The sequence below is a fragment of the Anopheles nili genome, chromosome 3 (genome assembly GCF_943737925.1).
Source record: "Anopheles nili chromosome 3, idAnoNiliSN_F5_01, whole genome shotgun sequence".
Lineage (NCBI taxonomy): Eukaryota > Metazoa > Arthropoda > Insecta > Diptera > Culicidae > Anopheles > Anopheles nili.
The window spans coordinates 22,720,801-22,785,464 of NC_071292.1; the positions used below are offsets into that span (position 1 = coordinate 22,720,801).

Below are 64,664 nucleotides of genomic sequence, written 5' to 3' on the forward strand. Positions count from 1 at the left end.
AAACGAATACATTACCAGCTTTGGCTACTCGCCGCTAGATGTCACTACTGAGCTTGGTCGTGTTACAGCACATGGTGGTTAGTACTATAATTAGGTCAAAAGAGATGGGTTTAGATATCGTTTAGGCTGAATTTTCGTTTGCTAACATGTATCCCACATGATTATTCAAAAATTCATTCTATTATAGTGTTAATACTTTCTGCAAAAAAAAAGTTAACTAGTTTTGAAATGATCATATTTTTGGTGTTCTAGAGTATGATGGTTATAGACAATTTCTTTGAGCTTATTTATAGCACATAGGGGTTTTTTCACGCATACACAATTTAAGACATGTTTCCGTATTTAATTTCAACTTGTACAGAAACATATTTTCATTTGACTTATAATTTAATGATTAAATCACCTAAAAAGAAATTAAAAGTAATTTATAATAATACTATTTCAAATTTTATGTGATTCTGCTAAGCCCGTTTATGGATACACCACTTTGACGCAGTTATGTTGACTATTGTTTTGACAGCCGCGTGTTTGCAGCGTGCATGATGAACTAAAGGAGCTCAGTTTACAAGATATATTAATTGTGTCGTAAAAAGTGTATTTTTATTCATTTTTTCAAGGTATTAACTTTCGTTGTACACTTGTTCGAAAAGGGTACTAAACAATTATCAAAACCGGCACCGTGTTTCAAACATCGTGTTTACCTACGAACCACGTGTTGTGAACTGTACAAACGCCGCTCGGCATAGTAAATAACAACAAGAGCAGCACGTGCTTTTTTGTCTGGTGCATTAGCCTGCACAGGAGTCTAGGCCTACTGCAATCCATTTATAGTGTAAATGCATCTCAATTAACTGTCCATGTGGCATAACCAACCCATTGAAGCCATGTGTGTTTATTCACAACATTGCACAACATGAAGCATATCGTACAGCTCACAGACGGTCCAATTGGCCTTCTACACGTTAAGTTTCCAAGCTAGAACTTTCTTCTGAACACTAATGAAAGGACTTTCAAGCTGTTTTAATAACATTCACCTTGCTGTGCGCCTAATTATACTTCTCGTTTGATGGCATTCGCTTTATCTCATTTGTTTGTTTTGATTTCAGTGCTTTTTTTTCGAGATTATTGCCGCACATTTAGGCAATGGCAACCAGTTTAGCAGCACAGCTAAAACGCTTAGCAGCGCCACAAACGTCCTCGTTCCAGGATGTCCGGAAGCAGGCATCAATCTTGTTCGACGCGAAGGAGGCCGCTAGCAAGGATCGAGAAGTCATTTACGACATCGGTGTTAGCGGTCTGGAGGAGCTGAAGCAAATGCACGGAGCATTTGCTCAGTTCGAGGCAACGCTGTTTGATAAAAATTCCATCGAATTGCAGCGTTCCGTCCAAGACAAGTCGGTGAACGCTGCGCTGAATGACAGCATAAGGCGATTTTTTTTCCATCTCTCACCGTACTTTATGCTACAGCCGGCCCACAAATGCTTGGAGTGGCTGATACGTCGCTTTGAAATTCACAAGTACAACTTCGAGGACTTTGTGTTGCTTATTTTGCCATACCATGAGACGCGTGTCTTTGTTCGGTGCCTGCAAACCATGAAACTCTCGGAGCACGATTCGTTGTCATTCGTCGCATCTGTCGGCGAGTCTGGCGTTCCACTGTCGAAGCGAACGATCATCGAACACTGCGTTAGGCGTCCAACGTACTTGAAGAAAATTTCAACCTTCGTGTATCAGGCAGCCCAAGAACTGGGCAGTAAGGCAAATGTACTGCAGGCATCCTATGCGTTCTACTGTTCGATCGTTTTGGGTGTTTACGATAGCCTCGACACCATCACGGTAGACTATGTGGCACCCGTAATGAAATCGATCAGTTATGGCATTGCATCGAGATCGATCGATTTCACAGCCTGTGCATACATGATCATCGCCCATATGGCAACGAAGGCGGATCTTGCCCCGCGCAAGCTAGATTTGTTAATCCAGCGGATCTGCACTGTGCCGTCTATGACCACCGAAGCGACCATGGTGCTGGTGGTCATCTTTCAAACGCAACACGAGCAGCTGAACACGCTGTCGGACGATCTGATTAACACAATTGTACGTTGTAAATGGCTTCCACAGTCCCTGGGTGCCCTCAAAGATGAAGGGACCGATGTGATCATGATTTATCGGAAAGTTTTGGGAAAATGTCTCAGCCAAATTTGCTGCCTTAAACAACCGCAATCGAGCCACACGTACAGTGCGTTCTGTGAGCAACTGCAGCTTGAAATCCAGTTGACTGATGGCGAAGCGGAAGAAATCATAGAGTAAGAACCGATCGCGAGCCCGTTGGGTTTTCACAGGTCCATTTATCGAACCACTTCAATGTTTCTTCCTTCCCAGGTGTATGCTTAACTCGTACGTGTCCGCGAAAAAGGGGAACAAAGTAGCTCAGAATGGACATTCGCTGGATAACATCACGATAGAGATTGATAGCGAACCCGAGGACTTTGGGAATGCAGATCAGGCGGTGACGAAGTGGTACTCAGGATTCCTGAAAACCTTCGAACGGCGGTATCCGACCGCTTTCGACAATGTCGTAAAGCGTATTATGAAGGCCCAGGGCCAGTACTCGGACAAGAAACAGAACGCGCTCCGGAATGTGCTAGGTGGGTCTAGAGGGATATTTTAAGGCAAACGTCCCAACTGAACGTAATGGTTTTTGCTTTGCGCGTTCCCATTCTAGATTTCCTGCTGCAGGTGTCGCACAATGGCGAGTCGACGGAACTTTTCGAGAATATTTTCCACGTCAACGCTGAAATACGTGCGAATGCGGTGAAATATCTGGTGGTCAATATGCGCAACATTATGGCCCAGGATCGCGGCAAGAGGGAACTGCTGCGGGATAGCATTCTGGAGCGATTGAATGACGAAAGTTGCGAGGTTATACGTCACTTGCTAGACATCGCTCCTCAGGATCTAGTGGACGTTGTTGGCGCCGAGGAACTGATTATCAAGTTGAGCAATCTAGTGCTAAAGTGTGTCACGGATCAGCAACGCTGGAAGCCAGTGACATCCCAGCTGATCACGCTACTCACCGACGAACGGATTTATGGCAGTGTGGATGTAAATCGCGTAATCATTTCGCTCTATCCGCTTAATGTTCCATTGGGAGATCGTCAGGCTGAAAAGGAAACCAACAAGCAGCTGTTTTCTACCAGCTTTGGAAAAAAGTATATGTCCGCTCAGTTCTACGGCAAAGCAGAAAACTGCAGAACGATACTTACCACGCTGGAACAAGCTGGTCAGTGCACGAATCCAATGCAGATGTGTGTCAACATACAGCTACTTACGGACGCATTGCCGTCTCCCTGCTCAGTAGAACTAGCGGATAAGGTGCTCATGTACGCCATCACGCAGTTGAAAACCCACCACTTCATATACGCACAGACTTCCGATATGCAGTGTTTGAAAAACGGTAAACTGCCGTTGCACTTCATCACGATTCCGATTAAAAAGATCATACAATGCGTGAAGTTCGATCCGATTGTGGAAATGAATTTCGAACGCCAAAGTGTGTCGCTGAAGCTTCGCTTGCGAATGTTCACTGTGCTAATCGAGCGATACTGTACGACGAAAAAGGCGCACGAAGAAGTGCGATCATTGTTCGAAAACCTTCTGAGACAGTTCCTGGTGGAGCTGTATCCCAAGGTGGAGAGTAGGGTCGAGTTTCTATCCCACTTCTACACCGTGCATCTGATCAACCAGGCGTCGAAGGATGAGTCACTGCAATTGCTTGTCAACCCGATGCTGCAAATTCGCTGCCAGCGACTGCTGAATAACATCCTGCAACAGGATGTGTGCGTCATCTCGACGAACACGCTTGTGAACGTTTTACAAGCGCTCACATCCCGTGTGTCGGTGGTGCGGGAATGTGCGGTAGAAACCATCAAGTTGATCGCAGGATTTGATAGCCAAAACGGTCTATCGCGAGCATTCAATAAGTTTCTCGTGAAGCTGCTAAAACACAGGGAAGAGCTTATAATGGACGATGAGCAGCTTTCGCTGGTAATGTTTACGATCTTTTGCCTCGAAGACAGCAATAAGTATCAATCGGCAATAGAGTATTTTATGCAACGCACCGTCGATCCTGGTACACCGCCCTACATCGTGTGTGGTATAATGGATTTCATAAAGCTGCTCGACAACTCGCACGTACTGGAGCAATCGGCCTCCAAAGCCGTTACGATACTGGATTCCGTAATCAATGGCAAGGATCGAGTGTCGTTCGATATGTATGAATCAAAGGTCCTGCAGCTGGTGATCGATCGGTTTAACCTGGGTATCACCGAGCAGCTAGTCCGTAGTGAGGTATGCAAGTGTCTAGTAACATTGACCCTTCAATGCAACAAACCGCTGGTGTTGCCGGCGCAACGTAAATTCTGCACCCCAGCCACTATGATGATCGAGGCGATAAGTGGAGACATCTTCGAAACACTGCCAAAGGCGTACGCTAAACAGGTGGTGCAAGGCATCGTCCACTCAGCCACAATGTCGGACTATCCGGAAACGAATGCAGTGACGGCGAAGCTATTCAAAAACCACTCTATCGACGCCGAACTCGTAGTGGATCTACTGAGTGCGATGTATGAGAGCGGGCATCCCAGTTCGGCTAACGGTGGTAACACACCGTCTCGTAAAGCTATCATTGCAGTTGCCCCATCCGAACGTGTCCTGTCCTCAACGGCTTGGAAGTGTGGCGTGACGTTGCTTGAGCATCTGCAAAACAAGAAAAACCTAGAAAACGCTCACCTACTATTACCGAAGCTGTTTGAGTGCCTCAAATACTGTCTCGATTTCGAGGAACAATCGGTGGTGGAATATGTTAAGCAGATCGTCCTTTCGCTGTTGCTACACTGCATCCAAAAGGTTGAGCAAGCGAATAGCAAGGGCGAATCACCGTTCACAAAGGGTAGCAGCGTATTTAAGGTTGAACAGATTGTGCAATGCATCCGGGGCACACAGAATCCGCAAACGCACCATCACGCTCTGCTGCTGTTGGCTCACGTTGCACGCTACGTGCCAGATCAGGTGCTGCACAATATGATGGAAATCTTTACGTTCGTTGGATCATCGATCGTACGGCAGGACGACGCGTACAGCTTCCAGATCATTTCGAAGATTATCGAGAGCATCGTTCCAACGATCGCTCACGGCGGAAACGCTGGTAAAACGGACAATGCCATTGAACAGGTCATTCCGATACTAAAGATATTTTCCGACATCATACTGGACGTGCCGGAACACCGCCGTATCCTGCTGTATGTGAAGCTGATCAATACGCTCGGTGCCAACGAGTACCTGTGGGTGTTCTTGGGTGTGCTGATAGAATCGGATGTCATGAAGGGTGGGCACAAGGCCGAGCAGAAAAATAAACCTAAATCACGTGCTGAAGCTGAGCTGTCGAAAAGCGAACTATCCCGGCGCATGGAGGTGGCGCTGCTAATTGCACGTGAATTCGAACCCACCGTCATCATTCAGACATGCACAAATCTCATTGATTATTTGCGCGATCTGCCCATGGATGCTAATGAGAAGGATAATGGTATTGAGCACGCGATGGAACTGGACGTCGGCGAATCGACGATCTTCAGCGTGAAGTCTCATGACGCACGTCAGCTGAAGCACTTCAAGTACCTGTTGGTGCAGTTCGTTGGTGGGCTTGTCTCGTCGGTGTTCGTAATCAACAAAATCGCCCAGCTGAATGAAGAGGAAACGCTTGGCATGAAGAAGTACTACCAGAACCTAATCGTGGGCATCCTGACGTACGTGAACGATGTTTCGAAGAAGATTGACAGACTGAAGGCTGAGAACAGTGACGATAAAATACCGTACTACTGGCGGGCGATGTTGAACAACTGTTACGATATTCTGGAAGGTACCATTTCGCTACTTTCAGCCGATACGCTGATCATCGTTGTGCATGGGCTGCTAAACCATCGCTTCTTGATGGTTCGCCGAAAGGTGATCGAGCTGCTGAACAACAAGCTGCAGTACAAACAGGATTACTTCATCGAAAAGCATTATCCAGGGTTGGTGAAGCTTTTCGATCCGATCATGGGACTGGTGAAAAACATGTACGACGAGGCGCCGGTCGTTGGAACATCCTTCGAACGGATGGTCATCGTGCAGTTGTGCTACATTGCTTTGCGTCACCTGTCGAAGATCCTCACGCAGTATGACACCAAAAAGGTTCAATCGATCCTGGCCTCACTGATGGACGAGCTGCACGGGTATAAGAAAAATCCCAACACGCAAACACTGGCCTCGCTGATCCTTTGCATCGGGGAGCTGTGCAGCAACCTCGGACCGTACTCGATCAGTTATCTGCCAAAGTTTATGCCGATGTTGAACAAGTTTCTTAACGCGCAGCTGTTGTCGGACGAACCGTTCGATATGCTTACTTCCAGCATCGTGTTGCTGACGGTAAAGATCGTTGATTCGCTGTCACGTTTCCTCTCGCCGTACCTACCAACGATGTTGTTTGGGTTGACGAAACTCTACGCCATGATCGAAAAACGCAACGATCCGCGGCTAGCCAACATGTTGTTGCGTTTGGTGCTCATTTGGGACAACCTCTCGAGCACGATTACACTGCGTGTGTTGCTACCAGCGGTGGAGGAATGCTACCACGGATTGATCGAGGCCAGGGAACTGGAGGCTATCGGGCCTCTCATGAAGCTGCTTTCGAAGGCGTTTGAAATGATGAAATCCAGCAGCTTTGCTGCCATCCAGGGCGAGGTGACGGAGCTATTCCTGACCGCGTTGCAGTTCCGTTGCTACAACTCTAGCTCGGATACGTTCTCGCTCTCGGCTATAGACACAGCGGAAGCGCACGTCATCCAGGCGTTTGTGGTGTTAATTTTGAAGCTGTCGGAAAGCACCTTCCGCCCGTTGTTCTATAAAGTGTTCGAATGGTCTATACGCGAAACCGCCAGCAATGATCGCGCCATTACGTTCTTCAACGTATGCTGCCACGTGGCGGAAGCGTTGAAATCGTTGTTCGTACTGTTTGCTAGCGACTTGGTGGCCATTGGCGTGAAATTGTTGAACGCAACCAATAGCGCCAAAGTTGACGGAAAGGAAGTGAAGGAGCTCCACTTCCCTATAAACTCGAAAAACGTGATGCTTCTCCGATACATCCTAAAAACGCTGTACAGCATCGTACTGTACGATAATCAGAACTTTATAAATGCGGTACGATTCGATATGCTGTTGGGCCCGGTTACGGATCAGCTGGAAAACGAGCTCATTATGCAGGATACAGAAATTCGCAGCCTGGTGATCGACTGTCTCGCTCAGATGGCTGTGGCCGTGATGGACGATTCGCTGTGGCGCCAGTTGAATTATCAGGTGCTGATGAAAACGCGCAATAACGAAGCGGATGTAAGGTAAAGGATGTGATGTATAGCCTTGTCCCGGGCGATGATGGCGCGGTGCTAAAGTGCGGCAATAATCATTATCTTTTTTTTATTATTATTTTTTTCTTTCCTTTCGCTTCTCGTCTCCATTCGCGCTCACATCCGCAGATTATTCGCACTGGAGGCGTGCACAGAAATATCGCGAAAGCTGGGCGAGAGCTACGCGCCGTTGCTACCGGAAACTATTCCGTTCCTGGCGGAACTGATGGAAGACGATAATGAGGACGTTGAAAAAGCGGTTCACCATTCATGCCGTGAAATTGGCCGTGCGACAGGTGAAGACTTGCAGAGTTATTTCTAAAAGTAGGCAAAGAAAGTTCGTAACCATGGCTACACTTAGGCGACGCTTGACATTTGCCGTTCGCAATCGTCTTTCGGTGAATAGTTTGGTCTCCGTCAAGGAACTGGAATGTTTGAGGTACAATAAAGTGGAGGTTAAAATTATAAAGGATACCGTTTTTCTGTTCTACTAATCGATGGAAAGTGCTGATAAATTGAAATTCACTGAGTACGTCGACTGCAATGCAGACAGCAGCAATGCATCGTGAGTATTGCTCAAACTGCAACGTGAGTACTGCAACAAGTGGAAATAATTTTACACATGGCGTTTGGGGTACATTTACCTCTGCATAAAGTATACAAGCAAATTTCGTTGTCGTTTTTTATAGAATAGAAGAACTATTCAGTTTGGGATAAATTTATATAACCTGAGGAAAAATTAGTATAAATTGATATAAAATGTTGAAAAATTATGTTAATTGAGGAAAAATTAAGAAAGCTTCACATAAATTTAAAGAGAAATTTTAATCTTTGTTCCTGATGTTTTCCAACAGCAAGAGCGGTTGTTTAGTGCGTTTGACGAAAAGCTAACAACTGAATAAGCTCCATAGTGTTGGCTTGTAAAATCGCGCGGTACCAATGTTTTTAAGCGATTGCTCACGCCTGTGGTTGGCCAGTTTGTTTTGTCTCGTCATTGATTCACATCTCCACGACTGCACGGGCCACGGATGTGAACGTTTAAAATGCATCCAGGAGAGTGCCGTGGACAAAACTTGACGCCGGTTGATACGAGTTATCGTGCAGGTTATCACGACGTAAAACGTAAAAGAAGCAAAACTCTTAGAGTACAATCTTCCCCAGACTCTCCAGCAGCTAGTTGTTCCAGCCTATCTAGCCATCGTATGGAGATAAAAGGAATCAACAAACCAAAGGGGATTAAAGTGATGCAGTACGGTGCCCGGTTTTAGAAGCTAAAGGGAGACCCACCATGACCCAATGTTCTCACTCACCTTCGCTTGGCGTACGGACCGGAGAAAACAATGTACTGTATTGTGTCCCAACTACGGCTTGAACTATGTTAGGCCAACGTAATATTTATAAGCGGCGCGATAATAGATCTCCCTCAAAACTACTCAACACTACGGCATACGGTCGTCGTCGGTGAATGATGCCCACCACATGGCCACGAGAATGATGCTGGTAAATATTGACATGCTTTAGAAATTTGACTACTAATCTTTACTGCTCTACTCCGTTGCTGTGTGGTAGTGAGACTGTCACCTGCGAAACGGGAGAGTGGTAACATTTAAGCGGTTTAGTCACACTTTTGCACTCGACCGATCCAAAGTATACGCGGGGGCGATGCACGTGTTTTTGCATTTCTTGATGTGAAGCGATCCATTTACGTGTAATTGCAACGTAAGAGTGGTTTCTCGTTTACTAGAGTGTGAATTTCTATCCGTGAAGCTTCGGAAACGTCTGTTCATGGTGTTTATGGTGTACTTTTTGGCGATTAGTGGCTTGTATTTTGCATGCTCTGCTGATTTGATATGTGATGAGTGATATGAGTGCGCGTTCTTAAGCTTTTGCCGGATAGAGGCCCATAATCCAATATTGCAACAGTTTCGTGTATGTATGTGCGCCTTGCCTACAGGACTAGCCGCGTGAAAGGCGTGTGAGCCAACCGAGACATTGTGTGGAGGTATGGGCAACCGTTTCGCATTCTGCCTAGTCACCGGTGTATTAGGTCGTTTTCCGTTCCCCCAGCGGATAGTGTCAGTCTGGGCCGACGTTGTTGCTCCATTAAAAATAGATTAATATTTCCGAAACAGCAAGTAAAACAATAAAACCGACTACGAACGCCATGGTTCCGTTTCGCACAGAAGGGACAAGCTAATATATCTCCAGCAATGTCCCCCCGGGCTATCGTTCTCACCTGCTCTAATGGTTACCGATACTAAATTTGAGACGACGGACAGCCCAACCCGGCACTATGATAGTTTTTTTTTGTTGCCTCGCCCGATGTGGATTGGCAAATTGTATGCGTTTTTTGTGTGTGTTCGCCCTGGATGTTTTGTTTTAGCCATTTTTTTTCCTGCTGCTCCCAGGAGCACGGGAGTTGGGAGGAAAAATGCGAGGTGAATGGGTCACTTGCAGTCATTACTTATGCGGTTGTGATATTTAAATATTTATCACTACTTAGTAATTTATGGCCCGTAAATAACCCGAGAAGTGGAAGTGTGGCGCTCGCATCGATTACAGCCAAGTTAGCAGTTTTTCTTTGCGAATAAATAGCGTTTTTTCTTGCTGGTGGAAATTCGAGCATAGATTTTCCAATTGTACCGAAAAAACCGTTGAATTGCACGTTAAAGTATGCGGTAATGTAGGTTTCTTTATTTCAAAAATTGTTCTTTATTGATGAATTTTGGTATGTTGTTGGGAGAAACCATGTGATTGTTCTACCAAGATCTGTCAACCGTTGGCCGAAGAAACAAAAAAAAACTCAATTGGAATTCCTAGATGCCGTCAACTAATTTAACGAATGTATCCTTCCGAAGGTCAATGTCTCTATCATTGTATCAAACACTAACCCTCTGAGTGTATTTGATGCTTCGTTTCTGTTTCTCCGACGGTTTGTTGCTCCGTCTTGGTGTCCGGACTTTACGGACCACTCGTTCGCTTTCCCTGCTATTTTTCGCCTAAACAAACCTCCTTCCTTGATGCTGAATGCCAGGTGTTAAGCCAACGGTCAGTGATCCTTGCAGTGTCCTGACCGTATGTGTGTATGTTCAACAGTTGCGCCATCGTGATAGTGTGCGTCCGTTTCCGAAAGACAGTGGTTTTACATGCAAACTTTCGCCTGATCCAGTCGACAAACTAACGATTGTCCGTCTTGCGTCCTGGTGAACCGAGTGGACAGGACATTGGTGCCGAAGCTGCTGGCTGCATTAGGCTCTTCACAAACGACGCGGTCGTCGCAAGGGCCGTGGAACCTTCGTCAGTGAATCTCAGTTAACGGTGGGCTACCATGGACAAGGAGAACCAGCTAAAACATCCCTTGGTTATGTAAGTTGTCCTCCACATGCCTCCACATGCCTCCACTCACCAGATATTCTGTTGGCAGTTTCGCGGGGTAGCGGTATTTGAATAGTTGTAAATAAATAAATTTTAATTAACGGTCCACTTTAGGCTCCAGTGAGGGTGGAAAATCATACCGGCCGCGGTATCGATGCCTGCGTTCGGTGGTGGAAATTTTGGCCCTAAACCACTGGCCCACCACTCCTATCCAGCCTTCTCATTCTCCCTCTCTCACTTTAAGCATCCTAGTTCGTCGATGTTTTGTTTGTGTAGGTCAGCAGGCGAAAGCTACGCGAGGCTTTCGATCGATCGGGTCGGCGTGATCCGTGAAAAGTACCAGGTAGCACTCCGAGATTTGATGGTGGGGAAATTTTTCGGCGAACCGCCGCCCGGCACCGGCATGAGTGAAGTTGCGAAAATTGTTTCCGATTTTCCGCCACCGCTGCTGGCGAACGGGCCGGCGCTTTTGGACGGTGGTGATTGATTTTCATTCTACTGAAGCTTACGCCGGCCTTTCCACAGGCGCACCAGGCGCAAATCGTGGAGTTGATGGTTGCCGAACGAAGGTCGATGAATTTCTTCCGGTCCACGGCGTGGGCAAACCGGTCTCGGACTTTCGCTCATGATTCGATTTTGTGCCAACACAAAATACTTTTGCTAATGGTTGCCGACCGCGGTCGGGAATTACAGCAAGTGCTCGGGCGCTCGAGGGTGGGGCGTTGGGTTTTTTTTACAATAAACGTTCCTCGCAATGACTGATAACCGATTCACGAAGCAAATTCGCGATTTATGCAGGAAATTCGGTTGTTCGCTTCGGGGTAAATGAGCCTAAATCAATTAAAATTGCTTCTTTCTCGCGGAAGGAAAGCAACGCTATGATGGATTCTGAGCTCATGCTGAGTTAGATCAATTTGATTATAGCAATCTTAGCAGGAACAGCGAACAAAGTGCCACTAACTTTGGTTATAGAATGGAGATTTTCTAAAAGTATCAACATCGTTCAGAGTTAAGAGAACTGTTTTCCAAGTGTGACAAATTGAATTCAATGGAAAAATGAATTTAATTTTGCTTTCAAGTGTGTAGTTGTCTCTTCTACGGTTCTCGGAAAATATGTTTCAATATATGTGCTCTTGTGGACGACCCATGTTTGATGTAGGAAAAATAGTGTAATTGAAGGTAAATATTGATGTGGGTGTATGGCAATGGACAAGCTTCGATATCTACATTGCCTCTGGGAATCGTTGCAGTATGGCATAAATCATTCAGATATTTAATATACGGAAATGGTTTTGATCTATTTTTAACTCTTTATGCGAAACCTACACAAAATCGTACGTTTCTGAGTGGAAAGTCATTTCCTTTTGAAATCGGAACAATCATACAAAGCCTATTAATGAAGATACTTCTGCATTCCTCAAGTCATCGATGGATGAATACGGTGTGTATGAATGAAAAAATTATTTTACTTGACCGGTAGAACAGACCCTTATCAAGTCTTGATGGATTGATCAAGCTGCACGTACATGACAACAAGGGTAAACTCTCACACCGTGCATGGCATATTATTCGTAGGAATTCACCCTTGAAAGTTTCCGGAAATGTATTTCGAGAGTACAAAAGCGAGCGTTGGGGTTTTCATTGAAGCAATAACTCAGTCAATCTAGTTTGCTATACCATACCTGGAAAATGCAACGAACCATCGGAATTGGTTTTCCGTGCTGTAACTCCGTTGGTAAAAAATCAACAACCCGTATGTGTCGCAAAGAGATTGTTTGAATGGATGGCATGGCATGAAATGCCGACTTTTTTCAAATTTGTATTAATTATTGTTTTGTAAATTTATCAGCCTTTATTGAAACGTTAAACCTGAACACTAGTTTAATAAAATCATAGCTACGATTTCACACGTAGCACAATGGATTACAGTCATTCTCTATATTAGAAAAATGTGACTTCTCAGCTAAAGACATTTGCTTAGAGTGCGTCATTTGTATCTTATCCTTGATAAATGACCTTCTAGAGGATTAGTCGTAGATATAGCAATGGAATTGGCAAACATCGCACGATGAAGTATATCAAATGACTGTACGGATTGCTGCCTGATGGCGGATGTGCACGAGCGTGTCGGGAAACCTTTGGCTCTTTTCGTTCATATGGTGCATTTACGTCGTTCGTAGAACCGCCGGATGTAGGTTAGTGTGGATTTTGTACGTTATTCGCCCATAGCAGCGATGGAGCAGCAGTGGCGTCTTTTCGCGCCGTGTTCCGACTCCATTTTGGAAGCAGCTATCGCCCGCGCGTTCGCCTTTCCCAGAAGCTCCGAGCCGTCGAGGAACTGTATCAGCAAAGGTAGACTCCGGTTTTCCTGGTTTCGTTTCTCGTCTGCACCTTCCTCTGGGGATTCTTTTTGATTGCGAAGCATTAATTACTGCAGACTGCAGTCGGCGATAGTGAATCGGAGCAAAGCCAAACACTTCAACGCCGCCAATACGCGTGCTGTAATTATGTTGTTGAAGGAGAAACAAAAAAAACTAAACCCGAATGAAGTGTACTATTCCAGCTGCACCACTATCGAGTTGCAGCAATGCACTTGAACGCCCCTCAAACACTTCTCGCCACTAGAGCGTTGGTGCAGTACCGGTGAACACATTTTTCTATACGTTGGCATGGGCTTTTTTCTCGTAAAAGCAGGAGAAATAAAACTGTTCATCAAAAAAGCCCTCGAATGAAGCTTAGATTTGAAGGACGGTGGGCAGTGCCAGGAAATAAGGTGCACTCGTAAATCTATCGGGTGCGGCAGAAACGCCCACCGTTAGTGCTTTTTTCTTCTTCATCTGACCCGATTACAAGGAGCAGGGTGGTTTTTCCTTAAAAAAGGTCTTTCCACGGCATTTCCACTCATCAGCTGGTTTGCAGAACCGTCGAGTGTTGGAATACGATGATGCAAGATAATGTAACCGAGCTTATATCGTAGCGTCGCTGTATTTGCTTCACCGGAACGATGGTGTTCCACAATTCCCTAACGTTGGGTGTTTGATATAATCCCACCATCTAAGAGTTACGTATACTGGAAGTGGAGTTGCTCAGACGCTCGACAGCGTCGAGAAGTCATTAGAAAGTTTGTTCTTCCCCGATAACCAGTGACCGACGATGACACGACCGATGGTGATGTGGAAAGCTTTCAGCTCTTTCAATCCTCATCTCCGTTTCCTTGGTCGCGGTTAGCAATTCCCGGAGCTATGACACTGTTACGCACGCCAACCACGGCAGGCTTCAAACTTTGCTGACCGCACCAAGCAAATAGACAATAGCGAAGCAATTCTCGAAGTCACCCAGATCCCACCACATAAATCACGCTCGCCAAACACGCCGCAGCTCGTCGATGCCAAGCAAACGCAAACCTCCGCCATTGATCTGTTCCGACGTCTTTGTTCTGGCGCATTAAAACTTATTGACCCGACTATCGAAGGCTGCGTCAAACCGTGCCGACAACCGCACCACACCACACGGCGTAGTACTAATTAAAGTTGAGAACTATTCCCGGTGGTCCTGGCAGCGGGCGAGAGTCAACCGCACCACGCGCTGGTCGTGACGAAAGTTATGCTCCCTCCGAGAGATTCGCGAAGGACTTGAGTCCAAACGGCGTGCAAACTACGCTGAGCATAGGGACTATAAAATCACACGAAGTTTGTGAGGTGGGAAGATTGAAATTTGATATAAATTTCGGCACTCAAGAAATGTTCGCTCCGCGAATGTCTACGGCAGAGGCCTGCAGAAGGTTCGCTCAAGATTAGAACTCGCTGCTCCGTTGCGATGTTACTCAAGTATCAATCTATTACTGTTTACTTATGTTGAAACTGTTTCAGTATGTGTTGCATTCAAATTTAAACTTATCGAAGTTTTGAGTCGCATGTGAAATTCAATTAAAGAAAAGCGCAAACATCATCCATGTTATGGCTGGCAGCAATTGTATTGATAAATTTTATAATATTCTTTGGCATTGATTTTAAAAATAAATCATTGCACGGCAACGTACTAATAGCTGAGAATGATTTTAGATCCCGAAGCCTTTATGGGAGTCCATGCAAACAAATCCAATTCTTTCGAAAGGATCAAAAAGATTCACCTAGAACTCCATTATTAGTTCATTGTTAATTTCATCATTTGGTGTGGATTTTGTTCTATTTTAATAACTGATGCTCCCAACAGGTTTATAAATTATTAGCAGATTTTATCGACCTGAAAAGTGCATTTGTGTTCGAAAACTATCATGCTACAGTACCTGCAAGTAATGTTTTTCTGGAGGCATTAACATGCTCGAGCTCTCAAACATGCGGCCAGCTAGCGAAGCAATTTTATTTTATTTCCCAAACCGTGAGCCAGTATACTTCATCGCTTTGGGAGGTGGAAGAAAATGGCGAAAAATGTACATTTGTTCCCTACGGCAAAACACGTCCTTGCGATGGTTTACGACAGTTTCGTGTATCCATTAGCTTTGCCAGTGCCGGCTCGCATATGAGAGCGAACCGTCGGCCGTGGGCTTCGTGTCGTATGCCACAAAGTTGTTCCGTGAGCCCTCATCCACCGCACGGCACAAATGCAGTTCCCATGCGAAGTGCATCAGTTTCCAGCAGTTCCGGTCTCCGAGGGAAGCGCAACTCATTTTAGTCGTTCACATTCGATGTATCGATCGAGCGAACGTACGGCGATGCCGAACGTCCGCCTCCGTTGGGGCCTCCTCGGGCGAGTGCAGTGTGGCTTTTCCGATGCTGCGACTCCAAGGATCCGCGGCGAACCAACAAGCAACAAATTGTACTTACACTTACTCGACGGAACTAATTCCAGAGTCGTTCCCTTTTGACCGGAACCGTGGTAACTTTGCTGCATCTGGGCGCTGGGGGCCCATGCGGTCTCCGTCGGCGTGGCGTTTCATTCTCAAGTTTCCTTCTGCTACCGCGCCCAAAGTCCCAAAGTAATGTAATGAGTAAATGAAAATGAAACTTTTCGCCCTTTTCTTCACCACCGCCGGTCGGGTTCTCTTTTCGGCGGTTCACCCGCACCGGTGGTTCACACCCGGAAACAAAGGAAGGCCGCGGATGCCGCAAGGTTGAGCGAATCGCGCGCGGCCACGCCAACCGAAATGCAACGGATCTCGTCTTCCAGCTTCACCGTTTATCCAGCGTTCACCGCTGCGGACGGTTGGGTTTTGGTTTTTCGGTCGAACTGTCAGCGTATCTGGCACTGGCCGGGACGAGCGCTGAATCCTTTTCAGCGACGTCAGGGATCTGATATCACAGATACGCGGTGGCGCTTCCGAGCAGATTGCCGGAGCGAAAACCGAACCGTGCAAAGTTTTCAAAGTTATTTTTAATTTAGGACAAACGCTGCACGGAACATGACAGGGATTGGGTTTGGCAGGCTTTCGTCGCCGTGCCGAGCGGCCAAAAGTGCGCGGGGAAAAACTCCGGGGAACGAGGACGGATTAAAAGTTCACGAAAGCTAGCCAGCGCTAGCTGGTTCCCCGTTGGGGAGCACCGTCTTTTTTTTTTGGCTACCACCAAAGGAGCCTCCAAAACAACTGTGGTCGTGGTCAACGGGTTATCGCATGAGTTTTGGTGCCCTTTTGAACCTTCGTACCTCTATCCGAGAGCAACGATGCGAGCTTCCCATGCGAGTTAGTGTTTCCATCTCGAAGGCTCTCTTTCTCAATTTTTTTCTCGACACCCAACCGTGACGTGCTCGGTGAAGTTGTCGTCGGCCATCACCGTGGGGAGGTGTGGTCTGAAGTGCCGACCCCGACAAAGTTTCCCGAATATCTTTGAAAGTGTTTTGAGCACCCGGAACACCAGCGAAACCGTGGCAGTACTTCAAAAGTGCTGGCCAGGAATACTCGGTTCAAGTTGGAGATTCTTTTACACGCAGCTCGAGGATAATGATGGAAGCGTTTCTAACGGAAAGTTTGGCGGTCATCACCTGGCCCTAATCGACAGCAATTAAGCAGTTGATTTAACAACGCCCAAGCATCGTATCATGTTCCAGTGAGGTCATGCAAGGGGTTGATTTTTAATTTGATTTTGGCGTGCCGATCTCGGGTATTCAATTCGCTAGCTAGGCAAAAAACTGAGACATTTCTTAGCAAATATTGCCGATTTGTAGCTAAAGCTATAGCCTTTTTGTTAGATGAGCTTTGATACTCAATCGATTTGAGCTTAACGGGTACAGTTATGGCATTTTGAGTGAACTTGCAATTAGGATCATCATAGTGTCAAGTCTTAAATGCCGCTACTAATATATAGATCGTTTGACTAAAACTAAATTTATTTTGTAATCGTTTGCAATTTGCAACAATGTATTTAATTTATGTTCAATCAATGAAGATTTAATTTCATTACAAAAAAACACTACTATTACAATGACATAGAAATCAAATCGATTCTTAAAAGTATGTGTTGTGAAAGGATGAAAAAATCTTCCAACGGAAAGGACATTATAAAGCATCTACACCAGCAGCATTTTAAACAAAGTAGTCAGCAACTATTTGCTTTCACTGAAATAAACGCACCATTCGTCACTGCTCCTGGCGACATTCTTCTCACGTTCCATCGCTGCCCATGGCATCTCTCGTCTACTTGGCGTACAACGCATTGAGTACAACTATTTGCAACGAGCTTGCCTGAACTTCTGCCTGTTCTGCCTTGCTTTTCGCGCTCCTTACCACCACCGGACACCAACGGTCCGTTGTGTTCCACGGTTAACACTGTGTTACAACAAATTGATTACATTTTCATAAATTTGCTTACCAACCAGGCGGTCGTTCTCGATGCTTCACTGTGTCGCTGGCTGTGAAGGATGTTTTTTTTCTCCCTGTTTCACGGACACATCGTAGAATGGTAGATTGTTCATTGCAACACTGCTCAAAGCTATCGATGGATCATTTCCCCATAATCCGAGCTGGATGCATATCAGATGGAAAGGGAGCGCTGATGTTTTTTTTCTATTTTCCTCTACTCTCGCAGCGCTGTGCTGTATTTTCTTCCACTGTCAACGTGTTGCCGGCAGCGAATCTCTTGACCCCGAGAGGGCCATCTTTACCTTGCCATCATCCTAAAAGGTTTATAGTTTTTGAAGAGGTTTCCCGTCCCCGTGTGCCGCGAGCGGTGAATCCTTTTCGTCCGGCAGGGATCCATTTACTTTCCGCCGGATGTTACACGTAACGCTTCGGTGCGGTTCGTGCGAAAAACTAGACAAAAAGGGCAACGTATGGGTTACTATTTTACGAGATTACGTAAACATTAGCATAAAACGTGAGCATCTGTAAATGTTTCTATTCAACTGAAAGTGTCCGTAATCTACAGTTGTGCACAAGACTTTGTATTTGGGTGGGTCTTGTTTGATACAATTTGATTTCGTTTTATAAACTTATGTAACCTGTGACAGAATTCTTCATCAAGTTGTTGATGTACAGTTGATATACGAACTTTTTTTTAAGTAAATTTTATTCCACCATCCATAGTGCCGCTCGAAATGCTACCGCAGCAAATTGTGTGTATATCCTGGTGTATTTTTGTTTCTTACTTTATCTTTTTTGGTCCGAAAAATAGCTAGTTAGGATTCGGCCTCGGTGCAGGCCTTTTCCTGGAAGATGAGTGTGCTTTTCGCACGATCTCCCATCAACTATCCCCATCGTTTGGACTTTGGGAAAACGAGCGCACGGACTTCACGCTTATGACCCATTGGAGGGTATAAAATTCGGATAATCCTAAACAAATGCTAATAAGACCCTGGTCCAGAGGCTGGACCAAGGACGGTACCGTACGCCACCTGAAGTAGTCGCAGCTAAGGGTTTGGGCTACCGCGGCTGGATGGAAGCTACGGGTACCCTTTTCCGAGCGAATCATTTGAAAGCCATTTCCAAACGGCTCCCTAGAGGGCTCGTTGATGTTTTACATTCACACTGATTATGGAGGGTTCGGTATTTCGGTACCGGGCCCGGTCTGGCCGCTGCCTTCGTTTCACTGATTACACTTGGAAGCTGTTTGCTCTGGCTGGCGCTTGCTCCGGTTCCCTTGGAGGGTAGTAATTTGTTAGCGCACTCGACACTTGAATGGATCTCGCACTGCGTTCGGGCATCATTACACTGATGGGATTGACTCATAACCTCATTACGAAAGCATTAGATTTCATCGGGCGCTGTATCGTCTTTGCTTATAGACAGATATGAATAGCGTGCAGGAATTGAACAAACCAGCCGTTTGGCTTGGATAAGAACAGGAAAATGCACATGCTTTGATCGTATCAAGTGCATGTTTAAGAAATAATTGAATACGATGCAGGTAGTCAGATGCATGTGATATTCATACGTAATAGAAAACCACCCAAATCTAACATTTTCGACTGTTTTCCAATGTTTGCATTTTCGAATGTATATCCAACAAGGCAGGTGATTTTATTTTTGCAATGTTTTGTAGGAAAACAATAGGATGGTTTTACACAATAGGATGGAACAATAGGAATTTTCAACAAAATAATTGCATCGCATTCCAGGGTATAAATAAAAATTTAAACGAAGCTTGTATGCTATTTATGGCGTTTTGTTTGAAGTTGAGTTTAATTTTGTAACTAGATATGCCGTTGCTTCGTGTGAATAACCTCTTTCTGGGAATGGCATATAAAAGTTGGTTCGTGAAACCACCGAGATGCATTAAAAAGGTGAAAGAAAATTACGTTTCCTCGAAAATTGAAATCGAAATCGATGACAGATGGACAGATTCATACGAATGTCCGTTTCTGTGAAATTGTCATTGGCTGTAAAATATCCTTGCTGCATGCGTCAAATGTTATCGTGATCGGGAATGCTGCACAGCCGGAAGGTCGAATGGCCGCGTGTTGTGATTTCGTACAGCAGTCCATCAAAATTCAAACGATTGTTGAATTTGGTAATTGGATTTATTTGATTTCTTTACCATTTTCCACCGCACCTACTGGTGCTCATTAATGTTTTAAAATGATTTATGGGACGTATACTGGCACGTTGGTACCACCTCTGCTCGCTTCGACGTGTCAAAATGGTTCCGCAGAAGTGCCCGGGCGCAGGTCGGCGGTGCGAAGGGAGAACGAAATTAAAACTGGAAATGTCCGTTGTCATCAGCATCGGTGGATGGAATAATCAGAAGTAGAAAATAAAAACGGTTCGCTGGGTCGCATGGCGGTGAAACCCAGCCAACGAGCGCACCGGAATACCATTAGCAGTAGCACCATTTTTACATTCATTCATTTATTACCACAGCTGTGGCCGCCTGTGCGGATCCGCTGCCAAAGTCATTTCATTAAAAAGAAACGTCTCGATCGTGCACTCCGGTGCCCGGTGCAGAGAGTCGCAAATTTTTTTTTCTGACCGTTGTCTGCCCCGTTTGCCGCGATGCACTGGTGAAAACTTATGGCCACTGCAGTAAATTACTGTCCATCCGACCGCCCGGAACGATCCCGGGATTCGGAATCGTTTGTCGAATGTATGCCGAACTGCATTCATTACATTTCCGCACGGCGCATCGTTGCATCCCCCGGCACGGTTGGCCGGGCTTCTTGGTGCATCGCTTTGCGCTTCGTCGCTCGGCAAAGAGGACCCAACCAAAACCAGCAAGCCAGCAGGCCAGCAAGCAGGCATGCATGTGTACCACTGGGAACAACATAATTTCCTGAGTCTGCACTCAAAACCCGTGCCGAGATAGTTGTGGAATGGGAAGCAAACGGTGGTAGGAATGGAATCCGATAGAACTTGCGGCGCACTGCCCGTGAAGTTAGAACCGATTTTGAAGGAACCGTTGGCAAGCTTTGGTGAGGCTTGGGTGCGCCGAAAAAATGCCGGTGAAATTTACGATCGGCCAACGGACCCAGCGGGCCGTTTGCGATGAAATAGTTTCAATTTTTCTGAAAAACCCTTTTCCTCTAATCCATTCTTGGCTTGCATTTTGGTGAAGCAATGCCGAGTCGATAAGGGCACGTTGTTTACGTGATCGTTTTTTTTTGCGGCAAGAGTGCCCGTTCCTGATTATTATCTTTAGCGCGGTGAAGTGAAAAACTAATAACAAAAATGAGCCACACACCAGCTGTTTTCCGGCGCTTTGATGCACCACATAAGTTATCTGAGGGATGTAACTTTTGTTACCGAAACAGGTAATAACCTGAAGAGGATGCTGCGCTGCCTTTTGCTCGTTGCAAAAAAAATGTTTCCCCTTCAGCGTTGTTTAACACTGCCCCGTTTTAAATAAATTCAACCGTGACCCAAATGCTGGTCCATATCAATTTGGCTCGCGCTGGTGCCGCATATTTTTGCTTGGATTGTTTTTACGCGTTCGGCACGATACGGAGTGTGCGCCGTTTTTGCACTTGTTCAAAGTTTAACCGGATCTTTTTCCGTTCTTTCGCGGCCCTCTTTTGTTGTTACGCACGCATTCCATGTCCTGGCACGTTTTATCTCGCCGCGCAAAGTGGATGTTTTGAGCGCCCGGCCTGGGTAAAGGCAACTATCTTCATTTTCAATTTATATCCACGGCATGTTTGACTTTGCCACTTGGCCATTTGCCGTCCTCGTTATCGAGGCAGCCGTGTGCGCGCAGGAGCGCGCAGAAGTTTCGCCTTCGGTCGAAGAAAGGAACCGAATCTTTTTGTTTGATTTTAATTCGCTCACTTCCGGGATGTTCGTCCTGCTCGCCGGCACTGGGTACTCGGCGCCATTGTCACGTCGTCATAACTAACTCCCCGCTTCGCGTTTTCCTCTATTTGCAGCGAGTACCGGAAAAACTATGGGACGTCTGCCAGCTCGCAAACGTTTGCGCCTGCGGCCTCGGGCCAAACCTCCACGGAACCGATACCCCAGCGCTCCATCATCTATTGCGTGCACGGACAGCTGGCCAACTCATGCTGCGAGCTGCCAAACGAGCTTAGCATCCGGAAGATTGACTGTAAGAGCTGACCGTTAGCGTACCTTCTGCGTTCTAGTTTTTGTGGACTTTGGTTTGTTTGTTTGTGTGTGTGTGTATTTTTGTAATGCACATATTTATGTTACTTACGATTGTCCCATTACTAACTCCGGCAACCCTGTGGGGGTTTTAATGCCATAAACGATTTAAAATGGCGGATGCAGGGAAAGATTCCAAGCAGGAAAACGAAAAAGAGATTGATCGCAAAATTGTGAAAGGATACCTTTGTGTGGAGAGTTTCTATTAAAATGGTAAAAGTAGACAGCAAACTGTTTGTCGTTGTTTTTGCGAAAGCACGTCTTGCTGTTATTTTTGTGCCAGCTGTGAGAAGTTCTACTTCGTGCAGGTAGCTATGTTTGCTGAGAACTTCCAACGAACGTCAGTAGCGATGCTTCCGGGACGTGTGGTTTCTTATTAAATACTTGGCAATTGAGTTTTCATCGTCCTGGACATGTTTCTTTTCGTGATGGCTTTTTGCTGGTATTTGCCATTGAAACCTTCGGTTTTGATGCCCTTGCTTACGGGTTCGATGTGTTTGCAAAACACAATTTGCTGTTTATAAATTCACTTTTCTTCATTTCTCCCTCGGCAGAAATCTCTTTGCGGGAGAGTCTTCTGATTGTGGCACGTTGTGCACGGATGGTCATTCTAAGTTAAATACTGTAAATATGGCAGATGAATATGTGCCTCTGGAACTGAAGGTCGGCTTGGGCACATACTCAATTGGAAGCCGTATGTTTTATTGTTATTTGTCAGCCAACTGGGCGGTCACTTTAATCGACAAATATGTACCGTTAGCCGTCCGTTCGCATCTGGGATGGGTTTGATTGGTAGGAAAATTTGTTGCTCCTCTGAACTGAGAAAACGGATTCAATATGCACATAAGGGTTTGCAATTTAGCCTCACGGACGCCGGATGCAAATGTTTGCTTCGTCAGATACAGACTCAAACTGTTGAGACGTTACGAGATCAGTCAAGCATTTGTTGAGGGGTCAGAATTTTATCCTTATCATCATATGCCACGGTCGTTCCGGATCCTCTCGTTCCATGATGCATGGTTGGTTTATTAGTTCTCGAGGCTAAGCTAAGCTATGATTAATTTTTCACGCTGACTTGCTCAATGATTTCTTATGCGTGATATGCCGTCATGATTGGGTGGCTTTTGAAACCTTGAACCTTTGGTTTGTAAGTACATAATCCTTGAATAATCTGCTCATGAGTTGGATAAGTTTGTCTGGGGTCGGGCAAGCCGTCCCAATCGAGCAAGAGATTTGCACAATAATGAACACAATTGGCTTAATGTGTTTGCATAACAAGAGAAGCCTGGTTTGTTGGGTTGGCGTGGTTTCTTAGGACGAATGAAGAAATATAATGCATTTTTCAAGTTCCATCGTTTTTCTTGTCAAATCGTTTCCATGAAAATACAAAGCCGAAATGAAAGCTTACTTACTATAAACAATGACGGCTCGACTAAATGCTTCCATTGTACATTTTATATGCGTTTAAAAACGATTCCAGAGTTGCTAGTGGACAATATTGCGGTTGCTTCAATGAATGCATAAGCAACCTGAACGGACCCTTAACGTGATATTCTGAAAAAAAGTTTGACAAAAGGGCACACTACACTTTAAAAAAAGTTGACGTCGCTGACTCGACAACAATAGTGTTAATTTGCTCTTGGTTACGGCCAGTTTTTTTTGCTTTGGCTCGTTGTTGGCTGCATTCAAAAATGCAACAGAGCAAAAGTTGCCACGCTGCTGCGACAGACAGCATGCAATTTGGTGGACGTTTTTCTCCATCCTACCAACCTAGCCGAACCTAGTCGAAATCGTTGCTTACCACTCGTCAAATCCTCTTCCGGATAACCAAGAGTGACGGGCACGAAAGACGCCTTCTCTGCAAGCCGGTATCGACTGGCGCAGAAAAACGGCTATTTGCGTTAGGAAAAATTCCGGCAAAGGAAGGCGTATGCACGGAATGGGAAATAACCAAATGAAACGTCTGGCGTTGAGGAAAAAAAAAACTCCGTAGAATCAGTTTGGAAAATCGCTGCCGTAAGACGATCAGCAAAGTATTTCCAGCACAGAGCACGACAGGAAGCAAAAGTTGGATAAGGGAGTTGAGAAAATCACAGCAACGACAGATGCAAAGCGAACGGAATACGAAAGCGCAACGGAATATTGGTGCAATCGAAATGGCGCTATTGGCAGTGCCGTCGACCGATCAGGACCGGGTGATTGAAGTTTTGGATTGCGGTTAAATGTGCGCTATTGTGAGGGCGTGTGTGGTGGAATCGAATGTGTTTTTTTTATCTGATTTTGCGTGAATGAACGAGTTCAGCTCAATCGGTGTGCATTTGCATCTGTTAAAATTAAATTTCATATCACTTTTTTAAGGATAAGCTTCCTCTAGTGAGGGGTAAGTTTTAATTACCGGGAGATATTGCTTTACGTAGTTTTATGAGAGTAGTTCTTTTATGAAGCAATGAATTTTTATCGTATTCTACGTACCGTAGGGTGATGATCATTTAGTTACAAATAATGGAAACGTTTGCGAAATGGTTTTTCGTGAAACTTACAGAGTATTTTTGTGAGGCACAACCGATTGACACGCGATTGAAGTTTCAAAGAACTTTGTTCACTCAGTAAATGCCCATAATGATGCATTCATGTGAACTGCTGCAAACCTCATTCGGAAAACACGTTGATTGGAGGGGAAAAATTTGGTGAACAAATGTTCATTGATGTATGTAAGCAATGGAAGTTTAACTCCAATGCTAATGACTAAACGTTTCGCCATAATAGCGGTAGCATTAGGAGAATTAGCATTGTACATTTGAGAATGGTTAAGCTTTGATTTCTAATCCGTACTAATTCGCCGCGTCATACACTTGCACGCACTTTCAATTACGACATGGGGAAACCACTTATCTAACGCATTTTCCCGATGTGTCTCACTCGCGCATAATTCTCTGTTTCTCTCTCTCTCTTTCTCTCTCTCTCGCTCTCTCTTTCTCTCGCTCTCTCTCGTTTCACAGCGCACTGTCACAAACCACGACCAGAGGGGATCGATAAGATAGCCCGGAAGAAGCTCATACTGGCGAGTGTGCTTTGTGTCATTTTTATGATTGCCGAGATAATAGGTAGGAGCTGGGCGGTGTGTCTTGTTTTAAATGATTCCCTTCCGTTCCTTGCAGCGCCGGAACAGGAAACATACCGATTACAGCACGGCTTTCGCCAAAGCATATTGCAGAGCGTTCAACAGTTCACTTACGGACTGGACTGGACCGAATCATCGACGGACGACGGCGGATTGTGTTCGACAGAAGTGCTTTATTGTATCCACTTGTTGGGTGCCTTTTGGGCTGCCTGCAGAGGATTAGCCCTTGCTCGGAAGCGGCACGGTCGTGCCTGACGCAAAGAAGACTCAAATGCACTTCTTACTAGTCCACTGATTAATCAACAACCTAACAAAGTTCTCCGACTGAACCATGTTTCTTGCTGCTAGGGCTTATTCGGTTCCGTTTGGTACGTTCATTTTCAGGTGGTATTTACTCCAACAGTCTCGCTATCGCGACAGATGCAGCCCATCTCATGGCGGACTTGGCAAGCTTTATGATATCCCTGCTGGCCTTATGGATAGCGGCAAGGCCGTCCACGAAGCGGTAGGTAATTGGACGTTCGGGAAGGAGATGAATGGGAAGGCTTGAGTGGTACAGAGGGAGAGAGAGAGAGCCCCAGAGTGGCTCTTGTATCAACCCCGACGAGGGCCGATGTAGCCAGCCCTACAGGGAACCGTTCCCTGTGGCCGGTGTGGACCACCGGAGAAGGGAAAAAGTTTTAATAACTTTCCATCCGTTGCTTCTCGCTTGTCGTGGTCTCGTTGGCGATTCCGCATTGGCCTTTTCGCTGGATCAAAGAAGCATTCAGCAGAATAGGAACATTATCCTACCGAGCGGCAGGCACAAACAGCCGTCCGGAGCTTGATCTTGGGCGAGTGATAGATTTTTTGCATGGCTGAATTTGCCTTAGTGACCGAAACTCGTTGTAATATAATTAGGGTGAAGTATTTTCCGTGCCCTTTCATGATGGGTGTAATAGCGGAGAGCGATCCCGATCACGAGACTGCGCTACGGAGTCGATATCGTGTCAGTGCGGCAGTATATTTTTGCGCTTGCGATGAATGCAACGAGCAAGAACTTTCAGTTTTCCAACAGATCAAAGTTTATTGTCTACGCCGAGGAAAACTTTGAAATTGAAATATGTTTGGAGCTTAAACTGGAACCCGATCCTTTGGATTATTAAAATGTGCCGGTTCATGACGCTGGCGTAAAAGTCACTCCCGCAATATCACACTAAACCTCATTAAAGTTTAAGAGTTTAATTTCTTGAGTCATGCAGCGAGAGAACTCCACAAATTTAAACTGTTTCATTCAAGCAATAAGATGTTCGTTCTTCTTGTTTTAGGTTATCTTTTGGCTGGTATCGTGCAGAAGTGATAGGCGCTCTGGTGTCGGTGTTGATGATCTGGGTGGTGACAGCAATCCTGTTTTATTTGGCCGTGCTACGGACTATCAACAGAGATTTCGAACTAAACGGCGAGGTGATGTTGATAACATCTGGATTGGGAATTTTGGTCAACGTGATGTAAGTATTTTGTAGCTTTAAACACAATTTCTGATCAACCATATTGTTTTAAATTAGGTAGTCGTTCAATTAAGCTATAGAATTACTTGGTCTTATAATATAAATATTAGCACAATAACCTTATGAAGCATTGTACGAAAACTATTAGCAAATTAATGATCAAATGTTCAACAGTTTTCTTACCTAATAGGTTTATATTAGAGCGTTAAACTCGGTGCATGATAGAACTTTTCCTTATACTAATGCACGTTGTAATATGATCAACGGCTAATGTAGATGCAGGACACGATACGGAACATAATCCGACGTAAAACCGCGACAATCCTCTCGTTTCCTCTAGCTCACACATCGGCTCACTTTATCTGCTTCGCAAGTGCTAATCACATTAAATCATTTGCGGTATCAGGAACAGATATATTGGTAGCATGGTCGCATTGCGAGGTCCTTCGAGTGCAGCTCTTGACTCACCCGGCTCTTCACCGATGGCGCATATAGTCTTGCAGCGCATGAGAAAAAAAAATTACTAACACTGCAATGCCCGACTTTGCCACGGTGCTTCCGACCGTGGAAGCCACCGAGCGAACTCTGCAAAGACAAGTCTCGCGTAATCTCTTGTTGCGTCAGTGTCATTTGATTGTGGCAGATAATCCTTCATTCGTAGAATTAATGGGTAGTATTATCGTACGTCTTAATCCAGCGCAGTGGCGTTCTTTCTGTACCATTGCAAGTCGCTGGGACGAAGCACTGCAAGTGGGCTCTCGAAGAAGCGATATGCGATAGCAATGGTTCCAAGGCGAGGGATTTCTTTACTTCGACATTTGGCGTGAATTTGAACCGAGCGGTGGAATTTATTGGCCATCTGTGCTTTCATTTTCCAGCCATGCAGCGTTTTCGTCCTGTGGGACGACTTTTCCTTACGTGGGGTAAGCCTCTTTCAAACGGTATTCGTAATTCGCTAGCAACGGTCACCAGACCCGGGTGGATAATTGAATTGGGAAGCGATTGAAATCCCGGTGGGATTGGATTGCGTTTGACCGATAGAGGAGTGCGGATTTTCTATGGCTCAGCTACCAACGATTGCAGCGGTAAATTGCTGTACGAACGCGTCGGCGTGGCACGATGGCTTCCGTCTCTTGATGCGTTAACGGTATACAGCGTACTTCATGGGACTCCAATGACGTACGACCTTCATCTAAGACCGTGTGAACTTCGTAATGAGTCTAAAGATCGTATAACGGGTTTCTCGAAACCTTTACTGCATACATATCCATCTTTCTTCGTCGAACAACTCAGCAAACGATAATCTGTTGCGTCGCAAATAACGCTCCGCTTCCACTCTGGAGCAGCAACGGTTGTAAGCAACTTGTAAATTTCCTCCCTTCCATGCTCGTGGTTGCAAAATAACGGGGCCCCTCTGAATGGCATAAGTTGAGTGGGAAAATTGGTAACCTCAAGGAGAACAAAGCTTCGCAAAGAGGCGTCTTTTGTTAACACACTGCTCGCTGCAGGAGTCGTGCTGCAGTAGTGATGTTGTTGGCAGCTTACACTAGGGTGCGTGAAGGTGCAATTCGCAATGCCGTTGCGTAGGAGTTTGGTTTTGCGTAACGATTTTCTGAATCAAGCAGCGTGTGAACGCTTGTTGAAGTGTTTCTTGAATATTTAACCCCTCTTGCTTGCTTGATAATATTTATGGAAGTTCTTCTTGTGTTTTCCAGCATGGGTGCCACGCTGCACCATCACGGTCACAGTCATTCGAGCGGTGGGCATCACGAGGAAGAAAACATCAATGTTCGAGCAGCATTCATTCACGTGCTGAGTGATTTTGTGCAGAGCTTGGGCGTATTCATTGCGGCTCTCGTGATTTACTTCAAGCCAGACTGGAACATCATCGACCCGATCTGCACATTTGTATTTTCGCTGCTTGTTCTTGGCACAACAATCGCCATCATGCGAGATGCTATAGTGGTAAGTAGAACATTGGGAGTAGATCACTTGTTGTTATTTGAGATGACGTAAACTTTGTTGAAAGTAAATTAGTACTGGTTGTCTCCATCGACGTTTTGACGTACTGCTCCAATATTGTATTTGAAGTTTTATTACTGTATAAATTAGATGCTTGGTGTAAAATTTGTCCTGAATAGTATGATTTGTGTTTATTGAAATTACCATAAACTTACAGAGTATGCACTTAAGATCGTGTTGGATTCGAGATTGTTCAATTTTATGAAGTACTGGGCGCCTCCATCAACATTTTGACATAGGTTCAATGCTTGGCGCTTAATGATATCTGATTAGTTTGCTAATTTGTTTCTTATTGAAATTATCTTTATTCCTCAACGTATATACTTGAGTACCAATCGATTTCGATCTTCACAATATATATCTTCAAATTCTAGTTGTGTTCGAATCTTACTTGAAGTTTGAGAGAAAAAAATCAAATAAAGTTGTTTGCCTATAAACTTTTATCGGGTCTGATTGAAATGGGCATGGTTTTAAGTCAATTTAAACGAAATCCATTTTGGAATTCAAATCGATTTTGAAACACACTTGCTTCCATCCATGCTACTTTCCAAAATGCGCTTTAAACCTCGTTGCGAACAACGCGATGTATCTCGTAATTTGTTCACTACGTTCCGGGCGGTAGTATTTTATCGAAGGATTGTATCAATCGACCTGTAAGCCCTCACAAATTGAGATGGAGCTGGAGCATCTTCGGCGCAAGGCGGCAAACAACGGACTGGCAGATCCTTGGGCAGTCCTGCGTTTCTGGTCGAATTCTCAGTGCTCCTCCATTCGAACTCGCAGCATATCCTAATGAATATTGTATTTCAATTTGAAACAGTTAAGCCACCAGTCTGGGCGTCCTTTCTTCCAGTTCAAGCTTCATAATTTCACGTTAGCTTAGCACATCCGGTTTCTTTTACCTGGCCAACCGTATCGAAGGTCCACGGCTACAGCCTCAATAAAATGGGAACCGATTTAAGGTTGCACACTTACTTACTGATTTTATTTCCATTACCAAGCCAACGCACTCCAAACACGCTCCAGACGATTTTTCAGAGGCGTGAAGCGTTCGCGTACGCTCGGGGAAGTTTTTCTTTTGCCGATTCACCTTCACCGAGCCCTAGTTACGCTTCTTTACTGGCCTCCAGCGTCCGTGCGCTTACAGTTCAGTGCTCCAGCAGTTTTCTTACAGCCTGGGCTTCCCTTCTTCGCGAATCGGACCCAGCCATGCTCGAGCACTTTCCGGACCCGTTCAGAGCCGCTCCATTCATACAAAACCGCACCACCGGAAAACACTTCACACTTACTCACGCACTTTATTTGCCTCCTTGCTGCGCCTCTTCTCACATTTGCGCCTTTACGCGATGCGAGCGGGGCGCTATTATCATAGCTTCTCTCACCACCGCCTGGATTGTGCCGTTTTCCCTCCATCTCTTTGCAGGTTCTTATGGAGGGCACCCCGAAGTATCTCGATTACACCGAAGTTATGCAAACGTTTCTACAAATTGAGGGCGTCGTAAGAGTACACAATCTGCGCATTTGGGCTCTCAGTATCAACAAGATAGCGCTCGCTGCTCATTTGGCTGTCGGTAAGGAACGATCGGGTTGGGAGGGAGAATGAAGGGTGTGAAGTAGAAAAAAAAAATATCTCGACATTATAAATGTGCCTCCTAGGTGGGGGCTGAGTTGTTTTTACACAATGTGTCTGTGTGTAAGCGTGGGATTGGTGTGAATCAAAGGGTATGGTGGGGGTTTTCGATGGACCTAATCTCTTTCTGTTAAAATGGTTCACTGGTAGACAGATATTTATGTGTATAATTACTCGTCTCACTTTCCACCCATAACAGGGATTAGAGGAGCTTGGATTAATATGGGGTTTCCTTGTGTTTGAAAATTAAAATGTTCTTGGAAAAAATTGAACTAACATTACAGTAAGGAAAACTAATTTCACCTAGTTTAAAGTAAGAAGATAAGTTTCTCTTTCAACAATATACCCACAAGAAAAGAGTATAACATAGTCATACAAAAAAAAGACTTTCTTATCAGATACAGTACAAATGGAAAATTTTGCGACAAACGAGACGGTGGTTTTCGGTAAATTAAACACAACGCTTTCGTTTTCTTGCTTTTATCGGCAAGAAAAAGAGGGAGAAAAAAAAAGAAACACAAAATCCACTACGATGATGTCTTCATGCGCTTAATTTTATTCTACTCCATCGCACAGAGTCCAATACCAACACGGAGCTGGTGCTGCGGGAAGCCACGCAAACGGTTCACGCCAAGTATAGGTTTTTCGAGACAACGCTGCAGATAGAAGAGTTTCAGCCCGATATGGAAGATTGCAATCAGTGTTCGAATCCAATTTAGTGTACACAGCCCAGAGGGGAGACCGACTACTGGGCGAAGCAAACGTTTCGGTCGTTGTTAAATGCGGTAAAATAAAGGTAAGAAACCTTTCGGAGCCCAAAAATTGCGTATTATTACGGAGGCTTACCGAGTACTGAGTTGAAAAAGCTAGTAGGGGGATCAAAAATAGGTTATCGAAAAGTTGGGCGAATGTTTTAAACTAGCCTGGCGGTAAGTGGAAAGAAAGATAACAAATATTCTATGGGCCAGCAGGGCGGTAAACATTTAGGGAGCTTAGATAAAACGAAAACAAATAAAACCCGGATGGTGGGGATTCATTTTACCTTATATTACTTTGGCAAATATTGATGTGTTCGTCGGAACCAATCGCTTCGTTGGTTTGGATTGGGAAAATATTGAAAAAAAGCGTCCTATTTGTATTCCGATTAAAAAGTGTAATATGTAAAACAGGAGCTTCTTGGTGGGTCGTTGTAGAAGATTTTTCAACAAAATGGTTACGAAAGAAAAGAACGATCAATTCATTTGTGACGACGAGCATATCACGTTGAGGAATCGGCGAGTTCTGCTGCCGACGGCGTCTGCCAGAGTTCGAAAGATTCCACCGAAATGACCCATCCGGTGGCGGGTTCGTGAAACAATGTTCCGAAAACTCTCGGCCGCTTCTCGGAAGGCACGGCGCCGAACGGCCAGTAACGGATGGAGTTTTTGCCGGGGAAACATGATTTTTCCGGTGGAGGAAGAAAATGCGCTTGAATATTTATAATGTCTGGAATGGATGAATGAATGGATGAATTGACAGAATGGAGTGTGGTTTGCGAAATGGCCACTCGCTTTTTCAACTTTCGCCCCGGCCCTAATTGGTGGCCAGAGATTGGCATTTCGTATTCAGCGCAGCGCACGGCTGGCCGATGTGCAATGCTCATTTCTCAATCTGAATGATTAATTTCGCCTATTTGTGCTGCTATGTCTCTCAGCTCGTCCCGTTCCGGCTACTCGCGCCCAGCACCGGACTCTCTGCTGGTGCCACCGCCTCGCCGGTTTGCTGCTTCTTAGATCTGACCGGGACGATATAAGATTCAGATCGTCTTCACACTTTACGTAAGCTGAGGCATTCGGGAAGATTGCGCTTTCTTCGCCGATTCGCTGCGCCCTTTCGCCTCCGGTTCGCCCGGTGCGGAATGGCCGGAATGGAGCAGTTAAGCAACTTTGCCGGAAGTTAATGGAAACGTAGTTATTTTCAATTTGCTTAACTGCAGAAATCCAACCGGCGGTTGGGGGTTTTGCATAAAAGGCGAGCTCAGGCCGCGATGGCCAGCAACGGGGAGCGACCGGATCGTAAAAATGGCAATCTCAAATGTTTATGGCCAAGCCACTTTATACGCATGGCAGACCGACAGTGAATGTGATCATTTAGTGATTGATGAAACGGGGCGTCTCTGGCAGCGAGTAGCTTTATTTTGCGATCGTCGAAATCGACTCTTGGGTGGCGTTTCTAATTATGTCTGTCTGGAACGATATAGCAGTCTAGCGATTGTCGAATTGATTCAGTCCAATTTGGTCCAATGTTTCTGTTTATTCATTTTTTTTGTTTTCGTGAGGAATTAAAGCCAACAATTGGTTATATTATTGTGATTCGTTCATCATCTCAACGTAGTGTGGTGTTGTTAATAGTGCACCATTCTACACTATCCTTTTAAAGATACATCTTATTCTAAAAAAATCCAGCTACAGACTCTATTTTGCTTTGCAGTTATTTATGAGCGATTGTTATCCTTATCATGTGTGTATTCTTATTTCACACTCACACCGTGCACATTTATCGTGATTCCTTGCTTCCACCCATTCCCATCAAATTCATTGCGATCAATCATGCCGACAAACAATCACTACTTGCGCTCTGGCAAACTGCTTGCTGCTCGTGGGTTTATTCCCAACAGGAGCTTAAAGGCTTACGACTTTGAAACGAAATCGTGTGTCGAACCATCCGCAACGGGATCATGTGCCCGGGATGCATGTTTTTCTCAGCATTTGCAATAGCGAACGGGTTGCGATTATTACGAATAGAACCGCTCCTCGCTTCGACTATTTGCAGCAAGCGGTCGTGAAGATTTGCTTGGTCTAGCCTCCCCCTTTCAATGGAAAGGAATTCTCATCTCGCACGATCGTCACAACAACCGACCGCTTCGAAATCCTCGAGATTCCCCACGGGCCTCAGGCTAGGCGCTGTGCCCAGCCACAATGTGTGGCATTATTGAACGCCCCAGGAACGAATAAACCACCTACGGCAGAAAACGCGACCAAAGTGAGGGAAAATTGATAGCGTTTCATCTTGTTGCGATAAACAAAGTTTTCTCACTCCCGCGCACCCACCCACCCACCCCGTGTGATGTGGTTCGGGTCCTTGGAGGAATTTCCATCGCCCGATTCAGCTAAGCGCGTGAGGGTTTTCCGCATTTCCCGCGGTGGTGCACCGTTTCCTAGCAGCCCAGGAGGCCGCAACGGGCGCAAATTTGTGCCACGAGGACGGTTCGGTTTGTGCGCTTCGTGAGTGCGATAAAATCACTTATCACCGTTGTCAGTCACGTGCCGTGTAGCAGCACGTTCGTGCCCGTGAAGCCCCGTCATGGGAGCGAAATTGATTCGATTCCTGATAGCGCGACATTCGTCCCCGAGATTAGTCGGTGGTGTCGTCTTTCCGGCTCACGTCTTGCCAGTGTGGGGTCTTGTGAGGCGTGGGATTCGATTTGTTTTTCGACTCCATCCCCCCCCCCCACACACACACACACGCGCCGGGTGACACGCTCGAGCAGAGTGGTGTTAAGTTTTCACGTTCAAAGTATTGCATTGATTGGAGCCGGAAAAGAGCCCGGACGGAGCGCAGCTGGCTCCGATCGCGGGTGTAACGATTCCTTCGGTCCGGAGAGAGCTTGTCCCCGCGGACGAAAGGCGAATCTTTTACGTGGAACCCTTCCACGGAAGGACACGCTGGGACGATGGCTGTGCTATGAGCCACTCCCATACCAAAAGCACGCCAGCGACACGTCGAGCTTTGGACACCTGTGGACCCCATGCCGGTGGACGAAACTTTTGTCCCACGGGCAAGCGAGCGGAATGCGCCGAGGGAAGAAGTTTTGCTGAGAAATAAATTAATTTTCCATCGAACGGAATCGATCCTGCGAGCGCACGAGCGCGAACACACTTGCTGCAGGGCCGCCGATTAACTCGTGCCAAGTTGAAAATCTTCGAGCTTTCGAGCGGAGGGTAATCAAAAGTTCAGCACAACCCTCGTCCAGGGGAGGGGGTGGGTCATTGGATGGGTGGGTGGGTGTGTGGGGTGGGATTCGCGTGCGTCGGCAAGATAGCGACCCAGCGCGCGCTACACTGCGACACAATCAATCGATCGTGCGTGAGGTTGGATCGTCTCGGCGTTCTGCCGCACGTGTAAGTGTTCTCTCGCGCGAGTGGGCGAGTTTCTAATAAGGTTAAACATTAATTACGATTTCTCTTCCGACCGCAGGGCTCCTCCTCGAAAGGGGTGTGTTAAATGCTCGTGCACGTTGTGGCACGTGCAACTGCACGCGTGGATCTCCGAGCAGGCGCGTGAATCAAGCACCCATGCTGAAGTGTTGCCGGCGAAACGGAACAACTTATTAGGGCGCAGAACACGGTGCGGACAAAAATAAGTAATTGAAGGAAGCGCTCGACAATGTAGAAACCACCCAAGGTCACGGCCGTGACGCTCGATGAGGCTCTGCGTTCGGTGTTCTGTCTGTCGGCAGAAGCACCGCTTGGAGCACCGTCACTAGAGCCTATCTGGGGCGGAACAGTGCTCGGATTTCGAAGAGGCCCACACACACACGTTCGCTACTATCCCCGGGAGCCGGTTTGCTGGTGTCATTCCGATTGGCTTGTACCGTGCTCCCGTCAAACCGGTGCTCCCGGTGGTGTTGTTTTCGAAATATAAATTAAGTATTTTTTGTTTGTTTGAAAGCTGATAACAAGCCAGCTTTCACATACGGCACGTCGAACAGACCAAACACCGGCCAACGCGCAAATGAAACGAGAAACAGCAGCAAATGGTTATGGTCCTTGGACGGAAGTGGGCCGGTTTTATTCGGATGAAAACTGCAACCAAACGGAGGACACATGCGAGTGTGCCTAGTTGGCTCGACTCCGTGCGACTCTTGTGCCGCATTGTGCACCAACATCCCATCCAGCTCTACCCTTTGAGACGTGAAGTACATGGCAAATGGCACTTCTAGCTCATTTTTTTTTTCTTGAGCCAGGACTCTTGCCTTTCATATTTTGCACTCGCGCATCAGCCCCGCCTGAGAGGTTTCGCTGCAATGGCTCGGGAAACACCCGATGTCTCGCCGCCGGTGACAGATGAGAAACTCCACGCGCAGAAGAGCAATTTGATTCTATTTCCTGCGAGGGCTTGTTCGCGGACACAACCATCCGTTTCTGCTCGATCATGCCAACGCCCACCGACGTTCGTTCGGGAAGTTCAAGGATAATAGGATCCTTGCGGGGTTGGGTTTGGAAAAGTGCATTGCAATGGGGATGTGTTTTTTTTTTGTTCTTTTTCACAGCTCACTGCTCGCGTATGTAGGTTTTATTTTCGCCCATGCAACCATTCACGGTTTCAAGGTAGCGAACGGGTTTCGATGCGCTGGGTGGCGGCCCAAGGTTGCGGTCGACTGCACGCCAGGATGCTTGACTTGCGGATGGCCGTACGTAGTGTCATGTGCGAGCGCAGTGTGTTCCAAGTACCAGCGGATTGCTGGTTGTACCACAACCGGAAAGCTTATTACCTCTAGTCGGATTTGGCCGCGGATGACGTGGTTTCGGTGTACTGACGCTCGAACAATGCTTGTGGCGGAGTGTTCCGTGCTGCGAACATACTTGAGCACATTTAATGTCACGAGAGCGCACTATTCGATAGGAATAAAGGTATCAAAAACCCATCCATAAAGCATAGCGCACATAGTCCATATTGAGTTGAGGGCTCAGAACACGGTTCTCAGAATGGTCGAAATCGATGTCCAAGGCTCAAAGGGACCCTGCTGGGACGCTGTGAAATACTGTGAAGTGAAAACATGGTTTGAGCTCCAGCACACACGAAGCAGCAGTTGAAAGGATGGCGTTCATTAACCTGTTATGCTGAGGCTTGCGGTTTTGAAAACGTTGATCCTTCCCACCGGCTATCGAATGTTGGCAAGTAACCAGCGAACCAGCTGTTATCCGCGGACTCTTTCTCAGCGATCACACCGCGAATCGTGCGGTTTTTTTTTTCCAGCGGTACTAGCTGTGGCGTTCGTTCAAACTGCACGCCACGTGATATGGTAAATGGGGTAGTTTTTTTTTGTTTCGAGGAGTTTCCTCGTCATCGGTCTCTGGTTGCTCCACGTTTTCTGGGAATGATGAGAGTGACTTTTCTCTCTTTTTCGGCGGCACACCATCGCACAGCGATCCATCAAAAAAAAGGCAAGGTTCATATGCGCTTGGCTTGGTAAACGAGGCACACCTTCGGGATAGCGGCAGGGCAAGAGAAAAAAAAGAAGCCAACCCCTGATGAAAACTTCTGCCCAACCGATACAAGCCGGAACCGGAAACAACAACTGATTGTAGAGTGTTCCTTAAAACCCCACCGGATCCGGCGCACCGTCGGCGCTAATCCCGGTTGTTCGCTTGATTTTTTGTTCACCCTCGTAGGCCACCACAAGCTGGCGTCGATGTAACTATTCAAACTTCAGCGAACTTTGGGGCGGAAATCGGCTAGTGTTGCTAGCGCACGAACGGAAGTGAGCGTGTACTGGGGCTTTCGTGGACCTGTCGCTCGGGGAGGCGTGGGTTTTTTTTTCTTCTCACCACTCCATCACTCCACGAATGGTTGGCACATCGCGTCAGTAGATTCAGGTGTCCCGGTTCCTTCTTTTGGGCAAGGTGGTGGGAATTCGCTTGGCTCGAAATTAGATTCCGCTTCGAAAACAGGCCCGCGTATGCCAGTGAAATGGCCGTTATTCCCGGGAGAGGGCGAGTGTCCCGCCAGGAACCGAGAACGTGAACGTGGCTCCGGCACTCAGGGTAGTTCGTGTGGAAAATTGATTTCCCTTGTCGATGTTAAAATTGCAACGTACTTTTTAATTATAAGCATATTCCATGCAAGCAGGCCATGTGTGTGTGTGTGTGTGGGAAGCGAGTTACCATATTAAGAAAATCGAGTCCCCTTAACAACGATTACCTGAGTGGACCATCGTACCGTCCGTCCTTCGTGCACGTACAATGTTTTCGGAAGCGACTCATTGTGTGAAAGCAACCCAGCGTACCTTGCAGTGTGGATAACAGATTGAAACAGCACGTTCGTTGACGTTAGCTGGATCCAACGAGTGTGGTTTCGTGAATATGGTGTGATTACATTTTCCATGAACAATGCGTCGGTCTGCACTCATCCTTTTTGGTACTCCAACTTTAGCTTTCAACTTGTTTGGCGTTTTGTTCCATATTTTCCTGTGCTTCAGAGAGCTCCGTGTTAATGGTAAGTTGTTTTAATCACTTACTTTACCGTATGGATTTAACTTTAATGCAATAGCAATTATGTTTGATGCATAATCACGGATACTGTTTAAAAGCTGTAACTCGCGCGTAAAAGACCCATTTTTTTAATAGCTGAAATAAACAAAATGGGTCTTTATTGCACAACAATTTGTATAGCTTTTTTATATTTTTAGATTTACTTTCAGTGGTTGTTGATTTATACCTCTATTACATTTCTTTGCATTGTTTGTTTTATTACATCTAACAGATTTTATGAAAAGAGAATAATAACTTATGTTTTAATTGCAATAAACTAGCTGATATTCGAAAGTAGATGAACAGAATTAATATGCACAAAAAAATCACAATAAACCATCAACGATCAATTACCAACGACATCGATCAATTACTCATAGCACATCCTTAAGAATGAACACCCTGTGAGACAAGCTTACGATTACGATGGGAGCACCTCAATGCACGATAAAATCGCACGCTACGATCGCCCACCTGTTGGAGCTACACGGCATCACCGCGGCATCAGTATGTTGCATGTGAAAGTGAAAGTGAAACCGATCGCGCGATCGAAGTTAAAAACAAACAACGAACCCGCGGCTATTCTGTTTGGTGTGTGTGGCGAGCTTGGCGATCGTGCTATTTCGGTTCCCGGTTCGCTCGCGTTACATAAGCAACGGCGTGTGCGTGCGTCGCGTTCCGCGCGATCGATCGTGGCTCAGTCGATCGGACACCATGCTGGAACGCGGAACGATAACGACGCTGCTGGGGCTGCTCGCGTTCGCACCATCAGCTGATCGGCAGGTTGTGCTGGCGTTTCGCAAATCATTTGAAGGTTAGTTGGCTCGAAGTGCTGTGATCGCGCTTGAGTGCGCATGTGTGTGTCGGTGTTGTGAAAGGGGGCTGGTCTGGTACACCGATGGGAAAGTGAATTGAAAAGAATTCGTACCGGAACGCAACCCAAAGCTGACATCTCAAGACGTTTGGTCGAATATTCATCAGTTTCGTTTGTTCTTTAATTTTTTCTCCCATTTTTTTTTGTGCCACCGAATCGTGCGTTATTTTAGAGCTCAGTGTCCACACACTTCCGGATTCTGGTTCACTCGAGGGTAGGTAGCCCGTTTTTCACCCGCGTGGACGTCCAGAGTGATATAACACCTCAAATCGCCCGCAGATTGTTCGCTTCGTTTACAAAAGCTCCCGAATGATGAGCTGCCTGCGCCGCCCATGGAAGAGTTTCCATCGTTTTCGCGAGAGTTTGCCCATCTCGCGGCACTGGGCTGGAAATCAACCGGTGGTGGTGATATCGAGTGGCGTTGTAGTGGCACTCTGATAGCGGAGGATTTCGTCCTTACTGCGGCGCACTGCACGCAAGATGAAGGGTGAGTCTGATCTACTGGGCTAATGCCGGATGCCGTCTTCCGGGTCTCATTGATCCTTTCTTCCGTGATCTTTTCAGCGTTGAACCGACGATCGTGCGCTTGGGTGATCTAGATCTGTACAGCTCGAAGGACGACCGGTACGCGCAGCAGATCGAAATAGCCGAGATTATCCGCCATCCGGAATTCAACTTCAGCAGCGCGTACCACGACGTAGCGCTGCTCCGGCTGAAGAAATCCGTGACGTAAGTGAACGCACCACCACCGAACCACGCGCCACCGACGTCGTATTAACCGGTTTTGACCCACTGGCTGGCTGGGTGTTTTCAGTGTCACCGATTTCGTTACGCCGGCGTGCCTGTACACCAACGATTCCTTGACGTTCGAGAAGCTGTACGCGACGGGATGGGATTTTTGTGAGTATTGATGCGATCGAGCCAACTAAAGGGGCAGCTCATCGATCAACGTCACCATTTTGTGGCCCCTTTTGTAGATGCCGAAGTGTCGCCACCGATCGTGGCCACTCCGCTCGATCCGATCAATCAGGATCGGTGTAAGTTTTGGTACCGTGACAACAAGGAAGCGTTCCGGAAGGGCATCAATCGGATGCTGATGTGTGCCGGTGATGAGCGGTTGCAGGGCTGCCCAAGTGATACCGGTGGACCGTTGCAGGTGAAGCTGTTGTCCAGCTCACGGTACACGCCGTTTGTGGTCGGTGTGGCGGCACTTGGTGTACCGTGTGGTTCCGTTACGCCCGGGGTGTACGCGAAAATTCCCCATTATATCCTGTGGATCGAGGCGGTCACGAAGCGTGTGTATCATCCGCCGGATTGTGTCGTGCGGCATATCTCGAAGCGTGAGGTGGACACCTCATTGGTCGCACGTGAATTGCAGGTGAGAAAGTGAGAAGTTTTCCAGTGAGTGCATGCATTTTCAGGCGTCTTTGAGGTGCTTAGGGAATCATGTGAAGAGATGATAAATCACTTGAGTGAAGTGATTTTTTTTTTCGTGATGGTATTGTAACAATTTATGGTTTAGTGTGGTGTTCTTTCTCTGAGCTTTCAGCAGAATCTGGCTGAGCCCACTTTGGCTAAGTTTAGTTGGTGTACATTCTAATCCTATTTTGATGTTAAAAGTATAGTGCACTACACCTAATAATGTTTTAGCCAAAAATGTGGTGTGAATATAACGGTTCCTTCATTTACGAAGCATAAATTCCAGTTTTGATTTCAACATTTCATTGCCAAACCACTCGTTAAGTACTGTTCAGCAAAGATTGCTACAATTCTTCACCAGCACTGTGCCATCGTTAAGCGTCGTGTTTGATAATTATCTTCCTTGCCAACCGAAGCTTATGCTACTCCGAAACTGAGGTGAAATTACGCTGAAGCCAGCAGATTGGAAACAGATCCCAGCTACCAGCAGAACGACCTTCTCTGCTGGCAGCTCGGAAGCACCGAATCCTGTCATTAATTGAATTTATTTACTCCAGTTCCGGGCACGAATTATTGCCCCCCACACACACACACACAATGAGCGGCCATGCCGATGACGCAAGGGCTGTGCGCTGGGCTTTAAAACGACCGCACACTCGACTCGGGTTCGACTCGAGGGAGGTTTTGCCGTGCGAAAGCCCACAGCACCTCGATTGCATCTTGCACCGGGACAAGGAAATTGTGCAACGTTTGATTCGCAGCAACTAACTGTGTAAACGATAAGCAAACGATACGTAACAAATCGATCCCTTCGTTAACAGATTTAACGCTCGTTACGATACACTTCTTAAGCTAAGTTGCCGGTCCCGGGGTTGCGAGTGTGTACCGGCACACGCCACCGGACGGACACTTCAGCCTTCACCGTTGCGCTTACCGACTTTCCGTCCATTCCAGACCACCGTCCAGGAGACTCATCTGACCGGCAGGAAGGGCACGCTGGCGGCAAATCCTTTGCGTGCTAAATTGCACGTATTCAAAGAATTTAAGGTTAGTTAAACAACGATATGTACTGGCACTGGTTTGGCTGCAGCGGTGGGCCCCCTGCTGCTTTCCGGACCGGCTGATGGGTTCTTGAGCTCGTGCTCACCGGCAAGGAGCTAACGAGAGCATCTTTTCGACTTTTCGGTGTGTCGGATGGGGTGTATTTTTTTCTTCTTCTTATTTATTTCTCTCTCTCTCTCTCTCTTTCTCCCTGGGCTGTGCGGCCTTGTCGATCGTCGTGCGATGCAGTGCGCCGTCGGGAAGGATGGTGAGAACGTGGAGTGGATTTGCGGTTGCACAATTGTTGCACAGGACTTCGCCCTTACGTCTGCCCGGTGCGTCAAGGATGTGTAAGTGGATGCTCCGAACCACAAGCGGGGACCTCCTTGCGGGCTTACCGGGCCGAACCATCGGAAAAACCGGCACTCGGAAGGAGCGCACAAATGAAAATGTTAACAATTTTATCTACATTCGTCCCCACTGACATACCCCATTTGGTCAATCCTTCGCCCCTTCCCACCCGGACGGACAGAGAGGTCGACGTGGTGAACTATCGCAACGACTGGAAAAAGATAGCCGAAGTAATCTTCCACCCGGAGTACGACAGGAAGACGCTGTACAACGATCTAGCACTGATTCGGCTGCAAACCGACAACCGGTGAGTTGTGATGTTGCCATATTTATTTCCGTTCGCCCTTCCGTTCGCTGTCCGCAGCAAGCGCTGCTCGATTGTTCCCCGGGAAAGCTGGCAAAAGCTATTGATTGCGTTTATTTCGCATCCACGTTTGTGTGGAAGGCAGCATGCCATGGTTTGCGAGCTGGCGCGCCTACTTGGATGCATTCCAGCCAAGGTTGCCATGGGGGTGGTTGGGTTGGGAAAATTTAATTCGTTAAACAACTGCAGCAAAAAGGGCAGCCTTTGCGCGCCCTTAGTCCACGGGCTCGGTGGCGCTCGCTTCGCCGCGGCTCTGCGGCCTACAGTTGGCACCGATGCTAATGTTATCAATTTGATTTCGCATCCTGACGGCAGCAACCGGTACGACTGGAAGGCGGTCTCGTGTATTGCCGCACCCGACGGTGACGATCAAAGGGAATACCTTTCGTTCGGCATTGGGCCGTACAATCTGAACGACGACGGGCGCATGGATGGTAATGCGGACGGCACGGAGCGCTACATAACGGCCACGTTGCAGTTGGTGGCGAACGCGAACTGCACCGAAGCGTACAAGGGCTACGGTATCCTGAAGGCGGGCTTGAACGAGACGCAGTTCTGCCTCGGATCGGGCGGTGGTGACCAGCTTGTGCCGGGCGCGTGTGAACCCTGGAACGGCAACGAGGTGTTGGGTGAAATCCGACCCATGGGTGACGCCACCTGGACGCATCCATTTCCGGAGGATCTGCTGGGCGTGAGCTCGTACGCACCGGATTGCGGCTTTGGCCGGCGGCCACTCGTGGCGTCGCGTGCGATCGCCTTTCTCGGCTGGCTGAACGCGGTCATCTATAAGACGGCGGATGTGCACGCGGTTCCGATGGTTCTGATGGAGAAGGAGCTTTCGCTTGACTACATCTGTGAGGCGTCCGACCGGGAAGCGGGCGTATGCGCGCATCTCGACCACTGTTCGCACCGGGCACTGGCTAAGGACGTGATCAAGGTGTGCACCAACGAAACGGCCCCCATCGTGTGCTGCCCGGTGAACTCGTTCATTGCGACCGCGCATCTACCGTTGCTGACTGAGTGTGAGACGAACTACCAGCGGTTCCGTCGGAAGTACGCTGACTTCGTGGGATCGGCCGGTGCCGGGCAACCGGTGCCACCCGGTGATCAACCACATGCAGCCATGATTGGGTGGAAGGTCAACAAGACGGCTACGGCGTGGCATTGTGCGGGTACGCTGATTAATCTGAACACGGTCCTCACGACGGCCGGTTGCGCCAACAGTGTCCGCAGGTATCCGCAGTTTCCGGCACGGTGGAGGTTTTTCCTGTGCACGAGCACAAGCGATTCGTCATTTAACTTGTGCGAACGTACTACTTTTGCAGACGCAGCCCGGAAGTGGTGAGCGTCGGGGAAACGTCCGTCGGACGGATCTACGACGGTGAGGCGCAAATCATCCGCGTTAAGGAGACGATCCGGTATCCGAGCTATAATCCCAAAACGCACGACAACGACATCGCGGTGTTAAAGCTGGAATCGGACGTGTTGTAAGTATTGCAGTGCACCGTTGGCTCGTGGTAGGGGGAAAATGCACTCGACATTAGAGCAATCAAACGTCACTTAGAACCACCCACACACACACGTGCGTGGGAGTGTGTCCTTGCTTGGGGACACATGGTGGCACAAATTAGATTTTAAATAAATTATTCCCACCGAAGGGATGCTGCGAGCTTCCATTAGAGCACACGGTTTTCCAGCACTCGGTTAATGGAGGGTTAAAAGCACGGACGATTAAAATCGAAATTCAATTACTGCATTAATCCGTGTAGGAGTTGGGCGTGTGTATGTGGGGGGGGGGGAGGGTTTTTCGCACAGAATAAAATATAACCGGACGGTTTTCGTCTTTCCCATTCTTCCACTCCCAGTGTCAACGAGAACGCGGTACCGGCGTGTTTGTGGCGTGATCTGAACCGTACGCCGTACTACGGCCGGGAGGTTCACTTCGATGGTCAGTCTTTCTCGGCGCGAGACAAAAACGTAGTGCACAACCGGGACTGCCAGCTGTTCACTTCACACACCGGGCTCACGAACGATCAGCTGTGCTGGCAGGAGTTCCGGTTGCGACCGGACGGGTCCGATGCGGCCAACTGTGGCCGCAAGGGCGATCCGTTCATTTCGTTGCAGCGCAGCAACAACATCTATCTGCCGTACCTGGTGGGGTTGTACAGTCACGACCAGCAGTGTGCTGGTGGTGAACCGATCGTCGCCACGCGCATTTCGTCCTACATCAATTGGATTAGCCTGTACATGTAACATGGGCGCGTGGGTGCGTGGGTGGGTGGGCATGTAATTGAAGTGCCATTTGCCCAGGGCCACGGTGAGCTAACTGAACGCAACCGCACACGACACGTGTACAAATGTGACGAAAATTATCTGCTAAATTGTTGCGGCTCGTTCAGCTGCAATAAAATCCGCGCGTTATCTGCCCTCGCGAGGACGCGAGATTGGGGATGAGCTGCATGGCTTTTTTCGTAACTAAGTGTGAGAAATATACTTTCGAATTTTACAAAGCGAGTGTTTTTAATTGTTTTTCATCATGACTAAATGAGTTTTTATATTCTGCATAAGGTTCGATTATACATTTGGGCACAATCTGTGTTTCTCCAGGAAGATTTTTACTGTGGTGCAATCTATATATTTTGTTAGAGCATAAATCATGTTGTAAATCATACGTTTATGAATTATTTCCGGCGAGTGATTTGACCCGAAAAACAATACATAATCAATGCCTTTAAGAAGAGTAGGGTGCTTTCGTTGCTTTTGAAAACGATGTTGAATTTTCATTGAACACCTGAGTGTAAAAATCAACGAGAGTGGACAAAATTTAATCTTTTGTGCACCTATTTTGATCAGCTTTAAGGTCAACTGAAATCTCTTGAGCAGCACCATAATATCAGTTGCCTTTTTAAAGCGCCTATCATTCTATAGCCTGAAAGAAAACTGTCGAACTGAAAGAAAACGGGATAAAAGTCTAGCGCCATTGTTTTCAGGAAAATTTAAATGGAACGTACCAATTAGTATTATTGGAAACGATACATTATCAGTTTGGAATAATTTTCTTACTTTTTTTTAATATAGTTACGGCCTGATCGTTATACTGCGTTATTCATAATACAAAATACAATACATAATATAAAATTCATTCCATTATGCAATTCTGTTGGACCTATGCTATTCCTCTCTCCTTCAGAGGACTCTTTCGCATTGCAGGTCTTGTTGTTCAACCAGTTTGATTGCTTTGGAATCCTGTCCTGGATTGGAAAATTTAAGGGTATTTAGGATATTGGAAGGTAGGTAATCAGATGACGAAGTCTTGGCCGGAGCAAACCGATGAATTGCTCTTAGATAGCTCACGAATAGGGATCTCCGACAGCTTTAGAACAGCCTCAATTGCGCCCAATTGCGTCTGTATTCAATTAGGTTTGCCATCGTGCCATGCAGATATCCCTCGGAGCCCACATATATTCGTGAGGTAGGATAGGACTGTTAAAAATGGCCAAACGATCTGCATTTTCATTGCCGGGAAATTCGCTTCTTTTAGCTAAATAATCGATGTTATTACTTGATACTGGAAAAATCCTTTTCAAAAGCTCACGAATTCGCACGCAGATTATGTAAAAATTTTGAAAAGGGTCACCCGAATTTATATAAAAAAAACCACGTGACGCACCCTGCTCGCTAATCGAGAAGATTTCAGCGACGGATTTTGAACGCCAAAATCGCCAAATTTGAATTCGCTAGTAACGAGAGATCATGCGTCGAAGAGGTTGCATGTATCAGTTGGATTTCGATTCGAACATCACTTGTCACTCAAGGGTTACCAAATTTAATGGATTTCCCCTCCTAATGTTATCAGTACATATCGCCGTTCTTTCTGGCGCATGATAATCAGCATCCCATCTCGTTTGCTCTCGTTTGCTATCGATCGGTTTGTTCTAAGCACACTGTAGGGTATTATGCAGCGTCGTATTTTACCGGTCATAATTCGGTCGCAGCATCTCGCCGGTCATAATAAATTGTCTGGCTGCATACATTAAATCCTTTTATGATACAAAACAAAGCAGCAAAGGGTGTGCGATAAATTTATGTTATTTAAACCACTGTTCTTCATATCATTGAACATCTTTATATCACAAAACTATATTAAACTAGCGGGATTATCAAACATGGTGTCCAGCTAGCACGCAGTATTCCATAGTGCAAGCAATGTCCACCTCCTACGCGCGCCTGGTACAAAAAATAGCAGCTTGTCCTTGTTACGCTCACGTGCTGCTCCCGTTATCCAAAACAGTAATCTTTAAGCCCATGGCGCACGTTTTTTATCAGCAGTGCCAAATCTGGCGTCGTTGCGCGTGTTTCTTGCGCACGTCGATATCACAAAAATTCTTTCGATTAGCCACCAATATCGGAACGATATGAACGCACGCAGCTAATCGGGAGGATTTTGGCGTCGGATTTTGAACGCTAAAAGCGACAAATTTCATATTGTCAGTAACAAGAGATCATGCTTCGAAGAGGTTGCATGCACCAGCCAGATAACCACACTATATTTAATGGATTTCCCCTTCTTCTGTTATCAGTACATATCGTCGATCTTTCTGGCGCATGATAATCAGCGTGCCATCTCGTTTGCTCTCGTTTGCTATTGATCGGTTTGTTCTACGCACACTGTAGGATCTTATTGAGCGTCGTATCTTGCTGGTCATAATTCGGTCATAATATATAGTTTTGTGATAAAAAGATGCTCAATGATATGTTGAGCAGTTTTTTGAATAACAGATATTTATCACAAACAGTTTTCTGCTATGTTTTGTATCATAAAAGGATTTAATGTATGCAGCCAGACAATTTATTATGACCGGCAAAATACGGCGAGCGAATTATGACCGGCAAGATACGACGTTCCATAATACCCTACAGTGTGCATAGAACATTCCGATCGATAGCAAACGAGAGCAAACGAGATAGGATGCTGATTACCATGCGTCGGAAAGATCGACAATATGTACTGATAACATTTGGAGGGAAAATCCATTAAATATAGTGCGGTAATCCAGCTGGTGCATGCAACCTCTTCGACGCATGATCTCTCGTTACTCACAATATCAAATTTGTCGCTTTTGGCGTTCAAAATCCGACGCCGAAATCCACCCGATTAGCAGAAGCGTGCGTCACGTGGGCTTTGTCGTGGCGATTTATCGACAGAATTTTGTGGCGTTTTTATGTGCATGAGCCATGCGTGGCGACGCCAGATTTGGCACTGCTGATAAAAAACGTGCGCCATGGGCTTAAAGATGTGCGCCATGGGCGTTACTATTTCGGATAACGGGAGCAGCACGTGAGCGTAACAAGGACAAGCTGCTATTTTTTGTACTAGGCGCGCATAGGAGGTGGACATTGCCTGCACTATGGAATACTTCGTGCTAGTTGGACATCGTGTTTGATAATCCGCTAGTTTAATATCGTTTTGTGATATAAAGATGCTCAATAATATGGGGAGCAGTGATTAAAGAAACAGAAATTTATCGCACACAGTTTGCTGCTATGTTTTGTATCGAAAAAGCTTTTTATGTACGTTGCCACACAATTTATTATGATCTGCGAGATGCTGCGACCGAATTATGACCGGTAAGATAAGACGCTCAATAATACGCTACAGTGTGCTTAGAATAATGCGATCGATAGCAAACGAGAGCAAACGAGATGGCATGCTGATTATCATGCGCCAGAAAGATCGACGATATGTACTGATAACATTCGGAGGGGAAATCCATTAATCTTAGTGTGGCAATCCAGCTGGTGCATGCAACCTCTTCGACGCATGTTCTCTCGTTACTAGCGAATTCAAATTTGGCGATTTTGGCGTTCAAAATCCGTCGCTGAAATTCTCCCGATTAGCGAGCAGGGAGTGTCTCGTGGTTTTTTTAATATAAATTCGGGCGACCCTTTTCAAAGTTTTTATATGATCTGCGTGAGTTTTTGGAAAGGATTTTTCCAGTACCAAGTAATAACATCGATTATTTTAGCTGAATTCGATGATCGATTATTAGCCGCCCCCCAAAATAACCCTGTAGCGCGGTTTAGAAAAAAAAAACATTTGCATGTGAGGTGGCGCAAGGTGGCAGCAGAATTTGTTATAAAATCAAAGATAAATTATTGTACTACATCCTGTGCTATGCCATTTCTTGAAGACTTTTGAAGCTTTATAAATTTCCGATTTCCTTTCATCAGCCAGCTGAAGCAAGACAAAATGGTTACTTACTGACCAATCACAGATTCAATACAGATCAAATCTATCAATCACTTTTCCGGGATTTCATGTGTCCCTCGATGTTTTTCCCTTCCATACATTCGTTTTCTGTCGAGCTGTTGCTTCAATCGAGATTATTGTGTTAAAGCTAAAGGCGCTCTTTTTGGGTGATTTCTTGCCGTGATAAGAATAGATTCCTGTCTAGTTTTTCATTTTATGTTGAGGAAAGGGATTATATAACTGCTTTTTATTCCACAGCACGGTGTATTTAAGTAGAAGTACAAAGTATATTTAACGAAATTCAATTGAATTCAACTCAAATTTGATGATGAATTTTTATTAAGTAAAGAATCGGCCGGCAGATGAGCTACTTCAGCAAGCGTTGAACCAATAATTTAAATTGCTTAAACTCATCGATACCCTATCAAAGTTTGAATCCGATAAGGCCAACGAACGCTTTGATTAGCGTAGCACAAAAAGAAGGTGCCATTTCGACGGCAGGAAGCCCCATCAAAAACCATACGACGACACCCAGCCCGAAGGAAGCTTCATCCGCAAGGACACATCCATCGATACCGGGTATTTGCTCACTGCTCCATCTGTGATTTGATCGGGATTTAAATAAACTGCCCCACCCAGACGGCAGTGAGTGAGGCTTCAAATCATATCAACCCTCAAGTGTAAGGATCTGCCACTTGTCTCGCTGTCGGTTTGCCCCTTCGGCTTTGCTTCCCGGGCCACGCGTCCCCGGTCGTTTAATGAGATAATTTTATGACGACGTCTAATTCGAGTATCGTTTGCCGTTTGTCGGTTGGCCGGAGCCCGAGATTGTCGTTCCGTTTCGCTCCGGATCATTGTACCAGTAAGCCTCGACAGCCCGTGGTGGGGCCCGGGAGTGTATTCCTAATTTATTCAGCTACTTGCGAGACTGTTTGAAGTTGTGCCTTTCATCCCTTCCGAGACCGTGAGGCGTACCGAGGATCGTCTTTCACCGGGAGTGAATCAGGTGGATCCGGACGAACGCATCCGTCATCTCTTCGGTGACAAAACCCTCCATTTCGGTGGGAGGATTCCGATCGAGACGTGACCCACCCCGGGATGGTTAATGATAGTGTTACTTTATTAACATTTCAAAGGATCATAATTATTCGGCAGCCAGGGCAGGTCGTGTGATTGTGGCTAACCGCAGCCACCGATGCAGTGGCTTAAAGGCGTACGTTAAACGCCATCACCTATTCCCGCTGGCCATTCACTTATCAAGCACCCGAATCTCGAGATGCGCTGCGGTAGCGCCCTGTTATCGCGATGGGAAAACGGAAGAATATTCAATAGCGACGCGATCCGTGCCTGACGATAAACGAGGGCAGGACGAGTGTGCATAGAAATGGGCCCATCCATATCCGATGCAACATTAATAATAATGATAAATTAAATTGGAGGAAATTATTCATAATTGCGATTGTTGGTCACCACCAGCACCACCACGCGGTGAGCGTGCCTTCCTTTTAAGACGACGCGGTGCAATCTGATCAAAGCAAATTACATGATTGGCAATTAAAACCGTCCGCTTGGTGGTGCCGTTTTCCCGTGGCACAATGCCATCCGAGTGCCGGGTGATAAACGGGTAGGAAACCGGTGAAGCAGGACGCCGACCGTCTGCCATTATTATCTGAGTCAAACTCCCATCTCGGGGGTGGTGGAAAATCGATACGGCATGGTATCGATATGGCATGAGCTGCCAGTGTGCTCTTATCGATGTGCTCTTATCGGAATGTCAGCGTTCTTTAAGCTGACGGGCAACCGGGGCTGTTGTTGTTGTTCCGAACGTCCCGGGAGGGCTTTTCCTTGGCTATCGATTGCTTAAAGTGAGCGAGTTCCTTCCAGGGCGCTGGGCCATTGTGATGCGAATGGAATCGATACCGGTTTTGGCGCTGGAATGGGGATTCTTATACATCGATCTGTTGGTTCTTAATTTGTTCACGCTACCGAAATGATTGAGAAAATTGTTTCCTTTCCATCGCAGCGTGAAGGTGGCGCAAACTGCACACAGTTTTGTTTGTTTTTTTTTTGTGCTGAAAAAGGAATGCTTTAATGAGAGCACTACTAGACGTGATTGACCTTTTGTCTTAGCGGGTGTTGCTTCATTAACAAAGAGCAAATACCCTTATAAGGATTCCATGAAATAGCGCATTTTGATGTTGTTTTTAATCCAATAGACACATGTTTTTAAATGTTTATCCTGTGCTTGCTCGCAGACAGTAAATGTAGCATCGCTGCCAAACATATGCACTCGATGTTGCTGAATATCGCATGACGCTTCGTTCGCAATGGCGCCCATTGCCACCTCACCCGAAACGGCTGGTGAATATTCGCTCGTGATCGATCCCGAACCAGGGGTGCAAAATATTTACCTGCACACGTACTTACACCCCACCCGGGTAATGCGCCTTATCCTTCATCGGTTTCGCTGGGTTTCGTCCCCTGCATCCGCAACTTACCTTTGATTCCCCATAAACACTCAACGTCAATCCGATCGGCAATAAACATGCACCGAATGTGGGATGGGTGGGAAAAGTGCAAACACTCTATCTCTTTTCTCCCACACACACACACGAGGGGGTTGGTAACTCGTTTTGATGTAAATAAACATATCAAAGCCGATCCTTTTGCTGCTTCTCGAGACGGATTGGGATGGAGCCGTAAAAAAGCATCCATCTAGTAGGCTGCGTGAAAGAAAGAGATAGAGAAAAAGTGATCTAGAGAGAGAGAGAGAAGGAGAGCAATAGCTCGTAAAACACGGCAGGATCGGTCGTTCCGAGACCGAGGATTGCACGCATCGAAGGATAATGCGGGGGTTCGGAAAAGCAAAAGTTGCTCCTTTTGCAGTTTGGTGGTGGTTCACTTTACCAAACATTGGTGGCCCACATCCGCGATGTGGCAGAAAGAGAGAGAGCGAGCGAGAGAGAAGACGATGAAGATGATGACGATGCAGGCAGGAGATTGTTTTCGATATTCCAATCTTCATCTCATCAGTCTAAACTGGTGCGTGAGCTCAATATTTGTGTTGCGTTTCGTGCCGATTCGGTGACGGCGTTTCGAACGGACCGTTTAACCTGGCCAGCGCCTCATCCAACGCAAGGTGTGTCGAGAGACAGAGAGGCCTTTAAAATGAAAGTAAAACTCGAAACACCCGGCCAGGTGGAAAACCAACCAACCGGCCGGTCTCGGAAGGGTTGCCCAGGGATGGACACCGTTGGCGGAAAGACCCGGGCGTTTTCGCTCCACCAACCGTACGGTACGGTACGGCGTGGCGTAACTTTGCCAAATGAAAGAATAAAAGCTTCGGTGGTGCGGGCGGGCGGTGGATGGGTTGCAAAAAAAAAAGAAATGGCTACAAAAAGGGTAAACGGGTGCAGGTCGAAAATTAAGAAGGGCAGATTGAGGCATGAAATATAGAAGGGCCTGCTGAATTATAGATGAGCCACCCGGGTGAAGGCGATGGAGAATTGGGCCCAGTTCCGGGGACCCTTTTCGGAATGAAAGTTGCGAGGGAAGCGAAATCATCCTCGGCGTTTCCATCACGAAGTGTCCTCACGTTCAAAAGCCATTCGCTCGAGCTACTGGCTCCCCGGATGCATGATGTATCCGGGGTTGGCGAAATGAAACAAAATTCCGGTCCGATAGACCTTTCCCGGCACAGCAGAACCCAGGCACCGGTTGAGACGCTTACGTTACGCTCGTGTACTCGAATTCTTTTCGTACACGGTGAGAGCGCCCAAGTCGACCAAGAACCCAGGGTGGCAACGGGCTCCTTTATTCATCGGAAAAGCCCCCCGGAAAGGTTTGCTGCACCGAGCGGTGAAGTTTCCGTGCGTTTTACCGACCCAAAGTGAAGAAAGGTGCGGCTACGGGTCATTTGCCCACGATGGACACGATGCACACGGGACGGTGCGAAGGGCATGACGGCAAAGGGCGAAAATAATTACGTCGATTTGCTCGCACCTCGGGTCTGGTTCGGGGACAGAACCGACACCAGTCGAGGGCAGGGCCTTCTTTCTTTCGCTGTCCGCATGACGTCCGAGCGCGATGGGTGAAACCGACCGGCATGGGGTAGATTGGCTCGAGGAATTTTCGAGGTGTCCTGCGGCACACATTCGTGGCACATGTCCTGCCGAAAGGTCCCGGAATGACAGGGTGGCACGCCACACGGCCGTTCCCCGTTCATCATACGCGTTATGTTTGGTGGAAGTTTTGTCAATGTATGCGATTTGAATAGCGGGAACCACGTGGCAGGAAGCGATATGGGAGGAGGTGTGTACACAAACGAAACGAAGGCAAGGGGGCACGGTCTGGCTGGGTCCCGGGCAAGGATAAGGGTTGGTGTGTGTGTGTGTGTGTTTGTTTGTTTATAGCGTCAAACCGCCTAGGTGGTTCCTGCTGTGAGTGAACGAAAAATTAGGCCATCAACAAAAAAAAGGGGAAAAAAGAACGCACTAAAGCTCCTTATTCGGAGCGATAGAGCGAGCGAGAGAGAGAGAGAGAGAGAGAGAGAGAGAGAGAGAGAGAGACCGAAAGGTGTGAAAATGGATGGGAAAACAAGCCTTCTCTCCCCTGCTGGCAACGTGTTCCCCATAAGGGAACGCCCGGCACCCGGACTGGGTGGAATTGCGAGCATAATTATTAGAACAGGTGAATATGTTTTGATGTAGCACATATATATAATTTTTTTTTGTTATTCCACGGCACCTGCCACGCGTTCTCCCGGCACCAGCGTTACGTACCGGCTTCATGCCCCCGGAAAAACTTCCTGACACATCGCCGCTATCGCCGGAGCACCATATGTGCCCTGGATGGTCGCACCCGAGGTGGGGGTGTCTTCAAACAGCATTACTTGACGATTACTGTCATGTGATTATGCTAATCAGTGAGAGGAGCACGTGGGAGTGGCACGTTTGCCACGCGCGTTGGTCTAAATTATTCATAAGAAAAGTTCCATTTCTTCTGTGAATGATTAGCGGCGATCATTTATGCATGGCGACGCTGCACACTTGGTGGTTCTTTCTAACGCGTCGTGGCATCGCGATGTGAGCCAAACTTTGTATAAGTTGACCCAACGTGTTGCGTTTCGGGCGGGAGGGGTTTCGTGTGAAAAAGCTACCACCCGAACCCGGGTTTGGTTTTGTGTCATCGATCCTAATTGGGCTGGGTTTTGGACGGCAAAATGTTGCCAGCTCAGCATGTCGTTTCAGAAATGCAAATAGAAAAAAAAACCAACAATTGAGCAATGAAAAATAAGTACCCTTAGTGATGTTATGCAAGAAAGAGATAAAAAAAAATAACATTAAAGCATGATGTTTCGTTGATAACGTTCGATTAAAAGGCCATAAAGGTATAGGCGATCAGTACATGTGGTTGCTTGCTTTCCTGGATTCTTGCGACGAAATAAGAATTTAAAATGCTCACTTTTGTACATAAATCACCGGTTGACTTGTGGGCTCGAGTGCTACAAGCATAAATTTACGTTTTGCACGATAACAATCCACTGATTTGCGGGAGTTTTCCATACTCACATGCGCTCCATCATTACGCCGTGACTGCAGAGAAGGAAGAGCTTTACTTTCCCAGCCAGGCCACGGCAGCGCTAATTTATGACTCCTGCATTGGTACGATAAAAGAATCTTCGGCACTTCCCCGGGGGGCCTGATGGATTACTGTACAAATATTTTATCGCAGCCTGCTCGCGAAGCACGCGCCAGACAAACGACTCAAATCGCAGTAATAGTGCAAATCGTTGGCACCCTACGGCACTCCTGGAAGGGCCATTCCGTGCGACGCCGCACATTTGCAACATCTCGGGAGCTTTTTCTGCGATTTTATTCTCGCGATCGGCCGAATCACACCCCCACGCTGGTGTGTTTTGTTAATTAGCGCACCTTTGCAGCCGTTTTGCGGGAAAAAGTTATTATCAAACTCAAATAAATAATCCGCGCCGCAAGGCGATTACGGGCGAACCACTCGTTCGCGCTCGAGTGGCCACGCGTTCGACCTACGATCTGCAGCGAGTGCGCTTGCTGGTCGCGTGGGCGCTTTTCCTGGCTGGCCCATCCTTTGGGGGAGTAAAATCCACTTTTATTGTACCATTTTCGCGCACAGGCGCTCTACACGGGGCCAACCACCGCCGTGGGGGTGGGGTGTGAATTCGCGATCGGCTATTGAGAACGAACCAATTTGCCAAAGTTTCGGTGCGTTGGCCCATCGGGGGTGGTGGGAAATTTATCTACAAAATCCTCCCACCGGGGTGAAGATGCTCTTGCCGAGACCGGGTGGGTCGTATTTTGAACCAGGCGCATATTAAATTGCCATTTTCTTGGCCTGACCCTACGACCCTACGATGTCGAGAACGAGAAAACGGACCGTGAAGGAGGCTAAAAAGGGGACGCAGATAGAACAAAAAATTAAACACAAAAATAAAACCATCACCAATCGTCCGCTGCCGGTGTATTTTCTTGCCATCCTCCCCCCGAAACGAACCGGGCGCGTTGTAATTTTGCAGATATAAAGAAACACCCAGCCGACCTGGGTGGGAGTGAAGCAATCTGCTGCCGACATTAATTAAGCCATCGATAAATTGTACCTTAATCAGTGCATCTGCGGAACCCGCGCGCTTCCGGGTCTGGTTGCTTTGCACGGGAGTGTGTTTTTTTCCTCTCCTTTTTCTTTTTCTTTTCAACACATTTTCCACTGCTCCTGGTAGCAAGCACCTTTTCGCTGATAGGTCACGCTTGGCACAAGGGGTTGTAATGGTGTGTTGCTTGTTTGCGATCGAATATCGGTCTTGGGGCGAAGGTTGAGCGCACGATACACACATTCACGGCGTATGGAACGAGAGCAGCAAACAAACAAAATAATAAGAAGAGAAAAGTACGGTGAAAATGCCTTTTCACGACCCTTACCGGCGCCATTTTCCAGCGCCAGCGCGAGCGCGAGCGCTTGTGTCAATGGTGAAAGTCAATCCAAGTCGGCCGTGCTCGCGTTAATCGTCCACGTAGGCTGTGGAAATGTTGCCGCTGCTGCTGCTGCTGCCGTCGGTGGTGGTGTTCAACAATGGTCTATTAGCCAAACGCGGTTCTTGTGCCTCCGGGATGGGCCCGGGAGCGGTTAATTTGTTTCTGCGTGATTATGTGTTCTTTAAATGAGTTTGAACAATCCCAATCTCGCCCGCAGAATCAACTCATCCTGCCAATGGAGTTTCCTGTTCCGTTTCGTTCGCTCACCGCCATGAATTACCACCGATCAATACGCTGCCTTGAGGGAGGGAGCTTATTGTCCGGTAAATGAACATAAATTTTAGGTTCTTAATTCGATACACCGCGTCCGCGCCGATGGGGGAGGTTATTTTCCGGGCTTGGTCCTGGTCGGGGTGAATGCAAAAAAAGAGAAAAACACAAAGTTGGCCCGCGAGAACCCCCGTGGCAAGCGAACGGAAATCGATTTCTGCCCCTTTGCGCTGGGGCCGGTTCTCGGGGTTTCTTTTGTTTTACACGCGCTTCGCCCCCCCCCCCCCCCGCCGGGTGAACGTTTCGCGAAACGTCATTTCGCGATTGCAGAGAAAGATGAGCCGGCCTTAATGAACCAGATGTGGCCGTGGATTAAGCAGAAGGTGTAAATCTGCCCGTGAATGGGGTGCCCTTCGCTACCGTGAGCGAAGGAATTAACTGGTCCGGTAAATGCTTTTACGGTTACAAAAGCTGCTCCAGCTTCGTGACGCCTGGGAAAACCCCGAGACACCACCACCATTTGGCACCTTTTGCAGAGGTGGCACGAGACGAAGGAACGTGTTCAAAAACGCTAGCTAACGGCGCGATGCCGGAGCATGGCGTTCTGGTATCGAAATCCGAAAACCGGGAATGTACGCCCGGGAGTGGGAAGCGAACTTCAAAGAAGGCAGGAGACGGCTTCGAGTTAGATATTCGGGTTGAATGTAGGCAGCAACGGCAGTTACGGCATTATGTATGTAGGCATAAGGTAGGAAGTGAAAACGATAATGTATATTTAATGATGTTATCATCCTTCCAGCCAACCAGCCAACCTGCTCGCGAGCCAACCAAACAAGGGCCGGGCTTCCCGGGCGTTACGGCGCATCCTGCCCGACTGCCCGAAAAGGAACTCGCGCGAACGTGCATCTTCGCGCCGGCTGGTGGAGCCGTCGGGTGGTCGGGTGCAGATTTTGGCAGCATTTGCTGAAAAATAATCCCCACGACCGAGGCGGGACCGAGGTCGTGTGCTTGGGCGCCTCCAGCCGACGGAAAAGGGCACGGTTGTTATTATCTGCTAATTTTAATGCCGACTCGACCATGGTTCTGTGACCGAAGCTGGCGCCGAAAGCCGGAAGTGTTTCATTTCATTTTGCGCCTCTCGGTGGGGTTCCATGGTTGGGTTTTTGGAAAAACTCGAAGTGTGCTCGAGTGCAGCCACATTTTGCTTATTGAGGCAGTGTTTTATTGAGATACCCGGGCCACGAACGGGAAGGCAAACAATCGCCTAACGCGATCAGATGAAGCCATTCAAGTGTGCATGCTGGTTGGGAACGGGCTCGTGTTATCATTTAATGTAATGCAACAAATTTGCCATCTTTTTGTACCGAGTTTATCCTCCTGCAAGAAGGCAGTACATTAGGTATCACTCGCTTCCCGGTTCCGATCCTGGAGAACCCTTATTCGCTTTGTTTTGTTCCACCTTGAAGAAAGGTATGTATTCTTAAGTTGAAGAAAATGTTCTTTTCCTCACCCACACACACACACACCCACATACCCATGCACACAACAATGGAATCCACCCCCAAGTTGCTGGAACCATCAGCGGCTCAGTGTAAAATGATAGCTTCATGGCACTTCCGGCCTTAATAACCCTGCTCTCGGCGTATCGGATTGCACGGTGAAAAATGATACCTATCATTTCCATAGTTATGCCGGCCCTCCCACGCCACCGCTCGTGAGAAGGATAGTAAATAAATAATAATAGTATTCAGCCGAAGCGACCCGGACCACCAGAAGTCAACAAAACGCCAAGGCCACGCGAACATCGCGAGACCAGCAGAAAACCACGAACCATTCGTTTGATTGCTGATGATGACGGTTCCCGGCGGCGATCGTGAACGTACTCCGCAAGCACTCACGGCAAATTTTGTGCTTTGTGTTTCCACCCACCCACCCACCAACCACCCACCCGGCACGGGCGCATTTCCATTTCCATTGGCGAATTTTTACATTCCGAAAGCGATTTTCATCGCCCACGGCTCCGGTCCCAGGCCCAACGCCACGTGCTTGCGAACGTATTAAATATGCTTCTTTTGGGTCCGCTCGGTGCCGACCCGCGTCTGGGATCATTTTTCCGTTCCATTTTCCTCGCTCGCACACCCACCCACGGTGGGTGGGTGGCGCCACCAAGGGTGACCGTTTTGCCTTGGACGGTCATTAATATCCAGCTAATATATGCGTTGATTGTTTATTCGCTTCCTTTCGGTTGCGCGCCGTGTTTGTTCCCACCCGTTCCAGGGAAGGGTGGCCAAAAATCGGCCGATTCACGTTTTTTGGGGTTGGCCGCTTTTGGTGCGAGCTGGGGAGAATTGTAAATGCGTCATGTTTGGTTCCAAGGGGGTGATTGCTTTGGGAGGTGGTCGAATCTAGCCTGGCTAGTTCAGGGCCCGGATCGGCTAAAGTGATTTTTCCCGGTTTTGATTGAATGGTGAAACGGGGAAAGCGCGACCGACCCACGTTCGTTCGGGTGCAAACACGCGGTCTCCCCTTCGGGCCATGATGAACGCTGGTTTTATAATTTATGTATTATCCTGCTGTAAAACAATAAAAAAAAAGTATATATATATATGCTCCAACGGCGGGGCAGTAAAGTTAAAGTGTTTTTGGGCAACTTAACTTGCTTCGTGCGCCATTTTGAGCCCCATTCTCAAACTTGGGCCCACTGGATGCTCGTGCCTTTTTGTTTTGCTGCTGCCTTTTCTCCTTCATCGGGTACGCTTCCCGACCACAGCCCATCCCCCGGGTCGGGTGAGGTCGAAGTTAGCTTTCCGGGCTAATCAATGGCCGTTGGGAAGTGAAGTAGTTTTTCATCCCTTTTCATCGCGAGCGCGTCGAGATGAAAATGGGCAACAAACAAAAAAAAAAACACACTCCACAGCGCATGTGGATCCGGACGAATGGTTGCGGTTGCCGTCCTTTATGACACAGTTTCGGGCTTTTCGAGCGGTTCGTCGGCTTGCGGTCCGGTGATGGGAAAAGCTTTTCAGTTTTCGGCAATCGAGAAAGGATATTTATTATTTTGCTGTGTGAGGTTTGGCGCTTCCAAACGGGGCTCCCTTAGTTTGGGTGGTTTGGGGGAGAAAAAATCGTTAAGAAACGGCCACTACCCGACTGTTGCTTTTGAAGCTTCGCTATCCAAAGGGGTTTTCCCAGTGGGCTGACGTAGGGAAGGTACAAAGGATGAAGACCGTTGGTCAGCCCTCGAGCGACGGAGTGCCGACGAAGGCGAAGGTCGAAGCGAACAAGGGCGATAAAGTACGAAACAACGATCACACAGCTTGAGTCGTAAACTATGTGTGGTTTATCGATTTTTCTCACTAGTTTTGTGGGCATGGAAAGAGGCTCCTCTCAGGCAGGACATCCTTTTCCCTTTGCACGTTCACTATCTCTCTACCAATCGGTATCGGTACATCATCTGCGGCGGGTTCAGACGATAGCCGAAGCAGATGAAGTAAATGCCGACCATGCACGATTCGCCAGTTGCTGGTGCCTGTGCGCCGTGTGAAGCATACCCCGATAAACAAATGATCTGTTCGCTGGACATGATTCCGCTCTTAAACAAGATTGTTTATTGCAAATTGAATTTGCCCAAACCAGCCAAAAAAAAAAAACATAACAAAAAAAGGAAGTGGAATCTGACGTGGTGCGAGAACGTGTCTACGCTCCGTTTTGTTTGATAGGTGATCATGATGGGCGATCGATCACCTATCAATTTAGCATGTGTTTTCTTTTTGTGTTTGCTATATACAGCACTACGAGGTAGGATGAGTGAAACTATTGCATTCCAATGCGCTGCAGCTAAATGGTTTGTAAACATTGTGTTGATGGATGCAATACTTCATGAGCTTTTTTGGAGCTCAATTTCAATCAGCAACAATCAAGGCTACTAGTTTCTATAATAGTATAATCATGTAGCTTTTTTATTTGCCGTAGTACCTGGCAAATTTAAAAGCTGCATGATGCAGTGTCATAAACATTTATTTAGCAATTTTTGAACATTTTTTTAAATTATCGCTATTCAAAGCGTGAATTTGACACCATTCAAGAGATGTATTGATTTATTTGTTTTATTTTAAGCGTTGTTTATGATTTTTATTACAATTTTTTAATGATTTTTCTCTTTTTTCAATGTAGGAACCAGAGTTTTTTTATTAAAGAAAATTCTTCTCTGCAGCGTGTTAAACAAGAACTAATAGGAGGTATTGAATTGTTTCTTGCAATCATCAACATGGAGTCGTTGGTTATTGATGTGAATCATATTATAAAGAAGCAAATACATCATCGATGAGCAATAGAAATTTAATTAATTAGTGCGAATGACAAAATGCTTACGGCGATTTTAGTGCTAGTGATAAATTGGACCAGTAATGCGGAGAAACTAGTAAAACATATTATACGTTTACGGCATATTATTCATCCTTTAAGTCCATTCAAAGATACAACAATCTTTCTCACATCGCTTCTCAATCACCATCTTCCTAACGAAATATTGCTGCTCTTGCCTTGTGACATCGCAAAAGCTACGGACTTAAGTTCAAGATCACTGCCAAACGGTTGACCTTGTGCGAGCCTGTCATACCCCCAAGGGACCGTTTTTTGAACACCCGCTGTAAAACCACTCACCGTAATTCATTCGCTTTGAGTTATGCTAATCCGTGTACGCTCTGCGGGATGATTTGCTGGAGATGGTGGCCCCGATGGAGGCGCCCAGTCGAAGACGCCCCGATGGAGACGCCTGGTGCTTGGTACAACTCGCGACCCCAAAACCACACCGCGCAAAAGGCTGACAAACAAGAATTTTGACTCGCGGCTTGCAAATGTGATTAGCAGTGCAACGTATCCCGTAATGGTATAATTAAATGAGTAAAACTGATTACCGTGACGCTCAGATTCGGAGGCCTCGGGAGCAACCGCGATGCCATCGGTAAGTCGCAAAATTCGATTACCCCACGAGCGAGCGCCAGGAAACAAGAAAGCACAACAAACCACTGTGGTTGTGGCGGTGTGCGTGTGTGTGTGTGTTTTAGATTTTTCCCACCCACTCCCAAATAACATTGCCCACGTGGCAAACGGTACAGACGAGCGGGCGAGAATGCTCGATAAAAGGGCACACAATTTGATATAAGAATCAATTGATCGTCTAACATCATAACAGACTCGCATAAATTAGCAGACAGTTAACAATTCATGCCACTTCTCGGTCGGGCTCGGGGAACCTCGGGTGGGGTTGAGCAGGGTACTCTACATATTGACGGATGGCCGGTCGAATGCCGGCTACTGTTTTGTGGTTTTTTATTTCCTTCCCAACCCCACCTGGTGAACCTGGTGACTGGCTGCTGTGGCTGAGTGACCCGAATCCTGCAAAGTCACTCAGCGCGATTCCGAGTGCCTTAGTTCCGAAACCGACTCTAGTACTGCACGAGCCAGCGGGCCGTGTTTTGACGCAGCGAACGCGTACGTTGCCGGACCATGTGCTTCGGCTTGCGATGGGATCCTTTGGTAGACACGCTGTATGAATCCTGCCCACTTCCGGCAGCCGGTTCGGGTTCGTGCCGAGTGCCCGACGCAACCGAACGGCATGACAGACGCGCGGACCCGCGACTATTCAGTACTGTTCTCACGCTTCGTGCCGACGGTCGATGATGCTCGCTGGAAAGAAAGCGCACGAACCGGTGCCAATACTAACGGTGGTGCGTTGATCGATCGATCTCGTTCGTCCGGCCGTACAGCGGGCTTGAGAGGGCCTTTTGACCGTGACCGTACCTCTACCGTGGCGTGTCCTTGTGCTCGTTCAAATGCGGTGCAAATCAATTTCCTCTCCGGTTTTGCCTCGTACCAGAACAGCATCCCGAACAGGCTGCCAGCCGCATCGATCGTTCTTGGTGGCGCCTCACGCGCCACGTACCTCACGTGAAGTGCCGATAGTGAGAAGTTGCAGCTCGCGCGTTTTGCATCTCCCACTCACGTGCACTCACGCGGCTCCAACGGGACTGAGCGGGGCGTGTGTGTGGGCGCGAAACTGGTGGCCGGGAAATGGTGCAATTTTCACTGCACCAGTCGGCAGTGAGACCGAACCGAGTTGTCGGATGTGGAACGTGTGCCACTTCCGCCCGGGTGGTGTGTGTGTGTGTGTGTGTGTGTCTGTGTGTGTATGTCGGCTTCACTTCCGCTATCCTTTGCACCCGTCCGTGATCGTCCTGGCGCATGGCGAATCCCGGAAGCGGAAAACGGTCACCGGAGCCCGTACTCGCGAGGGATCCGCGAGGGTTGTCGCCCGCGAAGTGAATTGGATTGGATTGGACCGTGTCAGCGTCACGTTGGATGCGTCCACACCGCACACCTGCACACATACACCGGGATCAGTGGGGGGGGGGGGCAATGGCGTGTGTGTGTGTGTGTGTGTGCCCACGCAATGCCCATCAAAAAAGCCCTCCGAACAACGGCCACTGCCGTTAGTTAGTTCAATGAATAAGTAAACGAATCTGTCCGTTAGGGGTTCGCGTTTCGTCCTGGCCGCGGGCTCTGTGATCCGGAGATGTACTGGCGCTTTGGACATGCGAACCGACTTGCTGTCGGTTGGTTCGCAATTCGGAGATCTCGGGACATTTTCGACTTTTAGCCGCAAACTTCCTGACATCGTGTCCTTCTGTCCTTTCTGTGAGTGTGCATGTGTGTGCGCGAGCACCGTACGTATGGTATCGGTTGGAGAAGCTGTAGAGGGTTCGTTTCGGGCCAACGATAGCCCTTCCGTTGAAGGATCGGAATAAAGGATTCAAACACGCAAGCCGCGTCACATCGCGTTCGGGAACATTTTCGAAAATCCCGTCCGCGTGTCAGAGCTAATTACCGCCTGGGAGGTAGTGCTAGTCTCACACCAGAAGCCTAGCACTCGTCCGGAGTGGTTGAGTCCGTGTTGTCCTCATGTTCGTTTCAATTGCAGAGGTTTCCATCGGGAGTCGACCCGTTGCGCTTAAGCCGTCCCTGAAGGACACCGAGAAATTGAATAATCAAAAAAACGATCCTGAAGCCATTTTGTCGGGTGTAAATAAATCTGAGATCGTGAACGATAAATCGAACCAGCCCGAAAGGGCGTTCACATGTTTCGTGAGCAAAAGAAGAAAAAAAACGAAAAGGATAACGCGACCGTACGCACCACCCGATGCCGCGGTGGCCATAAATTAAGCCAGACGATCTATATGCCCGAATCCTATGCGGATTCTGATGCTCGCGCCAGAGATGGCGGCGAAAGAAGGGGCACGACTGCATGCAAAATGTACGCCGCAGTAAACCAGCCCAACCGGGTAGGACGAACAAGGCAGACCTCTTTTCAGGGGTCAGGTGTGCGTGTGCGGGTGTGCATGCGGGAAGAAAAGAAAAAACAAATAAATAGCGCGTCAAAACAAAAGGGGGGTGGAAAGATCCTAATAAAACGAAAACACAAAACTCACCAGCCCGAACTCGCCCGCCATCGTACCACCATCAATCTCACGTGTGGCCTCCCGTGTGGCCAAGGACCCGTTCGGACTACGTCCGGTGCTTCCGGACCGGAGGATCCGGTAAGCCGGAAGTGTACGGTGGCTCATCCGTACGCGAGAACCAACGAATCCTTCGCCGAATGTACGATTGGACTGGGCGACTCTCGCGCGCTGTTTGTCTGCGTGTGTGTTTGTGATTGATTATGTGTGTTTGCTCGCAGGGTAAGGGACCCACCAGCAGGAAGGTATCCTCGGGTCGGTGGAGCTTTTGCCGAATTTCACGGGATTGTCCGGGTTTTAGCGGGGTGGACCGGGTTTCGATTGCAGGAAAGTAATCCATCATACGAAACGGGGGTCGCTAACTGCGGGCCGGTGTCGGCTTGTGTCGTTTTTTTTGCTTTCACTCCATTTTTGCAGCAAAACGGGCTTCTGAGTAACCGAGTACGGTGCGCTTGCGGGATGGCTTCGGCGTAAGCCCGAATGCGGTATGTTGTTGCAGCAGGCGGTGAGAAGGACGAAGAAAGCAAGCGTGTTGAACAACACCTGCGTGTTGCTTAGCAGCAGCGCGAAGAGCCAAGAACCACATCACGTTGGCATTGGAAAAGCGAGTCCAAGGCCAGGCCAGTTTAAACGTACGGGGCGTCCCAGAGTGAGTGCGCACATCCCCCGAAGTGAGAGTGCATGTGTGTGTGCGTGTCTGTGTGTGCATTGTGAAGTAAATTAATTAAAAAAGTTATATTAAAACGTTCCAAAAAGGTAAAACCAAATTAATGCTACTCGCCCGTGTACGGGGCCCCTCGTGTGCCGGCGTGGGAATTTGCTGCAGAATTCCGTAGCGCACAAGGCGGGGGTGGTTGAAGTCCGTTGGGTGGTTGGTGGAAAACAAAGCGTGAAGGTGGCAGGCCGTGCCCATCCGCTCGTGCCCGTGTGAGCCCTTTGCGTTCGCATACAGTCGCAGTACAACTGGTTGTAAAAGGGTTTTGAGCTGAGTGTGATTGCGGTTAGCGGTTGGGTGTTTTCGTCGAGCGTACGAGTGTAGTGAATGTTTTTTAATGAAGCAATAGAAAGGTGTGTTCTACGTGTGTCCAACATGTGTACTGGCCCGTGCGTCAGCGGCGGTGGTGTGCCGAAGGTGAACGAGCAGTGATTTGTTCCGGAGCGGAATGTGAAAAAGGTTGCTGGCTGGTATGGGTGTGCATGTGTATGTGTGCTTACCAAATCACTCGTATGCTTGTGTGTGTGTGCATACGTATGTGCGAATGTGTTTTTTCGTGCTGATTGAATCTCGACTACCGTAATCCACGCTAGCAATGCGCAGTGTGTCGGACAACATGAAATAGAGATGAAATCGGGAATGGTAATGACTGGAGCACATTTATAGGCATCGTAAAGGATTCGCCCGGATTACTCTGTCTCGCTCTTCGCGACCGAACGCGAACCGGCGCCGGAAGGGGGGAAAACCGTCGAGAATCGGTAAGAAATCTTTTTCAATTAACCCCGGGCATTTATTTACATCGAGTAATCCTATATCCTGGGTGGGAGGCGATGGTACGATGCGGCACAATGGCGAGTTTTGCGTAATGACACACAGCCGTACATGTGTTAACCAATTGCGGGAAAATTGGCCCTGGTAGCTGTGTATGTAGGTGACTAATACTAGGAATTACTTTAACTGCGCGCTGCTAAAATATGGTTATTACTTTCCTTTGGTGTGCTACTCAATAACGTTTTGTACAAGTCTGATGCATCGCTAATATTTATTTATAATGAATTGTGTCTACGACTCGTTCGTAAAACTGTCAGTTTAATAAAAATGTTAATTGAGCTTAAATATTCTGCATTGATAAAAGGTCAATCAATTACTCATGTGATAAAACTCACTTACTGAGCATTGTTTATGTTTTGAAAGTTACGTGAGTGGTAACGATTAATCAATCAATTGATCAATTGAAAACGATTAATAGAAACAATCAATTGAAACATGATAATAGAAAAAGGTTACTGCAAAATTTATTCAAGCCTGCCTAACGGTTTTTATAAGAAAATTTGCCCTTATTATTCCACGAAGTATTCATTATGAAATCAAGAGAAAGTTCTGATGTTGGGATTTGTGTAACTTGAAATTGCTCTTCATTTTGAGCCGAGAAATAAGTTTTCCAGTAAGATTATATGAATAATTAAGTCACCA

At 47.1% G+C, this 64,664-nt stretch overlaps 3 protein-coding genes across 3 annotated transcripts; all 3 read left to right on the forward strand.

Annotated features, from left to right (window-relative positions):
- The first annotated feature begins 1,143 nt into the window (after positions 1–1,143).
- On the forward strand, positions 1,144–7,882 carry LOC128725363 (HEAT repeat-containing protein 1 homolog). The gene is made up of 4 exons (XM_053819104.1): positions 1,144–2,306; positions 2,383–2,648; positions 2,726–7,430; positions 7,569–7,882. Exons 1-4 carry the CDS (start codon positions 1,144–1,146, stop codon positions 7,759–7,761), a joined length of 6,327 nt encoding a protein of 2,108 aa, XP_053675079.1. The 3' UTR covers positions 7,762–7,882.
- A 2,826-nt stretch (positions 7,883–10,708) lies between these two features.
- On the forward strand, positions 10,709–30,887 carry LOC128724012 (proton-coupled zinc antiporter SLC30A2-like). The gene is made up of 8 exons (XM_053817777.1): positions 10,709–10,805; positions 21,603–21,778; positions 24,834–24,938; positions 25,340–25,460; positions 26,263–26,442; positions 28,158–28,407; positions 29,888–30,035; positions 30,671–30,887. The coding sequence occupies exons 1-8, from the start codon at positions 10,768–10,770 to the stop codon at positions 30,811–30,813; spliced, it is 1,161 nt and encodes a 386-aa protein (XP_053673752.1). The 5' UTR covers positions 10,709–10,767; the 3' UTR covers positions 30,814–30,887.
- Positions 30,888–38,091: 7,204 nt separating this feature from the next.
- LOC128726135 (transmembrane protease serine 9-like) lies at positions 38,092–43,688 on the forward strand. Its single transcript, XM_053819925.1, has 12 exons — positions 38,092–38,200; positions 38,433–38,474; positions 38,540–38,747; positions 38,825–38,989; positions 39,075–39,160; positions 39,238–39,638; positions 40,634–40,726; positions 40,970–41,070; positions 41,253–41,378; positions 41,751–42,668; positions 42,761–42,922; positions 43,301–43,688. Exons 1-12 carry the CDS (start codon positions 38,101–38,103, stop codon positions 43,686–43,688), a joined length of 2,790 nt encoding a protein of 929 aa, XP_053675900.1. The 5' UTR covers positions 38,092–38,100.
- The last annotated feature ends 20,976 nt before the right edge of the window (positions 43,689–64,664 follow it).

Coding starts and splice junctions, on each gene's coding strand:
- LOC128725363 (XM_053819104.1), top strand. CDS start 1,144: ATGGCAACCAGTTTAGCAGCACAGCTAAAACGCTTAGCAGCGCCACAA. Junction 2,307..2,382: donor GAAGCGGAAGAAATCATAGA/GTAAGAACCGAT, acceptor CTTCCTTCCCAG/GTGTATGCTTAACTCGTACG. Junction 7,431..7,568: donor AATAACGAAGCGGATGTAAG/GTAAAGGATGTG, acceptor TCACATCCGCAG/ATTATTCGCACTGGAGGCGT.
- LOC128724012 (XM_053817777.1), top strand. CDS start 10,768: ATGGACAAGGAGAACCAGCTAAAACATCCCTTGGTTAT. Junction 21,779..24,833: donor TAGCATCCGGAAGATTGACT/GTAAGAGCTGAC, acceptor CTCGTTTCACAG/CGCACTGTCACAAACCACGA. Junction 28,408..29,887: donor TCATGCGAGATGCTATAGTG/GTAAGTAGAACA, acceptor ATCTCTTTGCAG/GTTCTTATGGAGGGCACCCC.
- LOC128726135 (XM_053819925.1), top strand. CDS start 38,101: ATGCTGGAACGCGGAACGATAACGACGCTGCTGGGGCTGCTCGCGTTC. Junction 38,475..38,539: donor GGATTCTGGTTCACTCGAGG/GTAGGTAGCCCG, acceptor AATCGCCCGCAG/ATTGTTCGCTTCGTTTACAA. Junction 39,639..40,633: donor TGGTCGCACGTGAATTGCAG/GTGAGAAAGTGA, acceptor CGTCCATTCCAG/ACCACCGTCCAGGAGACTCA.